Here is a 72,089-nt window from a genome sequence, read left to right on the forward strand (position 1 = left end):
CAATGATGCCCACATCCCCTGAGAGAATTTTTTTTAAATCACAATCACCAGGGAAATGGTACTGAGTAAATTTTTTGATTGTATGTTTACAAATATCTGGATCCTGATGGACAATATCCTAAATGATATCTTAAATGAAGTGGCAGGTAGGATAGTTAATGCAGTGGTTTTAAATTTTCGAAACTACATAATATTGCATGTAGTTAACATGTATGAAAAGGTGCTAGTAAATACATGTCACTGCTACAGTATTTAATTTTCCACTTCTGCTGAGGATATTATGCACTCATTTTCTCGGTCAACACAAGTAAACGTTTCACATTGAGCTCCACCAGACATTACTTTATCCAAAACCTTTAGCTAGATCATTAATCTCCAATGCACTGGCAAGCTGCCCAAAAAAAAGGTTATAATTATCTTCAATTTGTCTGAAATTAGTCAGCAAGTTTTGGTGCACTTCACTTTGGGGACGTTATAATATCCAAACTGCTGGCTTGCAAAAGCGTAGTACACCCTTTATACAAAGAACATTTTTCATATTTGACACCTTGTTTATTTAATATCATTTCAACAGCTGTGATTATTTCTCTCAGATGATTTTATTACTCAAATAATTAGAACATTTTGAAAATATCACCTTAAATTTGCATAATAGCATTTCTCCTTATTCTGTGAGCTTCACCATTAAGTTTGTGTTTCTTGCATTTTTCTATGTTTATTATTGTTTTCAATGTTTTATTACTAGTCTGTAAATGTATTGTCAGCAAGCTCAACATTGTTTCCCACTTTGAACCAATATCCTGAATGTTACTGTTGACCGGAAAGTGAACAGGACTAGCCACATAAAATCCCATGGCTGCAGGAGCAGGTTAGAGGCTAGGAATCCTACCATGTGTGACTCACCTCATGACTCCCCAAAGCCTGTCCATCATCTACAAGACACAAGCCAGGAGTATGATGGAAAATTGCCCACCTACTGGATGAGTGCATTTCCAACAACACTCAAGAAGATCGACACCATCCATGACAGAAGAGCCTGGTTGATTGGCACCGTATTGATCAGTTTAAACATTCACTGTCTCCAGCACTGATGCAGTGACTACCATCCACAACATGCACCACAGCAACTCACCAAGGCTCCTTGGACAGCAACCTCCAAGACTATGACAACCACCAATGAGAAGGTATCAGATGTATGGGAACACTATAACCCGCAAGTTGCCCTCCAAGGCACACCCCATCCTGACTTGGAAAAATATCGTTGCACCTTCAATGTCACTGGGTCAAAGTCTCTCCATCACCACATGGTGGGTGCACTTGCATAAAATGGAATACATCTGTTCAAGAAGATGGCTCAATGCCACCAATAACGATGCCATTGACAGAAATTTTCCAGATCCCTTTGAACATAGGTTTAGTTCCTGAGGGACTGGAGGATTGCAAATGTGTCACTGTTGTTAAAGAAAGGGGCCATGGATAACCCAGGGAGCTACAGATATGTCACCTTGGCATCAATAGTAGGAAAACTGATGGAAGACATAATGCAAGATAAAGGTAAATATACACTCAGAGAGAAAATAAAATGAGGTAGTCAGCCAGGCTTTTTCAAGAGCAGATTGAGTTTGTTGATGAGGTGATATTGGCTGTAGATGAGGGTAGTGCTGTGGATGCTGTATATTTGAGCTTTCACAAAGCAATCAGTGCCACATGGCATTTTGGTTAAGAAATTAGAAATGTTTAATATTGCTGGGCCCTTGACAGCATGGATTAGAAGTTGGCGAAAAGATAGGAAATTGAAGATAGAGATAGATGGACATTTATCGGACTGGAAACTGTAATGATTGTAATGAGGTCTGCCAGGTGGACCACATTGAACATGAGGTCCCGGATTGGGGCTGTTAATGTGGTCCAATCAGGGAGCCCTAGCTGACAGATATCAACAGGGGTGTCAGACATTCTGCTCACTCTGAGGGCTGGCTCTGAGGGAGCCAGGTCAATGTCAAGGACTCTCCATGTGTGAAAAAAGGGTGACTTGATGACAGGAAACCAGGCTCAGTGAAGTCATTTCGGAGCCAAGTTGTAAGTTGTGTTCCTCAGTGATCAGTGTTGAGGCACTTGCTTTTTATGATTTATATAAGCGACTCGAAGACGGGCATCGAGTGCAAAATCTCTAAATTGGCAGATGGCACTAAGTTGGGGAGAATAGTGAATTGTGAGGATGATGCTGAGCGATTTTGACACAGAGGGGCATTGAAACGTTGACGAAATTAGCAGTCACCCGTTAGACATATTTCAATGCAGGAAGTACCTTAGCACATGAGGGTGAGCATTAAACAACAAATAAAGAGACTCCGTATTGAAGATATCTGAACTAAGAAGAGATCATGCAGCATTTTTAGCAAGTTTGCCCTCTCTGGCCCATGTATCAATTGCAGCCTCTGGAATTCTTTATTCTGAAGAAGGTCCAGGTATATCAGATAACTTTTCACCCAACCAGTGATCTGGAGTAGGAATAAATTGGATTCTACAGGACCAGAAATAGCATCTTACTTTTTGTGGAATGCCATCCTTTGCAACAACACAACCTGTTTGTTGTGGGTGATGAGAATGTGGGTCAATTTCAGGATCTTGTACCTGTCTTTGGCATTTTTGAAGACATATAATTCCCTCCATATTGAACCCTGAATCATTCAGCATTTGGCCTACTTTGCACATATTTGACAGATGTTTCTTTTTATATCTTTGTCTGTGTCTCAAAGGCCCTCAAATTATTCTTGTATCATTGGACATTAGAGCTAGGTTCTTGTTGAAAGAACACCTCTCAGTCTTTATTTATTCTTGTTGTATTATTCTCAGGTGTCATTAGCAGTAATTGTCTGTCCCTAGTCACACTTGAGGAAGTGAATTGAACATAAGAACTAAGAGTAGGCCATTCAGCCCCTCAAGCCTGGTCTGCCATTTAATACAATCATGGCTGATTTCACCTTGGCCTCAATTCCACTCTCCTGCCCGAACCTCATAATACATCAACCCTTTACTAATTAAAACTCTGACTATCTTCTCCTTAAATTTGTGCCCAGTATTTCTGAGGGAGTGAATCCCAGTTTCATGGTCCTTTGAGAGAAGTAATTTCTCCTCATCACTGTTTTAAATCTGCTACCCTTATCCTAAAACTATGACCTCCTATTTTTGATTGCCCCCACAAGACGATACATCCTCTCCACGCCTGCATTGTCCATCCTCTTTAGTATCTTATGTACCTCAACTAGGTCTATCGAGCACAGGTCAAAACTGCTCAATCTGTCCTCATAAACCAAGCCTTTCATCTCTGGAATTAATTTGGTGAACTTTCTCCGAACTGCCTCCTTTTCTGGATAACTCCAGGAACACAAGTGAGCTGTCACTTCAGAGAGCAGCTGATCATGTCACACGGAATTGGTGATAGGTCTAAGCCCAGGCCCAGTGACAATGACACATTTCCTTTCCTAAAGAGCACAAGTGAGCGTTGGGGTCTGAATGGCATTCTGCCAGCTTTGTGGTGACTTTTACTGAGTCCTGTTTCTATGTGAGATAAAAAACAAACTACCTTCAACAAATTACACAGAATGTGTGGGCGGTTTAACCCGTGCTGGTGCTCATCTTCCAGACACATCAGATCTACTTTACCCTAACCACCATGTTCCTCCGTCACTTTCTCCCACATGCATTTATCTTGAGCCCAATTCACACACTGCCATGGCTGGAAGGGTGGAGCAATGGGAATGGTGGGAAGGTCTTGTGGTGCATCACGTAGTGTCCCTACCTACAAGTCAGAAACTCTAGGTTCATAGAAAATAAAGACAGAAGTAGGCCACTCAGCCCTTCGATCCTGTTCTGCCATTCAATGTAACCATGGCTGATCCACCATCTCAATGCCATATTCCCATTTTCTCTCCTTAACTCTTGATTATTTTAAGATCCAAAATGTATTTGTTTCTTTCTTGAACCGCTACAGCTTTTCATGGCCATGAATTCCACAGTCTGGCCACCCTCTGAATGAAGAATTATTTCCTTGTCTTGTCCTAAATGGTCGACAATGTAGCCCAAGATTGTACCCTCTGGTTGGTGATTCCTCAACCAGCAGAAACAGCCTTCCCACAGCTGGTTGTCCAGTGCTGTTTGAATTTTATACATTCGATCAGACCTCGCTCTCATCCTTTTCATGAGTGCAGGCCCAGTCGAACCAATCCCTCCTCACTGGACATTCCTGGTATCGTCCCAGTGGACATAGTTCACTCCAGGAGTTGATAGCCAAGGAACCAGCTTCAAATCCTGGTCAAATAGCTAAAAGATCAATTTGTAAGTCCTTCCAATCTATGCCAATGATAGATGGTAAGCATGGGAGACATTCATTAGAATATAAGGCCATAAGAAATAGGAGCTGGAGTGGACCTTCTGACCCTGCTCCACCATCCAATAATGTCTAATCTTTTCATAGGCTCAGCTTCACCTACCTGCCCACTCACCAAAACCCTTACTTCCTTTACTGTTCACAAATCTATCTACCTTTGCCTTAAAATTATTCAATGGGTTAGCCTCAACTGCTTTGCTGGGTAGGGAGGAGATAGGGGAAGCACTAAATAAATATTTTTCAACAGTATTCACTCTAGAAAACGACAATGTTGTCGAGGAGAATACTGAGATACAGGCTACTAGACTAGGTGGGATTGAAGTTCACAAGGAAGAGGTATTAGAAATCCTTTAGAAGGTGAAGATAGATAAGTCCCCTGGGCCGGATGGGATTTATCCTAGGACCCTCTGGGAAGCCAGGGAGGAGATTGCCGAGCCTTTGGCATTGATCTTTAACTCATGATTGTCTACAGGAATAGTGCCAGACGGCTGGAGGATAGCAAATGTGGTTCTCCTGTTCAAGAAGGGGAGTAGAGACAACCCTGGTAATTATAGACCAGTGAGCCTTACCTCAGTTGTTGGTAAAGTGTTGTAAAAGGTTATAAGGGATAGGATTTATAATCATCTAGAAAAGAATAAATTGATTAGGGATAGTCAGCATGGTTTTGTGAAGGGAAGGTTGTGCCTCACAAACCTTATTGAGTTCTTTGAGAAGGTGGCCAAACAGGTAGATGAGAGTAAACCGGTTGATGTGGTGCATGTGGATTTCAGCAAGGCATTCGATAAGGTTCCCCACAGTAGGCTATTGTACGAAATGCGGAGGAATGGAATTATGGGAATTTAGCAGTTTGGATCGGAAATTGGCTTGCTGAAAGCAGACAGAGGGTGGTAGCTGATGGGAAATGTTCATCCTTGAGACCAGTTACTAGTGGTGTACCGCAAGGGTCGGTGTTGGGTCCACTGTTGTTTGTCATTTTTATAAATGACCTGGATGAGGGCGTAGAAGGATGGGTTAATAAATTTGCAGACGACACTAAGGTTGGTGGAGTTGTGGATAGTGATGAAGGATGCTGTAGGTTGCAGAGAGACATAGATAAGCTGCAGTGCTGGGCTGAGAGGTGGCAAATGGAGTTTAATGCAGACAAGTGTGAGGTGATGCACTTTGGTAGGAGTAACCGGAAGGCAAAGTACTGGGCTAATGGTAAGATTCTTAGTAGTGTAGATGAGCAGAGAAATCTCAGTGTCCATGTACACAGATCCTTGAAAGTTGCCACCCAGGTTGACAGGGCTGTTAAGAAGGCATACAGTGTTTTAGCTTTTATTAATAGAGGGATCGAGTTCCGGAACCTAGAGGTTATGGTGAAGCTATACAAAACTCTGGTGCGGCCGCACTTGGAGTATTGTGTACAGTTCTGGTCACCATGTGATAAGAAGGATGTGGAAGCTTTGGAAAGGGTGCAAAGGAGATTTACTAGGATGTTGCCTAGTATGGAGGGAAAGTCTTACGAGGAAAGGCTGAGGGACTTGAGGCTGTTTTCATTAGAGAGAAGAAGGTTGAGGGGTGACTTAATTGAAACATATAAAATAATCAGAGGGTTAGATAGGGTGGATAGGGAGATCCTTTTTCCTAGGATGGTGACAGCGAGCATGAGGGGGCATAGCTTTAAATTGAGGGGTGAAAGATATAGGACAGATGTCAGAGGTGGTTTCTTTAGTCAGAGAGTAGTTTAGGGAATGGAACGCTTTGCCTGCAACGGTAGTAGATTCACCAACTTTAGGTACATTTAAGTCGTCATTGGATAAGCATATGGACGTACATGGAATAGTGTAGGTTAGATGGGCTTGAGATCGGTATGACAGGTTGGCACAACATCGAGGGCCGAAGGGCCTGTACTGTGCTGTAATGTTCTATGTTCTACGGATGTGATGGAGATAAAGTTGAAGCCTCTATCATCATTCGCCATTATTTCAAGATAAACATGCATCTTGGAGGGTGTGATGCCACAGTGAGCCAAATTTCCTAAATGAACTGAACCGCAGTAATTGGAATTATAAGCGTGTACTTACTTATCTAATTGCAAAACACACTTCTTGAAGAAAAGGGACATCACCATTTTTTAATGTGCATGTGCACATTCTCGGGAATATTGACAAATTGGTAACCTGTTCATCGGTATTGGGTGGTTTCCAAGTCAACAAACAGAGCAGTTTCCCTCCCTAATAGTTTAGTTGGGTTGGAGAATAAGTAACTGGGCCAAGCAGACAAGGGAAGCCAATAATCTGATGTCCATTTTGGGGCTTGAGTTTATTGTTCTCAGTTAATGAGCTGAAACCATGCAATCAGCCTTTTCTGCAGTTCTGGGGGCCAGAGGGGAAAGTTGGTCAGGATTTCAGCACCTGGTTACCATTCATTTAAGGGACATGTGTTTAAGGCGAGAGGGAGAAAGTTTAAAGGAGATGTGAAGGCCAGGTCTTTTAAACAGAGATTGGTGGGGTTTGGAATGCGCTGCCAGGGGTGGTGGTGGTGGCAGATGTGATAGGAGCATTTAAGGGGCTTTTAGATAAACACAGGAATGTGCGAGGAATGCGGGGTTACAAACCAAATGCAGGCAGAAAGGATTTGTTTAATTTGGCACAACGATCAGCACAACATTGTGGGCTGAAGGGCCTGTTCCTCTGCTGTATTATTCTGTTTTATTCAAAAAGCCTGCTTGAATCTGTGTCTCAAAAAGAGCCCACTTCCTCAGTGTCAGTGTTATGGACCAGAACAGATGCCCTCAAAATTTATTAAGGAGGTAGTCTAGACCCTAACTTTTCTTATTTTAAAGGTAGGTTTCAAGTGCTGAGCTCCAGATACAATTCGACTGGTCAAACTACTCGACATTAAGCCAACTAACAATTTATTCATACAGTATAGTTAAAATATAACGAAAGACAGAAAAGAATTAGCATAGCTATAACTCTGTTGGAAAACTTAACAGAATAATAATTAGTTAGTTACTAAACAGTAACTGTGTAACATCCTCTAAAAACACCTTCGGCAAAAGGCAAATACAGAAAACAGGGTGTCTCACATGCAACTCCCACAGCCCAGGAGGAAAAACATTAAGTGAACTCTGAGAGCGTGTAACAGGAAGAGATGTGCTGCAGTAACACACCCAGCAACAACTGCCAATATAAAAACTAAGAAACTTAAAATCCAGGTTCTGGGAGAGCTTGATCCTGCCCATTTGGGTTGTTTCTATTGTTCCAATGTTTTAAAAAATTCCATGGCCTCAGAAGCTGTTTACTTTATGAGTTTTCAATTGATATCTTGGTGCCTCTGTCTTAATATCTTTCTCTAAAAAAAGAATGAAATAGACCTCTTAAAGCTGTTGTATTATCATAGCAGTCTTCAAATATCCTCCTATGTTTCCTCCTTCCTTAATTCTTATACCCCACCTCATTCCCATTCCCATCTGACGCCTGAATCCTGTCCTCCATTAGATCTGTGTCAAATCTCCCCTGGCCAGTATGAATTGCTGTTGGGAGCAGAAAAGAAATTGGGCATGGATCTGTCATCTTCATGGTCAAGCGGTCAGCCAGCAGTAAGTGGCAAGATTAAAAATATTTCATGGTTAGTACCCTGGCAAAAGTTACAGCCTGGAATTCTTTTTTAATATAATCCTTCATGGGATGTTGCGATGCTAGCAAGAATTTTATTGTTAATGCCCAACTGTCCTTGAGAAGATCAATCAACATTAACAACTAGAAAGATAGGACTGTAACACCTGAAATCTGCTGGTGATTTATTTTCATTTCAATTGTGGCTGACCTATGTATTAGCTCCATTTACTTTGATTTCATAACTCTTCACACCTTCATCTGACAAAAACTTCCTAACTTTGAAGTTTTCAGTTGTCCACCTCTCATCTATCCTCAAAGGTGAGGCCCTCTAATGCTTAGAAGGTAACAGCCATCAGGTCCTCTTTGTATGAGAAAGTTCTTGATATTGCCCCAAACTGTAATAGCTCCCTTGCTCAGGGCATCTGAAAAGAATAATTTCTCATTCTCTACTCTGCCAAATCCTTAATAAAGTCATAGAGATGCACAGCATGGAAACAGGTTCTTTGGTTCAATCCTTCCATGTTGACCAAATATCCCAACCATAAGGTCCATTTAAATATTTGCCCTTTCACCTTAAACTTATGCCCTCTAGTTTTAAACTCTTCTACTCTGGGGAAAAGACCTTGACCTTTACCCCAATCTATGCCCCTCATGATCTTATTAACTTCTATAAGGTCACTCCTCAACCCTCTGACGCTCCAAGGAAAATAGTCCCAGCCTATTCAGCTTCTCCCTTTGGCTCAAACCCTCCAGCCCTGGCAACACCCTTGTCAATCCTTTCTGAATACTTTCAAGTTTCACAACATCTTTCCAATAGCTGGGAGATCAGAATTGAACGCAGCATTCAAAAAATGGCCTGAACAATGTCCTGTACAGCTGCAACATGACCTTCCAACTGCTATACCAAAAAAAGGCAAACATACCAAATACCTTCTTCACTATCTACTTGTAACTCCACTTTCAAGGAACTATGAACCTGCACTCCAAGCTCTCCCTGTTCAGCAACATTCCGCAGGACCTTCCCATTCAGTGAATAAGTCCTGTCACCTTCACAACAAGAAACAACACCTAGCTCATCCAAGTTCATTTCATAACTTAACTCTTCCAACTGGTTTATGCATAAAGCAAATTGATACTTGAGAATGAGTTACAAACAGAAATCTCGCTGAGGTGTTCAAATGTATTGCATATAGAATATTGGAAACCCTGAAGGAGTGAAAGGCTGGAATCTCAGTGGCAGGCTCTGCTAGTTTATATATCGAACATGGATTACCCGTGAATGAGATCATAGTTCCTGGAAATTATGAGCTCCGGCTGGCTCATGGTTAAAGTGAAATTTGCAGAGACACAACAGTGTAAACACATTCCTGTATTTCACCCATAAAGGGAACAATGTGGAGTGTGGATACCTGTAGCTTCAGCACACAGAGTCAGCAACTGTAAGTGATGACATTCAAATTCTACCAGTCTAGCACTGAGATTTATTGGACTGGTAGAACCATAGACCCAGTTCCAGAGTTCAAAAAGCAAACTATCTATCTCTAATGATACTCACTAAGCACCGATCCAGTTTCATTTTGAAATTATTGCCACTGTCACACTGAAATAAGTAACGCTTACAGCCATGATTCAATTCCTACAATGGCTGAGTTTGCCATGTAGGTCCCACCTCCTCATCCCTTTCCCTTGCCTGAGATGCCGTGACCCTCAGATTAAACCAACACCAGTCATCTCTTCCTAAGGAGACAATGGGGCTATGGTGACTTTATCTTTGTGTCCTCGAATGGGGCGGGGGGGGGGGGGTAGCGGGGAAGAGGTCAAAATCTCAACTGAACTCTTGAATCCTCTAAAGCATAATGGTAATGTCACTGTTCTAGCTATGCAGCACCTCAGGCTGATGTTCTGCGATTGTGGGTTCAAACCTCCCCATGGTAAAATTGGAATTAGATAGACGATTGTTCTGTGGCCCCTGCTAGTTGTTGCTTTCAAATAAAAACCTACCTGGTTCACTAATGCCCAATACGGATGGAAATCTGTCATTTTCACCTGGCCTAGCCTGCACGTGACTCCAGACCCACCGAAATGTAGTCGACTGTTAAGCTCCTTCAGGGCAGTTAGCGATGGACAATAAATGCTTGCCCAGCCAGTGATGGCTATATCCTGTGGACAAATGAAAAATAAATACTCAAGCACAGGTTTGGCTGTGAGAATGGTCGTCCTGCCCACATCCAAAGGGTACAACGGATTTCAGAAGGTGGAGTCAGAATTCATGTCTATTGGAACAAATCGATCAAGAGGTCTTTACTGAGGAATGGCGATCGATCCAGGTCATTTTTCTTTAAGAATTAAAATCTCCAGCTGATTCCGCCCTTACATACAAAACCTAGGCGCCTTCCACAACAGGAGAGTGATTAGTCTGCTAGTGCTGCTCCTGCCATACTCTTGTAAGACAGTTATTTTTGTTAATGTAGCAATTGTTGACACAGTCCAACCATTGTCCATTCTTTCCTGTCCTTGGAAGATGGTATTGAACTGACTCTTGACAAATAAATGGTTTGATAGGCCATTACAGAGAGCAGTTAGGAGCTGACCACACCGGTCTGGAGGTAGTAGGAACTGCCGATGCTGGAGAATCCAAGATAACAAGGTGGAGAGCTGGATGAACACAGCAGGCCTAGCAGCATCAGCGGAGCAGGAAGGCTGACGTTTTGGGTTTAGCCCCTAAATCCATTTCTGAAGAAGGGTCTAGGCCCGAAACGTCAGCTTTCCTGCTCCTCTGATGCTGCTGGCCCTGCTGTGTTCATCCAGTTCTACACACTGGTCTGGAATTAGGCCAGACCAGGTAGGAATGACAGATTTCGTTCCCTAAAGGGCATTATCAACCAGATGGGTTTAAAACGCAAACTTGGTAGCTCCATATGCACCATTGTTGAGATCAGCTCTGTGTTCTACACCGATCTGTGATGCAGAGTGACACCAGCTGACCTTACCATGAAGATCCCTAATTCTCTACCTTGCTGCTTCTCTAAGGTGTGGTGACCCTCAGGTTAAATCTCTCTCTCTAATGACCAAACAACCTGACAATTCTCTGAGACGATGGCTAATTTGGGTAACTGTTCTACCTTGAGCTATTTAACTAAATTTACCTTTCTTTATGATTGCACTGGTTTTGGAACTCTGTCAGCAGATTATAGTGTAATATTGCTACATTAGAAGTCTAGTCACATAGGCAGCATACTTCTCATCCCATTTTCCACATTGCAGTCCCTAAGACCAACAAAGAACTGATCCATGTTTGAGGTTGTTGGTCAAATATAAAAGAATTTACAGATAATAGGGAAGGAGTAGAATTTATGTAGCAACTTTCATATCCTCAGCAAATGGCCATAGGCAAGACTGTTTTAAAGGTTTGGTTTGTTAACAATAATGTGCACAGCAAGTACCTCGCAAATGAGATGAATGGGCAGTTGTATCTGTTTTCCACAGCATTGGTTCAGGGGTTAATATGGACCAAAACACAAGGCAATCTCCAAGGTGTCTTATGGTGTGGCATCTTTACCGCTGAGTGAGAAAAGCAAGGTTCAAGCTTCACTTGGCTGTGAGGTGTGCCCAAGGTGAAGTACGTCTAAGCATGTTGATTCAAGGCACACTCTCTCCCCGCTCCTTCAGAAGTGATTTGTGAGTTTTTTGTTTGCAAATGCTTGCGAGGCCCAAGTGAGCTTCAGCTTAACATCTGATGCAATAAACTTCGCCTCCAGCAATGTTACACTTGGGAAATCAGAATGGCTGCTACGAAAGAAAGGACCAAAGACACTGAAAGACATTTGCCCTGATAAATTTGTCTACATCAGATAAATAAATAGTCCCAAGGTCAATTCCTTTACATAGATACTTTAATCACCATTTCATATAAGAATTACAAATATAATAAACAAGTACGATGGAAAAAAAGGCTTTGTACAAATAAGATAAGTTTGCATTGTAAACAGTGGTTTCATAGCATTACTGACTTGCCCTATAAGTTGGTATGTGGCTTCTAGTGGTAGGGTATTTAGCTCGGAAGATGTCCGCTTAATAATTAAAAGCTGCCCCATTACAAAACCCTTTGATTCTCAGTCAGACACTTGCCACCAAAGACAAGGAGCTCATCCAAAGTGATAGTAGGAACTGCAGATGCTGGAGAATCTGAGATAACAAGGTGTGGAGCTGGATGAACACAGCAGGCCACGCAGCATCAGAGGAGCAGGAAAGCTGACATTTCGGGTCTGGACCCTTCTTCAGTTCACCCAATGATGCTCAATGCCTTTGGAGGTGGTGCCCTTATTGCCCTTGTTTAACCATCACCCCTCCACCCCTCTCAGCATCCCCTCCCAGCTCAATACCTATCTGTCTAGGACACATGTCACCCATGGTGTATGGGGGGGATGGGGAGTATTGGGGGGACAGGAAAGGCCGACAAACAAGTGATGTTGTACATTTCCAAAGACACAAATAACACCCTTGACTCCCTTACAATGCCCTGATGTCCCATTGAATGGCTCCATCTGGGCTGCTGGGTTCCATGAGGTTTTGACGTCACACCTCGGGCAACTGAATCACAAGGACTGAGAATGTTCCTGGGTTTGGCCCATGATACTTGTTAGCAAGAGGAATCTCACCCAGCAGGACAGCTAACGACATGAAGGATTCTACTTTACATTGATAGAAAGATTTGAATGTACATAGAGCCGATTACAACTCAGGACATCCCGAAACACTTCGCAGAAAATGACATTCTTTATCCTGAATTGTAAGCTGTGAAACATGATACAGCTCTCCCCCAAAGTAGTTTCAACTTCTCTTAAACTCAATTCTGTTCCCCTTGAGGGATTATCAATGAATTAGGATGGCACATGGTTTATATTAAAGTAGTACAAACATTTTATGCAAAATGGCACCCTTATGTCATTTCAAAATCTGACTGATTAGTCAGACGTGGGTGTCATTGGCTGAGCCAGATCATACCTTACATAAGAACATCAGGGAAATAGAACAGGATGCAGAATATAGTGTCACAGCTACAGAGAAGGTACAGATGGCAATTAACTTTAATATACGGGAAGTCTGTTCAAAACTCTGGTAACAGCGGGGAAAAAGCTGTCCTTTGATCTGTTGTACATCTTTTCTAACTTTTGTTTCTTCTGCCTCAGAGAAGAGGAGCAGTACAAGAGTAATAACAGGGGTGGGAGGGGTCTTTGATGACGTTAGCCGCTTTCCCAAAGCAGCAGGAAGTGTAGATGGAGTCAATGAATGGAAGGTTGGTCTGCGTGACAGACTGACCTGTGTTCACAACTCTCTATAATTTCTTGCGGATATTAATCCGGAACAGTGAAGGAATGGCGATACATTTCCAAGTCATGATGATGCATGACTTAGAATGGAACATGTGGGTCATTCTCAATGGGGCCTATATAATGAAATTTGCATCTACAATTTAGGGCCTGTCATAACCTCACCTTGAATTAACTTGATAAGCAGCAGTAGGCACGATGATGGTGGTGGAATGGTACGCCATATTTGGCCAGTTGTGAATGAAGACAATAAAATCCCCAACCCAGGATTTCTCAATAACATCTTCGCCCTCAGTCAGGCTTCAGTGGGACGTCAACAATCAGAAAGCAGCCTCTTGTGTGTGTCTGTTTGCATGTGTATCTGTGTGTGTGTTTGTGTATTTGCGCACGTGTGTGTGTCTATGTGTATGCCTGTGCGTGCATGTGTCTTCATTTTGGAAGGTTGAATTTGAATGCAAAATACAGGGTTAATGGCAGGATTCTCGGCAGTGCGGAGGAACTGAGGGATCTTGGGGGTCCACGTCCATAGATCCCTCAAAGTTGCTACCCAAGTCGCTAGGGTTGTAAAGGTGGCATATGGCATGTTGGCTTTCACTGGCAGGGGAATTGAGTTTAACAGGGACAAGGTTATGCTGCAGCTCTATAAAACTCTGGTTCAACCAATACTTGGAATATTGTGTTTAGTTCTGGTCACCTCATTATAGGAAAGATGTGGAAGCTTTAGAGAGGGTGCACAGGAGATTTACCAGGAGGATGCGGAAAGGTTGAGGGAGCTAGGGCTTTTCTCATCAGATTGAAGAAAGATGAGAGGTGATTTGATAGAGGTATACAAAATGATGAGAGGCGTGGACAGAGTGGTTAGCCAGAGACTTGTTCCCAGGGCATCGTGGGCCGAAGGGCCTGTACTGTGCTGTACTGTTCTATGTTCTATGTCTGTACCTGTGTGTGTCTGCATCTGTTTGTGCATTGTGTGTGCATGTGTGTATGTGTGTGTTGTGTGCATTTGTGAGTCTGTGTGCCCACGTGTGTGTGTGCGTGTGTCCGCGCGTGCATGTGCGTGTGTACGCGCGTGCACTTTTGTGCAAATATATGTGTTTAGAAAGTGGTGAAAATCAAAACTGTTGGAAAAAAACACAAAAACTGACCCGTCTCCACAACCTACTTGGAGGGTATGATAGTGTCTTCTCGGAAATGAGCAGTAGGGTTGAGTTTACAACTGTCAGGATGGATTAATGATAATGACAACTCACTTCTTTACACTGTGTCATCAAACCCCAGGAGCAGGTGATGGCAGTGATGGAGGGTGTGGAGCAGGGGATCTCCTGCAGTCAAGCAGACCCTCTGTTCAGGAAACGGTGCCTTTGGGAGAAAGGGGCCTTATGGAGACACGGAGAGACAGTCAAAGGATTTTTTCACCCAGATGTAAACTACAGGCTTAACTCCATGTAAATACTCTGCTGAACTTTACTTCCCCTTCATGTTTGCAAAGACCCAATGTCAGTGGAATAAAGAATCCTGCTTCATGATCTTTCAGTTGTCTGTACGCTGAAATTGCACATTACAAGAGGACAGTGGAAGTCAATCATAGTATGCATGGTGGGGTTCCAAAAGTGACACCACATTATATCCAAACTGTGCTAACAAGAAAACACATATTGTCTTATAACTAGATAAAAAGAAGACTTAATTAAAGATTTACCTCTTTTGAAAGCCATAACCCCTGTGCTGTAAGCAAGCTCAGGGTGTATTGAGCCAAGTCATAATGGATGTAACTGACCTGTAACTTAGTGCAATTCCCCAAGGCAGTTTGCAAGAGAGTCTATAGGCTAAACTTCACTCCAGTTGATGGCTTAGCAGGATGCATATTATGGATTTCTTTCATCACCAGGTGATGGTGCACCCTTGGTATATGCCAGCTTTGAAGTACATGGTGTTTATGGTCCTCACATTGTGCTGTGAAGGCCCTTGTTGGATTGTGGTGCTGTACTGAGGTTTGCTCTGCACTTTGGAAGAGATGTCCAGAGCACATATCTAATCATAATGCTCTGGCCATGAGGAGTACGGAGGAGAGAGTCTTTACTGTGCCCGTCCATTCTGGGCACAGAGTATTGCTATATCATTGTCTAAAATGCCATCCATAGAGTGCTGAAGTCCATCCTGGCAGTGAGGCGAGGAGGTTAGGGAAGGGTTGGGTGTTCCCCATGCCCGAGCTGCATCTTTTAGGTTGCTGCTTTGGTGTAAAATACCCCTGCTACTCCCTCCCAACCCCATCCCCTGCCCCAGGCCTTTCCAATCGCCACATCGCTTCTCCCCTAGCTTTCCAACACCTGCGGTGCCGCTCTTTGTCCCTCCTGGCTTGGTGCTATCCTCGTGCTCTTCCCAGCTGCTTTCTTGGGAATTCCAACGCCCACGTCTCCAATGTGACTGCTGCTGCAAAATACAACAGCAACTCCTTATGTTTTGTCTTTGATCACGGAGGTGCTTTGGAAAAATGCAAGTCTTTATTTTTCTGTAGCAACACAAAACATAGACAAAATCCTCCCAGGCGCTTCACACGTGTGTAATCTTCGGCAGAGAGACCTTAAAGAAAGGAGGTGATGGGGGTGGGGTCAAGAAGAAGTGAGATTTAGGGTGGGAATTCCAGAAGCATTGGAAGTTTGAAGTCAGGGTGGCTCATAGGCAGCGTAGTGGCTCAGTGGTTTGCACTGCTGCCTCACGGTGCCAGGGTCCTGGGTTCAATCCCTGCCTTGGGTGACTGACTGTGTGGTATTTGCACATTTTCGCCAGGTCTCCATGCATGTGCTCTGGCTTCCTGCCACAGTCCAAAGATGGGCAGGTTAGAGTGCATTGACCGTGTGCTATTACCCACAGTGTCCAGGGACATGCAGGCGAGGTGGATTAGCCATGGCAAATGCAGGGTTACAGGGGTACAAAGGAGGGAGGGGCTTCTGGGTGGAATGCTGTTTGGAGTGATGGTGTGGACTCACTGGGCTGAATGGCCTGCTTCCATGGTGTGGGGATTCTATGTGAGAGCAATTAAAATCACGGATGTGCAAAAGGGCAGCCTTGGAGGAGTACAGAGATCTTGCAGGGTTATGGGACTTTGCAGAGATAGCAAGCAATAAAAATCGCATAGGGACTGAAAGGGTGAGAACTTTAAAGTTGAGGCATTGCCTGACACAGAAAAAGGTGGAAAGGTAGCTTGCGAGTGGGATGCAAATATTGGTAGATTCAGTAAGTGGGCAAAACGTCGGCAACTGGAGTATAATGTGGGAAAATTGGAAGTTGTTCATTTTGGAAGGGAGAATAAAAGAACAGAGTATTATTTGAATGAAGAAAAGCTGCAAGACACAAAAAAAGTAGGAACTTGTGCACGAAACACAGAAAGCTAGCACACAGTTGCAGCAGGTAATCAGGAAAGACAATGGAATGTGGGCCCTTATCTCAAGGGCATTGGAGAATAAGGAAAGGCAAATCCTACTGCAACTGTACAAGGTGCTGGTGAGACCACATCTGGGGTACTGTGAGCAGTTTTGATCCCATTATTTAAGGCAAGATGTCATTTCATTGGAGGCAGTTCAGAGACGTTCACTATGATAATCCCTGGTATGGCGGGGTTGTCTTATAAGCAAACATGAAGCAGATTGGGTCGCTAACCATTGGAGTTTAGAAGAATGAGAGGTGATTGAAATATATCAGATTCTTCAGGGGCTTTACAGGATCAGTGCTGACAGGGTGTTTTCTCTTCATGCAACAGTCTAGGACCAGACGGCACAGACTCAGAAATAAAGGGACACTAGTTTAATACTGAGGCGAGGAGGAATTTCTCCCCTGAGAAGGTTGAGAGACTTTGGAACTCCTTGCCACAGAGCACTGCAGGGATAGAGTCCTTGTGTCTATTTAAGGCTGAGATAGATAGATTCCTGATCAATCAGGGAATCGAGGGTTATGGGGAAAGAGGCAGGAAAGTGGACATGAGGAATGCTGGAATGGCATGATCCTACTGAATGATGGAGCAGGGCCGAGATGCCAAATAGCTTACTCCTGTTCCTACTCCTTAATCTTACCAATAGCCAGCAAGAGTGAGCGTAATGGGTGAGCAGGACATGATGGAAGTTAAGGTACAGGGCAGCAGACTTTTTGATGGCCTCTGGTTTATGGAACTTTGAAGATGGAAGCCTATGTTGGAATAACCAAGACTAGAGTTAACAAAGGGTCGAGCACTCCACCAGCCCAAAATTGAAGGAATCCTCTGCTCCTGCCCACCAATTGTACAGAATGGCTTTGCAATCGGTGAAGCTTTCTTGTCTGACCCGGTAGTATATTTCCTTTCTTTGTCTCATTAACTAATGTACCATATCTAAACTGCTGCTTCTTCACAAACCTGACAAACAATTTGAAAATTGCTTACAGATATTTGATATACTGGTTGTACAAAATAACTCTGATCACAAAAGTCAACCAATAATGGGAACCAGCTGAATAATTCACGAGGCTAGGGAGTCTACAAGGGCTATGCCTGTTCCAAAGTGTGCGTGTGTGTGTTTATCTGTGTGCATGCTTATGTGTGTGTGCACGCTTATGTGTGTGTGCACATGTGCGTGTGTTTATGTATGTGTGCACGTGTGCACGAGAGTGAGTGTGTGTGTGTGTCTGTGTGTATATATGAGTGTGTGAGTGCGTGTGTGAGACAGAGAGAGTGTGTAAGTAAGTGTACGGGTGCCAACTTTGTGTTCTATAGCAGCATTAAGTTGCGAGCACGTGTGGTGCTGATAATGAGGACGCATGAAGGCTGCACTGTTTCTAACAGCTTTGATCAGGGCAGAGCCCACCTCAGCCGGATTGGTTTGACTGTTCTTGATTCCGAAACATACCTCGGCACTCTGATCGGTGACTGGCAGAAGGCCCTGCACTTTGCATCTTTGCCTTTGGTGCAGAAACATCGAGTCAGTTCCCGCTTTCGAAGTTTCAGAGGATTCCCCAGACCGTATGGAACAACCTGCCTGTGAGGATGAACAATTGCGGTTAGAGTTGTAAATGTTCAAGGGACAGCAATGAAGAATGGAGCACTTCCAGGTGGAGGGCCTCAGTGGGATATTAGCTATGGTCTTATTGGGTTGCAACCTGTCACCTGAGTCAGAAGGTAACGGGTTTAAGTCCTATGCCAGAGGCTTGAGACCATTATCCAGGGTGACACGTCAATGCTCTGCTGAGGGAGTGCTGCATTGCTGGAGATGCTGTTTCAGATGGGAATGAGTGGCTGTGGGCCTTCTCAGGTAGACAAAAGTGATCCTGTGCCATGGTCATTATATTAAAGTAGAACATGTATACATTAAGTACCATTACAGGAATGAACAGTCTGCTCTTTGATCATACTACTGTTTGTGGGGTCTTGCTGTGCCCTCCAAGTGGCTGCCGCATTTACAACTTTACAAGCATGACCCCTCGCCCCATACACCTCATTGCTGATAAAGCTCTTTGAGGCAGATTTAGGTCACGAAAAGCGTTCTATGAGAGCAAGTCATTACTTAGCTCTTAGGATGATCTTTAAATAAGGCAATGCATGTCAAAACAGGACAGAAAATATGTACACAACATGTTTTTGGCTAGAAATCTCTTGGGCTTGCAAGCTGAGTGAGGGAAAGAATTTGGGCTTTCTTCCCAGTGAGAAATATGTGATTGGGTGGGACGTTACTTTATCTGTGTGCTCCTTCCCCTTCCCCATGTCAACCTGAATGCAGGAGGTAGAATTGGACTGATATCATCAGCCATCTTAAATTCTCTCACCTTGTTAGCAAGATCAGGCCTTTAAAAAGGGGAATTCCTGCCACCTTGGTGTGTTTTCCAACAGAACACTATAGAACGGATCACCTGAAGGCTTAGGCAAAGTTATGAAGGTAGAAGCTGGTGAAAGTGAAACTTGTTGTCAAGGTAAAGGATTGTGGGACTACTAGATGCTCACCTTCTGGGTGTTCAGGTCCATTGTTCCCTGAAGGTGACAACGCAGGTTGATAGGGTGGTCAAGAAGGCATATGGCATGCTTTCCTTCATTGGGCGGGGTATTGAGTACAAGAGTTGGCAAGTCATGCTGCAGTTGTATAGGACTTTGGTTCGGCCACATTTGGAATACTGTGTACAGTTCTGGTCGCCACTTTACCAAAAGGATGTGGATGCTTTGGAGAGGGTGCAGAGGAGGTTCACCAGGATGTTGCCTGGTATGGACGGTGCTAGCGTTGAAGAGACGTTGAATAGCTTAGGGTTATTTTCATTAGAAAGACGGAGATTGAGGGCAGACCTGATTGAGGCCTACAAAATCATGAGAGGTATAGACAGGGTAGATAGCAAAAAGCTTTTTCCCAGAGTGAGGGACTCAATTACTAGGGGTCATGAGCTCAAAGTGAGAGGAGGAAAGTTTAAGGGAGATATGAGTGGAAAGTTCTTTACACAGAGGGTGGTGGGTGCCCGGAACGCATTGCCAGCGGAGGTGGTAGACGCAGACACGTTAGCGTCTTTTAAGATATATTTGGGCAGGTACGTGGATGGGCAGGGAGCAAATGGACACAGATCGTTAGAAAATAGATGACAGGTTAGACAGAGGATCTTGATCGGCGCAGGCTTGGAGGGCCGAAGGGCCTGTTCCTGTGCTGTAGGTTTCTTTGTTTCTTTGTTTCTTCACCATTTTACAATAACAGAGTTGTTGACTAATCAATCCCAGTGATCAATCTCAATCAATGAGTGAACAAAGGAGCTAGGCATGAGGTTTTAGGTAAAAACAAACAGGTGGAAAATTTCAGGAACCATGGATCTAGAGTCAATCATTCCTCTGAAACTATACAGGCCATACACACCATATCAATCCTAGGATCCGTTTTAATGTGTTACTTTCTGAAAGAAATCAGTTAAATTTGTATTGGGGTCAATCACCAATCCCTGCTTCGCTTTGGTTTGATGATTTCCCAGCAGAAAGAACATTGAGAAGCTGGGGAAAGGTGTGGAGAACATAGCCATCAATGGTTACAAGTCACATCAACAGCAATGACAGCAAAAAGCTAGACTGTGAGAGAGGTGGCTCAGTGGTTAGCACCGCTGCCTCAGCGTGTTAGGGACCCCGGTTCAATTCCACTCTTGGGCAACTATCTGTGTGGAGTGCTCCAGTTTCTTCTTGCAGTTGAAAAATGTACAGGTTAGGTTGACTGGCCATTGTAAAATGGCCGGACCGTGTAGGGATGTATAGGCTCGGTGGATTGGCCATGGGAAATATGGAGTTATGGGATAGGATAGGGGTCTGGGTGGGATGTTTTTCAGATGGCTGGTGCTGACTCAATGGGCCAATCAGTCTCTTTCAGTACTGTAGAGACTCAATAATTAAACAGGTCCTAACAAACACTTACATTCCTGTCCCTCTGGTAAAAGGGGCCTTTTTTCAACCCTTTCTCTGTGATTACTTAGGGTTCCACAATGTCCTGTGAATGACAGGTCCTCATGAAGCAAAATGGCTGTTATGTTTCTATATGGTAAATGTTGTTTTGGCCTGAATTACTCTCTGACTTGGTGCCCAGAGTGCAAATCCATTTTCAAACATTTAATGTTAACCCCAGAGAATTAAAGCCATATGTGACCACAGCACACAGTCCACATCTTTGCCTCAAGAAGGACTGTCTGAGATGCACACACTAAGTATAGACATAGTAATGAGAAGAAGATTCAGATGCGATATTTCACTGATTTACCACATTTGGGGCCTGATTTTCAAGCGTACACACATGCCTCCATTCTACACAACTTCAGCAATGTATATTGACCTCTATTTCAAAAGGGAAAGGTATATAAAAATAGGAAAGTCTGGCTTAAACTATACAGCACACTCGTAAGGCCACAGCTGGCATACAGCCAGCAGCTTTGCTCCCCTCAAAGGAAAAGATGCACTCCCATTGGATGCAGGTCACAGAGGGTTCACTAGGTTTTTCCCCCAGGAATGGAGGGATTCTCTTAGGAGGAGAGGTTGAGTAAGTCAGGCCCGTAGTCATTGGAGTTTAGAAGAATGAGAGACGACCTTATTGAAATGTTGGGGAGTTGAAAGGGTGGATGTTAAGAAGTTGTTTCCCCTTGTGGGACAGTCTAGGATCGTCTCTCAATAAGGATCATACATTTAAGACAGAGATGAGGAGGGCTGTTTTTCCTGGAGCATCAGTGGCTGGGGAGGGGGTGACCTTGCAGAGGGCATGGATAGGGTGAATAGCCAAGGTCTTTGTCCTCAGGTGGGGGAGTCCAAAACTAGAGGGGCATAGATTTAAGGGGAGAGGGGAAAGACTTAAAAGGGGCCCAAGGGGCAACTTTTTCACACAGAGAATGGTGCATGCATGGAATGAGCTGCCAGAGGAGGTGGTGGAGGCTGGTACAATTACAACATTTAAAAAGAATCTGGATGGGTACATGAATAGGAAGGGTTTAGAGGGAAATGGGCCAAATGCTGGAAAATGGGACTAGAGTATTATAGGATATCCGGTCAGCATGGACGAGTTGGACTGAAAGGTATGTTTCTGTACTTTACATCTGGCTATGTATACATGACTATGACTCTCATACGGTGGCGAATCTGTTGATCATTAAGTGTATTCAAGGCTGAGATAGATAGATTTTTAATTAATAAGAGAATTGAGAGTTATGGGGGAAAACGCAAGACAGTGGAGGGTGATCAGATCAGCCATGATCTGATTGAATGGCAGAGAAGACTCGATGGGCTGAATGGCCTACTAGTGATCCTACATCTGGTCGAACTATTTCAACAGTGACTACACTTCAAAGCACTTCATTGACTCAGAAGCTCTTTGCAATGTCCCGAGGCCATGATATATAAGCAAGTTTTTCTTTCATCTTCACTTTATTACTGTTTTCCATCCTCCAATATTTATACAGCTGCCTCGAAGAACCTATTTGCAAAAATGAATTTGCAGCTGTTTCTGATAAGAAACTCTGTGTCAGACACCATTTGCCCTCCTCCTCTTGATTTGGAGTTGAAATCACTGCCCCATAAGTTGGTGATTTGCACAGGGGCTTTGTGGTGCTGTCGATAAGACAGATTGGAGCCCCTCAGCAGGACACGATGACCAAGGAAGATACATTCAGAATCCAGCCAACTGCATTGAGGACCAAAAACACACTGTAAGAACAGAAGAGATTCCTGGTCAACTGTGAGATGGTAAAAAAGCTAAAGTTTTCACTGCCATTGCTACTTGCTTCAGTCTCTTGACCCCACAGCAACCTGGGCGCCCAGACTGAACCTTAATGTGCTCTCAGCAACCTAGAAATTCTCCTCACTTACATTGACTAGTGATTTTGGCATGTTACATCTGGTAGCACTATTCACCAACTGGAAAAGATGTCTGCTGTTTGTCATAATAGCAGGAAGGACACTTAATTATCTGAAAACCGATAGGGGCTGAAAGAGAGATGCTGCAACAGAAATCATGGGCTTTGGTGATATTCCTGGCCTGGGATCTGAACACAGCAGCCCCACGTTAGCACAGCCAGTTTTGCAAGCTCTATATCCCTGCTATAGGACCTGGATATACCTCACTGTCCAGACCATGCTGGGCTAGGCTTGCAGTTCCTTAAATATCAGGGATGAACCACGATATAATTGATAAAAGAAAGGCTGGTTAGACTGGGGCCTTTTTCACTGGAGCGTGGGAGGTTGAGAGGTGCTCTGATAGAAAGTGGTGTGATAGTAGTCATGGACGTAGAGTCAGACAGTACCAAAACACAACCTTGGTCCAACCAGTCCACGCCGAACACAATCACAAACCAAACTAGTCCCACTTTATAAAGTAATGAGGAGTACAGGTAGAGTTAATGGGATTTGTTTTTTGCCCAAGGATAGGGGATTTCAAGACTCGGAGGGCACATTTTTTTAAGGTGAGAGGAGACACATTTATAAAAGACATGAGGGGAATTTTTTTTACAGAGAGGGTGGTTAATGTGTGGAATGAATTTCCAGAGGATGTGGTGGATGTGGGTACAGTTACAATGTTTAAAAGACATTTGGATAAGTACATGAACTGGAAATGTTTGGAGGGTTATGGGCTGGGAGCAAGCAGGTGGGACGAGTTTCGTTCAGGATTGTGAGATAACACAGTGTGAAGCTGAACTAACACAGCAGGCCAAGCAGCATCAGAGGAGCAGGAAAGCTAATGTTTCGGGTCAGGACCCTTCTTCAGAAATGGAGGAGGGGAAGGAGATTCTGAAATAAATAGGGAGAAGAGGGAGGCAAGTAGAAGATGGATAAAGGAGAAGACGGGGTGAGAGGAGACAGAGAGGTCAATTAGGCGGGGTTAGAGCCAGTGAAGGTGAATGTAAGTGGGGAGTTAGGGAGGGGATAGGTCTGTCCAGGGAGGACGGACAGGTCAGAGGGGAGGGATGAGGCCAGTAGGTAGGTGATGGGAGTGGGGCTTGAGGTGGGAGGAATGGTTAGGGAGGCGAGGACGAGCTGGGCTGGTTTTGGCATGTGGTTGGGGGGAGGGGAGATTTTGAAGCTTGTGAAATCCACATTGATACCATTGGGCTGCAGCGTTCCCACGCAAAACATGAGATGCTGTTCCTGCATCTTTCGGGTGGCGTCATCATGGCAATGCAGGAGGCCCAGGATGGATATGTCGTACGAGGAGTGGGGTGGGGGGAGGGGGGAATTGAAATGGTTCGCGACTGGGAGATGCAGTTGTTTGTTGCAAACAGAGCGTAGGTGCTCTGCAAAACGTTCCCCAAGCCTCCATTTGGTTTTCCCAATGTAGAGGAGGCCACAACGGGACAGCGGATACTGTATACTACATTGGCAGATGCGCAGTTTAGGATTGTGTTTGGCGTGGAATGGTCGGATCAAGGGGTCTGTTTTGGTACTGTATGACTATGACTCATGACTCCTGTCACACCACTCAAGTATCCTAAACAATTAGTTCACTCGTAAGACCATTCCATATACAGCAGCAAGCCATTCAGCCTATTGAGTCTGCTCTGCTATTTAATGAGTTTGTGGCTGATAGAACGTAGAACATAGAACAGGCCCTTCAGCCCACAATGTTGTGCCGACCATTGATCCTCATGTATGCACCCTCAAGTTTCTGTGACCATATGCATGTCCAGCAGTCTCTTAAATGTCCCCAATGACATTGCTCCCACAACTGCTGCTGACAACGCATTCCATGCTCTCACAACTCTCTGTGTAAAGAACCCGCCTCTGACATCCCCTCTATACTTTCCTCCAACCAGCTTAAAACTATGGCCCCTCGTGTTAGCCATTTCTGCCCTGGGAAATAGTCTCTGGCTATCAACTCTATCTATGTCTCTCATTATCTTGTATACCTCAATTAGGTCCCCTCTCCTCCTCCTTTTCTCCAATGAAAAAAGTCCGAGCTCAGTCAACCTCTCTTCATAAGATAAGCCCTCCAGTCCAGGCAGCATCCTGGTAAACCTCCTCTGAACCCTCTCCATAGCAACCACATCTTTCCTATAATAGGGCGACCAGAAGTGGATGCAGTATTCCAAGTGCGGTCTAGCCAAAGTTTTAATAGAGCTGCAACAAGATCTCACGACTCTTAAACTCAATCCCCCTGTTAATGAAAGCCAAAACACCATATGCTTTCTTAACAACCTTGTCCACTTGGGTGGCCATTTTAAGGGATCTATGTATCTGCACACCAAGATCCCTCTGTTCCTCCACACTGCCAAGAATCCTATCCTTAATCCTGTACTCAGCTTTCAAATTCGACCTTCCAAAATGCATCACCTCGCATTTATCCAGGTTGAACTCCATCTGCCACCTCTCAGCCCATCTCTGCATCCTGTCAATGTCCCGCTGCAGCCTACAACAGCCCTCTATACTGTCAACAACACCTCCAACCTTCGTGTCATCTGCAAACTTGCTGACCCATCCTTCAAACCCCTCATCCAAGTCATTAATAAAAATTACAAACAGTAGAGGCCCAAGGACAGAGCCCTGTGGAACACCACTCACCACTGACTTCCAGGCAGAATATTTTCCTTCTACTACCACTCGTTGTCTTCTGTTGGCCAGCCAATTTTGTATCCAGGCAGCTAGGTTCCCCTGTATCACATTCCTCCTGACCTTGTGAATGAGCCTACCATGGGGAACCTTATCAAATGCCTTGCTGAAGTCCATATACACCACATCCACAGCTCGACCCTCATCAACTTTTCTAGTCACATCCTCAAAGAACTCGATAAGGTTTGTGAGGCATGACCTGCCCCTCACAAAGCCGTGTTGACTGCATTTAATCAAGCCATGCTCTTCCAGATGGTCATAAATCTTATCCCTCAGAATCCTTTCTAACACCTTGCAGACGACAGACGTGAGACTTACTGGTCTGTAATTGCCGGGGATTTCCCTATTTCCTTTCGTGAAGAGAGGAATTACATTTGCCTCTCTCCAGTCCTCAGGTATGACTCCAGTGGAGAGCAAGGATGCAAAGCTCTTTGCCAGTGGCGAAGCAATTGCATTTCTCGCTTCCCAAAGAAGCCGAGGACAAATCTGGTCCGGGCCTGGCGACTTGTCAATCTTAACGTTTGACAAAATTTTCAGCACATCAGCTTCCTCTATCTCTATCCATTCCAGCATGCACACCTGCTCTTCAAAGGTTTCATTCACTACACAGTTTGTTTCTTTCGTAAAGTCAGAAGCAAAAAACTCATTTAGGGCTTCCCCGACCTCCTCAGACTCCACACACAAGTTCCCTATGCTATCCCTGATCGGCCCTACTCTTTCTTTGACCATTCTCTTATTCCTCACATAAGTGTAAAATGCCTTTGTGTTCTCCCTAATCCATTCTGCCAAGCCTTTCTCGTGCCCCCTCCTGGCTCTCCTCAGACCATTTTTTAGCTTCTTCCTTGCCTGCATGTAATCCTCTAGAGCTGAGCTTGACCCTAGCTTCCTCCACCTTATGTAAGCTACCTTCTTCCTTTTGACGAGAAGCTCCACCGCTCTCGTCATCCAAGGTTCCTTTATCTTACCCCTTCTTGCCTGTCTCAGAGGGACATATTTATTCATCACTCCCAACAACTGTTCCTTAAACAGTCTCCACACGTCTATAGTGCCTTTACCATGGAACAATTGCTCCCAGTCCATGCTTCCTAACTCGTGTCTAATCGCATCATAGTTTCCTCTTCCCCAATTAAATATCCTCCCATTTTGCCTAATCCTCTCCTTCTCCATAGCTATGTAGAATGTGAGGCAGTTATGGTCACTATCACCAAAATGCCCTCCCACCACAAGATCTGATACCTCCCCGGCTCGTTTCCGAGCACCAAGTCTAGAATGGCCTCTCCCCTCGTCGGCCTGTCAACGTACTGAGTTAGGAAACCCTCCTGAACACACCCTACAAAAACAGCTCCATTCAAATCTTCTGCTCGAAGGAGGTTCCAATCAATATTGGGAAAGTTAAAGTCACCCATTACAACAATCCTACTACTTCCACACTTTTCCAAAATCTGCCGACCTATGCTTTCTTCAATCTCCCTGCTGCTATTGGGGGGCCTGTAGTAAACCCCTAACGAGGTGACTACTCCCTTGCTGTTCCTAATTTCCACCCATACTGACTCGGTATACTGTTCTGATAATCCTCAACTCAACTTCCTTGCCTTTTCCCCATAATCCTTGATTCCCTTGCCGACCAAAAATTTGCCCCTCATCTTTGAAACTTCAATACTTGAAGTAATTTGCCAAAGACCCTTAGATGGCATCTTCCAAATCCATGGCTATTTCCATCTAGAAGGACGAGGGCAGCAGATACAGTGAAACATCACCACTTTCAAGTTCCCCTCCAAGCCACTCACCATCCTGACACAGAAATATATAAGCATTACTAATGCTTTCAAGCAGATTTGTAGCTCGGGTTGTGGATGTTGCGATTGGTTGGCTCGCCGAGCTCGTTCGTTGCTTTTCTGCAGACATTTCTTTACCCTGCTGGGTAGCATCATCAGTGCATTACCTCCATGTGGATAGAGATGAGATGACACAACCAATACTTACCCATCTCTATCCGCACGGAGAAAGGGAACCACCAATCTGATTGGGACAACACCAAAATCCTGGGGCAAGCAAAGCAGAAACAGGCACGGGAGCTCCTAGATACTCCACGAAGAATGCCATCAACAAACACATAGGACTCGGTCCCATATACATTCCACCACGAAGGAAAACCGGAAGTGAGATAATCCAACTCAGCTTACCCCAGAGTTTAAAAACCAGGCGGGAAAACACACCGGCACTTCATCGGAGGCTGCACTGATCATGTTACCCAGCATGGTAGCGAAACGTCTGCGGAACAACCAACCAGCTCGGCGAGCCCACCAATCACAATGAATAAGCATTCCTTCAATGTCACTTGGTCAAAACCCAGGAATGCCCTCCCTTTCAACATCAAGAGTCTACCAACAGCGCATGGACTGCAACAGCTCAAGAAGGCAACACACCACCACTTTCCTGAGGGGCAGCTAGGGATGGGTAATAAAATGTTGGCCCAGACAGTGATTCCCGCGTCACATGCATGAATTAATAAACAGTGTTATGTTCATCTCTGCAACCTATGCTAGTCATTTAAACTCGTTATAAGGTGACTACTGATGAAGTTTAAACAAACCTTGCTTCAAATAACATGGCAACACAGTTTATGGTGACCATATGATGTACACATGATGTCAATTTATGAACATTGGGATGTTTCTTTTTAACGTGATAATTACTTTGGTCACTCAGCAGTTGGCTGAGTGGCTTTGCAGAGGAATGAACCTTGAATTCAGCATCAGAATTGTTACATGGTGTGAAGGTGAATGAACACAGCAGGCCACGCAGCATCAGAGGAGCAGGAAAGTTGATGTTTTGGCTCTAGACTCTTCTTCAGAAAACTCGGCAGTTCCTAAAATCTCTGTAACAATTTCCTGTTCCTTTAGTGCTGCTTGGCCTGCTGTGTTCATTCAGCTTCACACCTTGTTATCTCAGATTCTCTGGCATCAGCAGTTCCTACTATCTCAGAAATGTTGCATCTGTGATTTGGGCACAATCGTTCAGAAAGTGGGGTTTCTCAACATCATCCTGGAGACAGTTGTAACCAAACTTTCCAGGGATGCTCAGACAGTGTGCTGCATGTTGCTTTGCCAATTTCTTCAGTTACGTAAATGCAGTAAGGTCCCAATTAATTTGTCTTGTCTGTTTTCTCCAGGTGTATGAGACCTGGGTGTACAGCTCACATACTTTGCTGACTTGTCTCACTCAAAACATCCTGATAATTGTCACTATCATTGCCATAGTCATAGTCAACATCAAGGCCACCATCATTGATGTGGCTTCCATCATCATCATAATCATCATTGCTACCATTATCACCACGGCACTTATCATTGATATGGCCACCATCACTGCCAAGCCACCAGCATCATCTTGGCAGCAATAATGTCCACAGCCAACACCATCACCACGGCCGCCATTGTTATAATGTTCGCCACTGTCACCATGACCACCATAATAACCATGGACACAATAATCACTGTGCCGACCAAGTCCACTATGTCCATCATCACCGCCACCACGGTCACCATCATCACCACGTCCATCATCACCAACACGGTCAACATCATCACCACGTCCATCATCACCGCCACCACGGTCCCATCATCACCACGTCCATCATCACCACGTCCATCATCACCGCCACCACGGTCCCATCATCACCACGTCCATCATCACCACGTCCATCATCACCGCCACCACGGTCCCATCATCACCACGTCCATCATCACCGCCACCACGGTCCCATCATCACCGCGTCCATCATCACCACGTCCATCATCACCGCCACCACGGTCCCATCATCACCACGTCCATCATCACCGCCACCACGGTCCCATCATCACCGCGTCCATCATCACCGCCACCACGGTCCCATCATCACCGCGTCCATCATCACCACGTCCATCATCACCGCCACCACGGTCCCATCATCACCACGTCCATCATCACCGCCACCACGGTCCCATCATCACCGCCACCACGGTCCCATCATCACCGCGTCCATCATCACCACGTCCATCATCACCGCCACCACGGTCCCATCATCACCACGTCCATCATCACCAACACGGTCAACATCATCACCACGTCCATCATCACCGCCACCACGGTCCCATCATCACCACGTCCATCATCACCGCCACCACGGTCCCATCATCACCGCGTCCATCATCACCACGTCCATCATCACCGCCACCACGGTCCCATCATCACCACGTCCATCATCACCGCCACCACGGTCCCATCATCACCGCGTCCATCATCACCGCCACCACGGTCCCATCATCACCGCGTCCATCATCACCACGTCCATCATCACCGCCACCACGGTCCCATCATCACCACGTCCATCATCACCGCCACCACGGTCCCATCATCACCGCGTCCATCATCACTGCCACCACGGTCCCTTCATCACCGCGTCCATCATCACCGCCACCACGGTCCCATCATCACCGCGTCCATCATCACTTCTCTACTCCTTTCCATTCATCTTCATTCCACTGTTGTTTTCTCACCTCTTAAAACCAACTGATTACAGACGGTGACTATTGGTCAAGGTGGTCATCAAAGTCCCACATGCCCCATGGCCCCTTCACTTCTAGTAACTTTCGGGCAGGTTATTTTTGGCTTGAAAACTCCAACATATCCTGAAACAATGTTGGAAACAAGGTGCAGAGCTGGATGAACACAGCAGGCCAAGCAGCATCAGAGGAGCCGGAAGGCTGATGTTTCAGGTCTAGATCGTTCTTCAGAAAAAACAGTCCAGATCCGAAACATCAGCCTTCCTGCTCCTCTGATTCTGCTTGGCCTGCTGTCTTCATCCAGCTCTACACCTTGTTATTTGATTCTCCAGCATTGGCAGTTCCAACTATCTCTGAAACAATGTCTCCCTTTTACTTGTCCTTCCAAAATGAATCTCCTCACTAAATGTCCTCTGATATCTATTTACTACCTTCCCCGGACGCTTAGGTTCTCCTGGTAATCAACCATTCTGATGAATATTATGTTTTTTGCAAGTATTTCTCCCCCACTCCTGAGCCCATTGCAAAGCACGATAGCTCCATAAATGCTGACATTCCTAGGTCCCTGTGTTAAGTTATCCAAATTCAACTACATTTCCCCATTTTGTCCAATAATTCCAGTAGATTGCTGAGGCATCTTCCATTGCCACACTGTTTTTGGATATTTGTTAACTCGATAAAGCCAAAGTAATTCTCTCGGTGGGCTTTTGAGGCATTTGTCCCAAAATTCGACTGCTGCCACTTGATGGTTTGTGCCATCTCTGCCAGTATGTGGCCTAGGGTAAGGGTTGTGAGCAGCCAGTCACCAATTCTCTTCTCTATCCCCTGCCTAGGTCACAGCTGGAGTAGCACCTTCTGTCTAGACTCTCCAGTGGTCCATCCTCATTCGGCATTTTCAACGTTAAATTATGAGGAATGATTGAACAAATTAGGCCCATTTTCTCTGGCATTTAGAAGATTAAATGGTGATCTGGTCAAAGTCTTCAAGATATTAACTGCAGAAGACAGGAACACAGGAGTAGGCTATTCAGCCCCGTGAGTTATTCTAACCTTCAGTGAGATCTCGGCTGATCTGTAGCCTGTCCCAGCATTTTGACCCATATCCCTTAGTACCTCTGCTTAACAAAAATGTATCTACCTCAGTTTTAAAGTTAACAACTGACCCAGCATCCACTGCTGTTTGCTGAAGAAAGTTCCAAACCTCTCTCACCCTTTGACTGTTGGAGTGCTTCCTAACATCTCTCCTGAATGGTCCGGCCCTAACAGAGAGGCAATGGCCTAATGGTGTTATCACTGAACAGTTAATCCAGAAACCCATGTAATATTCCAGGGGCCCGGGTTCAAATTCCCATCACAGCTGATGGAGCAATTTGAATTCAATATACTATCTATATTTAAGAATCTAGTGATAACCATGAATCCATTGCTTGGAAAAACCCATCTGGTTCATTAATGTCCTTAAGGGACGGAAACTGCCATCCTTACCTGGTCTGGCCGACATGTGACTCCAGATCCACAGCAATGGGGACGACTCTCAACTGCCTTTGGGGCAATTAGGGATGGGCAATACATGCTGCCTAGCCAGTGATGCCCTCATCCTGTTAATGAATTTCAAAAATTCTTAGGCTATGCTCTCTAGTTCTAGAATCCCCGACCAGCAGAAGTAATTTATCATTACCTCCCCTGCCTTTCCCTGTTAATATCTTGAAAATTTCAATCAGATCATGCCTTAACTTCTCAATTCCAGACGAAATGGGCCTAATTTGTTTAATTTCTCAGCATGATTTAATTTAGAGCACATCTAACAATCTGAAGGCAGACCACTGGCGAGTCGAAGCAGAAAGGGCATGTATCTTATTGCTGTGAATTTGGGTAGAGCACTTATGGATTGGAGGCAGGAAGTTAGAATTTGGTGTTCGTAAAATGCTGGGGTTCGAGGTGGGGGGGGGTGGAGGAGGCATTGCATGATCCCTTTAAAAGATGATGTGCTTTTTCGATGATTAGAGATTTAAAATGGATGTCTGTGAGCAGTAGCTTGAAGGTTTGCTAGTACACAGAGAGCACCCAAAGTGAAGCATCTGTGTTGCAAGGCCATAGAGTTAGCAGGCCAAGTAATAGTTTTATTTTATTAGTAAGACATCATGTTTTTGAATTTAGCCAATTTCATCCAGGCGCTTAGATACCAAGGACCAATTGATTTTAAATCTGATGGTTTTGACAACATAGAACCAGTCCGAGTGTAAGAAATTGACAGGTCATCAAGGTTACAAAAGAAGGAGGCGGTTGAACAAAGTCCAACAGCGTTCCTGATAGAGCATTCGATGGAAAAGCACAGAACAATCCAGAAGACATGTAATCTGGCTATAATTTCAAGACTAAATTTTACTTGTTTTTATTTTATGTAGGTCGGACTTGTATTTATTCAAACGGCATATTAGAATCTTGTTTTATTCAGGAGTAGTTAGTAACTTGACGGGGTTTATTCAGTTTGTTAATAGTTTAGTTAGTTTGTTCACTGTTATAGTTAGACATATAAATTGTTACTTGTTGATTGTGAAGTGTCAGGGATTTGTTTTATTTACCCACTAGAAGTTTCTTAAAGGCAGGCTATGCTACTTTTCAGACTCCTTTTATAGACCACAGGGCTAGGTACACCTCTTTGGGTCTTTCAGTTTTAGTTTGCCATGGGGGCATCAATCTCTGCTTTATAACATTATTAATGAGACAGTTAATTACATTCTAGCTATAAGTTTAACTTAGACTAGTCGGGCATAATTACTCGGACTCTCAAGAGCTGTATAAAACACATTCACTCCCTGCACAAGCCTGTGTGGAACTCACCACCTTCAGGCTGCGAGGAGTCAATGGAAATTTGGGATTAACGTTTTCAGAATCAATACCTCCTGGTGACCTTTCAAATCATCAAGCATCTACTCTGTCCACTCCTGAGAGAATCCTAAATGTTTAACGATAATGACTGAATTTTCAAATGTATTTAGTGGGATGTGATTGCTTGACATTGTCCTGAGATTACAAAATTCTCCAGTTGAATACATATTTTGTTTTATCTTTGTTTTCAATTGGAGGAAAAGCATACAATAGTTTTTATATGAGTGGTCTCACTCATTACATGTTCTTCCCTCAGTGTCTCTGAAAAAGAAAAATCAACTCCCCCCTGTGTTGAAGTTGGCTCGACATTATGCAGAAACCCCGAGGATAGAATGAACGAACAAATGAACGAATACTCTCAGCATCTGCATTCTTCCTTCCTCCCCGCTCTCACTGTAATGACACACTGCACAACTTGTACATTGTAGCAATACTTCTGCCGACTTCCACAGATGCCTGGCTGCTAAGAAGATATAATTATACCATTACAAAAATACCTCAATACAAGGAAAGTTGATCTATCATTTTAAATATAGTCCACAGACAAAATGTCCCATCCTGCAAAACGTTGTTGCAAACAGTTTGAGATTGATGGATGTAAGTGTTCGTCCTTGTCTGCATTTCTACTTGCATATGTGCGTAGTTTACAAATGCATGTGTACGTGAGTCTACAAGGAATTTAAAATGCAGAAGCTCAATACTTGTAATAGATCTATATATCTTCACGGTTTTGGCTTATGAAGGATAGGAAAAAATTACGGCTCAAAAGAGCTGCTCTTTTGTGTTGGAAGTGATTACTTCGAATGTTTGGAGCAGTAATTGCTGTTTTATGTTTTTGAACTTTGAGAAAAAGATCAAAACAAACAGCACTTAAAAAGGGAGGAAGTGAGGCAAAGCACGGAGAAAGTAAATCTGGCAACTGCAATATTTAAAAGGCGTCTGGATGTGTATATGAATAGGAACGGTTTTGAGGGATATGGGCCAAATGCAGGCAAATGGGACTGGATTAATTTAAAATATCTGTTTGGCATGGACAAGTTGGACCGAGGGGTCTGTTTCCTTGCTGTGCAACTCATGTTCTGAGGAACGGAGACTCAACTCAAAATATTAACTTTGGTTTCTATCAATAGATGGTGCTGGCCCTGCTGAGCTTTTCCAGAAATTTCTATTTCTACACTTGTGAATACACCTGAATATGTCACTCTTCATACGATCACGTCATAAATGTAACACTGAGAATGTTACACCTGAAAATCTCACTCAGTCAAAGGCTGCGACTTGCAACTTGCACGCTCGATAATTTCATTCATAAAGCTGCAAAAAACGAGAGCTGAGCTGATTAAAAAGGACACTGTTAAACAAGTACAATTTCTGCTCAATTTTTAAAAAAAATGAAGATTATGGTTAATTTCCAATTGACCTGGAAGTGGACCATTTCAAGCTGATCGTTTTATGCCTTTAAGTTCTTAGGCATTAACAGCAATAGCTACTGTATACTGCATATGTAGCAATAGCTACATTAGGTTCAAGTGCTCCTTACTCAAGAATTGTGTGATAACAGATTGATTAGAAAATATCTTATCAAATTGTATTGACGACAGAAGTTCATTTTTCGCCTGATTATGATATTTTAGTTTGATCCCCAGCTTTCCTACTCAGTTGCAGTATCTGTATGCTCTGCTTGAGCTCTTTTTTATTAAATTGGATTCAATGTTTTCCAAATCAGTATTTAAATATAAATAGAGTCAGCCCGAAGGTCTGGTGGTGGTGGAGGAGAGGTGAGCAGGGTCAGGTTGAGGGCTGCTCGATGTCATATAACTGCTTGAAATAAAGCTAGGAATTGTCCGCCTGGATTTTTCTGAAAGCATTTAGCTTCTAGTGTACAACATTGGAGAATTGTCAGGATTCCAAGGAGCATGTGAATGTGACACCAGCAGTGTGTTCATGATTAGGGACGTGTTGAGCTCCTATAACATTGTCAGACCCACCAAGCATAGGCCTTTATGTCTGTGTATCAACTGATGTTTTTAATTCATTCACAGGATATACCAGGCCAGAATTTATTGCCAATCTCTGATTGCCCAGAGGCCAGTGTAAGAGTCAACCACATTGCTGTGGGTTTGGAGTTACATACAGACCTGACCAGGTAAGGATGGCAGTTTCCCTCCATAAAAGGCATTAGTGAGCCAGACTGGACTTTCAATATGTGTTTGAGATAATGGGAACTGCAGATGCTGGAGAATCCAAGATGACAAAGTGTGGAGCTGGATGAACACAGCAGGCCAAGCAGCATCTCAGGAGCACAAAAGCTGACGTTTCGGGCCTAGACCCTTCATCAGAGTTTTTTTAACAATCAGCAACAACTTCACGGTCATCATGAGCCCCTTAATTGAATTGATATTCTACCATGCACCATGGGAGGATTTAAACCCAAGTCCCCAGAAAGTGTGTCTTGGGCTTAATAATAAAAATAGAAATTGCTGGAAAACCTCAGCAGGTCTGGCAGCATCTGTGGAGAGAGAAAGCAGAGTTACTGGTTCATGTCCAGTGACTGAACCGGAAATGTTAACTCTGTTTTCGCTCCACAGATGTTGCCAGGCCTGCCGAGCTTTTCCTGCAAGTTCTGTTTTTGTTTCTGATTTACAGTAAATTCTTTTGGTTTTTATTCTCAAGATTGCTAGTCTAGTGAAAATGCTACTAGGTCATTGCTTTCCCATTCAGACAAGTCCCATTTCCCTACTACTCCATAAAACCACAAATAGGCCATTTGCCCCCTCGAGTCTGTTCTGTCATCCAATAAGATCATGACTGTTGCAATCAGTCCACATTCCTGCCCACCCATGTTACCCTTTCCTAATAAAAAATCTTCCTACCTCTGCCTTGGAAATATTCAAGGAGTCTGCTTCTATCACCTTTTGAGGAAGAGAGAATTCCAAAAGCTCAACATCCTTTCTCAGAAAGAAATGGTCACCCATCTTTGTCTTAAGTGGGTGACACCTTATTCTAGAACACTGGCCCCTAGTTCTAGAAGATCTTCATCTCATCAGGAGCTCAACATTTTTCCAAATATCCTATGCTCAGAATTGGACACAGTGCTCCTGCTGGAAGTTAACCAGTGCTTTATAAAGGTTTAGCAATAACTTCCCTGCTTTATAGATTATTTACCTAAAAGCAAACACACCACTCTTGTTTAAAGTGAAACTAAATCAGAGCAGAAGCAGGAAATCACCCACAGCTACAAAACTTCCACTTATGTGGAACACAACACAGCAAACACAGATGTGTATCGAATGCAGTTTGATACTGACACTTAATATGAGGCATCAGGTCAGAAAACAAGAGTTGAGTCAAAGAGATGGATTTTAAGGAGCATTGTAAAGGATGTGGCCGTGGCAGAGGGATTCAGGGAGGAAATTCCTGAGGTTAGGATGCAGGCAGTTGAAGGCACAGCCACTAGTGATGCAACAATGGAATTCAGGGATGCATGGAATGTCAGAATTGGAGGATCACAGAGATCCTTGTGGGTTCAGGGGACTTGAGGAGTTTACAGAGATAGGGAGAGGTGAAGTCATGGAAAGATTTGAAAGTTAGAATTTCAACTTGGGACTGGGAGCCTATATGTTGATTCTTGAGTCTGGGGTTGATGAACGAACAGGATTTGGAGCAAGTCAAGGCCTGAGCAGATGAAATATGGACAAGGCTAAGTGTACAGGAGATGAAAGGTGGGGGGCTGACTAGGAAAGCATTAGAATATTGGAATTACAAGCTACCAGCAGCTTCCTAGAAACAGGCCAAAAGGAAGAAATTCAACTGAATTAATCAGCTGCAGGGATCACTTACCCTGGTGTGTTGACCCAAACAATGCCTACATGGCAGAAGTAAACACATTCTGTATCTTGCATGTTGCTGCAGGAACAGCGTTTCTCTCTGTGTAGAGATGGGTGGACCTCCCCTAGTCCCTGATCGTGCTCCATCTCTGATCCAGCCAAGTCTGCAGCAAGCAGCTCTGAATTACCTGCGGTGACAAAAATAAATAGGAGGGAAGCATTTAGAATAGACTGGGATCTTTCATTCCAATCTCATGCACATTCATTCACAGCATACAGGTGCTGATGACTTTAGGCCAAAATCTTTTGCCTAACCCAACCTAAGCAAGCAACTTCCTTGGTGATTGCAAGGGTACTTAAGAGTCAGACATTTTGCTGTGGGTCTGGAGTCACATGTAAGCCAGGCCAGGTAAGGATGGCAGTTTCCCTCGCTGAAGCACATTAGTGAAGCAGATAGGCGCTTATTGGCAACGGTTTTACAGTAGATTTCATCAGTAAATTCTCAATTCCAGATTTTTTTTGTTGAATTCAAATTCCACTTTCTGGCAGGATTTCCTTCCTTAAAAAGGACAGTAATAAACTGGATGGGTTTTTTACAACAACCGACAATCAATAGTGGTTGTCATCATACCAGATTTTTACTGAATTCAGATTTCACTAATCTGCCTTCTGGATTTCAAACTTACATCTCCAGAATGTGAGCCAAGCAGCATCAGAGGAACAGGAAAGCTTGATGTTTCAGGTCAAGGCCCTTCTTCAGAAAAAATTCAGAAAAAATTTTCTGAAGAAGGATCTCGACCCGAAACGTCAAGATTCCCTGCTCCTCTGATGCTGCTTGGCCTGCTGAGCTCTACACCTTGTTATCTCAGATTCTCCAGCATTGGCAGTTCCTACTATCTCTCCAGAATGTCAGCCTGGGTCTCTGGGTATAGAGCCCAGTGACAGAACCACCATTCCATCCCCTCCCTACATCTGGACTCAGACTTTACCTGATGGAGTAGCAATGCTCCGAAAGCTTGCAATTACAAATAAGCCTATTAGTCTATAACCTGATGTTGTGTGGCCTCCAGCTATATCTAGGCCAGTGTTTCTAATTTTGGAATCAACACCAGATTTAGGTAAAGAGAGACTGCAACTAATTACAGAAGTGTGTTAATAAGCATGCAGAACGGGCAGGTAATTGGAAGATAAAGTCCAAATATGAGGCAATGCACTTTGGAAGAATAGGCAGGTTATTTATTGGGCAGAAGTCTTGATCAGTTAGAGGAACAAAGGAATCTCGGAGTACAAATACATGACAAACAAGATAAATCAAATGCTAGGGCTATTTCTCAAGAGAATAGAAGTGAAATGAGGCGGAATATTGTGTTAAACTAGTATTGCATGTTTTTTAAATTACCCTTAGGTATTGAATGCAGATCTAGTTGCCATATTATAAAAAGACTATGAAGGCACTGGACAGGGACCAGAGGAACCTTAGCAAGAATGATCCCAGAGATATGTGGGTGAACACCTCAGAAAAGGATTGATAAACTGGTCTTGCTTCTCTTTTGGGAAAAAAAACAGAAGTAGAAGAGCTTCATAAAACAGAAACCTTTACAAATGATGAAATATTTTGATACATTGGATACAGACAGGATGTTTCCTCCTGTGAGGAAAAGCATAGACACAGATCTTCAATATAAAAGAGTCATCAAAAGACTCAAAGGGGTTCAGGAAGATACATCCTTACCCAAAGAGGGATAGAATTATGGAAATCACTACCAGAAGGAGAGGTTAAATTTCACAGAACAGTTGTACTTAAGGGGAAGAGAGACAAACAAATGAGGGAGGAGGGAATAGAGGTTAAGATGATGGATTTAGATGAGGGAAGGCAGGAGGACACTGAAGGGGAGTCACATGGGTTGGTTGGGCCAAATGGCCACTAAGTTTTTTAATTATTGATTCACAGGATGTTGGTGTCAATGACTAGGTCAGTATTTAATGCCTATTCCTATTTACCCAGAGCTAAGAGTCAACCCCGCTGCTGTCAGAATGGAGTCACATGTAGGCCAGACCATAAGGATGGCAGATTTCCCTCCCTAAAGGACATTAGTGAACCAAGTGTGTTTTTTTAAATGTTTAATAGTTACATGATCAACAAAGGAGTCAGAAGTGACTTTAATATGGCACAATGTTACCTGCAATGAGCCACATCGACTGTGAGTCTGAAAGGAAGGTTTGAAATTGGATGAAACAGGCTGGAAAATCAGGTGAAGAATCCCCTCCAGTCAGCACAGAGGCATGGGTTGACAGTCAGAGCCACGTGACAAAAATATATTTCCTGCAACCATTGCAGAAATTAATTCATACAATGAAGAGCCGTTTGCTCACTTGATTCCAGTCCTGAATCCAAAGAAACATCTATTGGCGGGGTATAAGGACTATATTGAATTAATAGCACAAAGACAGACAGGTTAGTCCAGCTGGTACCTACTGGTGTTTATACTGTGTCCTAGCTTTCTCCTGCTTTAGGGTTTATCACATCCAACCTGCAAGCCTTTCTCTGTAATGTACTTACTCAGCCTCCCTTTAAACACATTGATACTATTTACCACAGTAAGTCACTTTAGTAGTATGTGTTGCATTGTTCAATTATTTCCACAGGCTGTCACAGCAGAATAGAAATGTCCCAGGACTGGAATGTACGAGGGCAGGAGATTATGGTTCAGTGGTTACAGACATGGCAGGAATGTTGATGCTGCAGCCTGGCAGTCTGCAAATCCTTCCATTAGCTCAGGCTCCTCTCCGAGGGAGGAGTGCAACGATACAGATATAACAGTCACCCTCTGCAAAAGCGAAATGGAAACTGTCTGAGTAGCGTTCTGAATTTGAGCATTTCCCCCCATTGTCTTGTGGAGATGGGATGGAGTACATAGATTTGCCGAACGTAGCTCTGCTTCTGGATGAGGCGAAAGCTAATTTATCCTTTTTACAGCAGCTAATTCTGGTGTTCCAGTAGCAGTGGCAGAACAGTGAAATAACACCAACTGTCGAATGAAAACTGATACAGCATTCACTGCTTGAGACTGTCTGATTAATTCTCAATATAATTCCTTGTTATTTACTTCATAACATAAAAACGGCCCATGCTGTGTTGGTTGGTCAGAGTTCTCCTCTCTTTCTTTCTTAGTATTAATAGGAGAGGAAAGAGTTGGAATTCATGTCAGGCCTTTCATGTTTTCTGGACATCCCAAAGTACTTTACAGTCACATTTGAAAGGCAGTCACTGTTGTAATGTCCTGAAGCCAATCTCTACAAAGTTTATTTTCTGGTTACCATTGCCCAGGAGCAGACTTGACTTGCCATATAATCACAGTGACTACAAGAGTAGATTAGATGCTGGGAATCCTGCAGTGAGTAACTCACCTCTTGACTCCCCAAAGCCTGTCCACCACGACAAGGCACATGTCAGGAGTGCGATGGAATTCTCCCCACTTGCCTGGATGGGTGCAGCTCCAACAACACTCAAGCAGCTTAACACCATCCAGTACAAAGCAGAGCACTCGACTGGCGCCACATCCACAAGCATCCAGACCCTTCACCATTGTAACAGCAATGTGCATTTTCTGCAAGATCCACAGAAATTCACCAAAGCATCTTCCAAACCAATGACTCCTTCCAACTAGAAGGGCAAGGGCAGCAAATTCATGGGAACACCACCCCCTGCAAGTGCCTTCCAAGCCATTCCCCATCCTGACTTGGAAATATCGCTGCTCTTTCAGTGTCGCTGGGTTAAAATCCTGGAATTCCCTAACAACATTGTGGGTGCAGGCGGACTGCAGTGGTTTCAAGAAGACCCCACCTTCTCAAGGGCAACGAGGGACAGGCAATAAATGCTGACTTAGCCAATGATATTCACATCCAATGAGTGAATAAAACAGTCTCCCACAAACAGTGTGCTGGGCTCGGCGGAGAAATCTCAAGTTCTGCATCAGAACACCTTAAGATTTTTACGCACATCTGAGGGAGTTTAGTTGACTGTGAGAATTATATTGCCTCTGATACTGCAGCGATCCCTTTGTACTGCCACAGTGTGTCTACCTGAAGATGTGCTTAACCTTTGGGCCCATGACCTGACTCAAGGCTAGGAGTGCTACCAACTGAGCATTGGCTGATGCCTTAGAACTTTTGCTGGACTTCTCTGCATCTCCAAACCTGCTGGAATCCCAATCAAATAATGTCAGGATCTTCCCTCCAACACAACCCTCACAGTATACTATGCATTATTGCAAATGCTTAATTAGTCTTGCGCTTTCTTGCCAGAAATAAGAGCCATTCCTTATTTTAGCTTTAGGCAAGTTGACACACTCAGTAAAATAGGGGAGAGGTGCAAAGGTATCTTTAGAATGAGATCACTGTTGCCAACCAATCCTCGACAATAGTGGAGCTTGAAGAGTTAGCTTAGGTGAAAGTTGAATATTCTCAGCTATAGTTAGGTGGGGGGACTTCATTGAAGGTTCAGAAATGTTAAGTAGATCCAATAGTGTGGCCAGATAGAAACAATCCACTTAGCAAATGGAACTCAGAGCAACAGGAATTCATCTTGAAATTAGAAAAAGATCATTTAACAGTAACGGTAACTTCACACTAATGTCAGTGGAAATCTGGGATTCTTCTCAAAAAATCTGCAGAACCTGGGAGACTATTGGAGCTTTAATGACTGAGTGGGTCAGATATTTGTTAGGTAGAAGTGTCAAGGGATATAGAACTAAAGGAATATAAATGGAGTTGAGACACACTAATCGATAAACAGAATGCAGTGGATTTTCTTTAATCACATGTGGGACATGGGTGTGGCTGGCTGGCCAGCATTTATTGCCAATGCCTAGCTGCCCTTGAACTGAGTGGTTTGCCTGGTTATTCCAGACAGTAGTTGAGAACCAACCATATTGCTGTCGATCTGGAGTCACATGTAGGCCAGACCAGGGTAAGGATGGCTGATTACCTTCCCTGAACGGCATTAGCGAGCCAGACGCATTGTTATTGGCAATGGTTTCATGATCATCAATAGATTCTCAATTCCAGTTTTTTTTTGTTGAATCCCACCATCTGCCACAGTGGGATTCAAACCCAGGTCTGCAGGACATAGCGGAGTCTATGGATTAATAGTTGTGAGATAATACTTCTCCACCATCTCCTCTCCCTGGTCTGGAAATCAGAAATGAAAGCAGAAAATGCTTGCTATACTCTACAGCATCAGTACAAAAATAGTGTTCATGTTTCAGATTTGTGCCCTTTCTTTAAAGATGGCACAAGTTTGAAATGTTTTGAGTGTGGATGAGTCAAGTTCAAAAGGAAAGGCTGTGAGTTTGTGACAGTCAGGAAAGATTGAATGACAGAAGAGCTGATCCTCCAAGGTTAAAGAGAATGGCAATGAGGCAAGAGAAGGCACAATGTTCTGAGGAAGGGTCGCCAGACCCAAAACTTTAACTCTGTTTTCTCCTTCACAGATGTTGCCATGCCTGCTGAGCTTTTCCAGCAACTTTGTTTTTGTTGTAAGAGAAGACACAAAGCTGGTACAGGAACCAGTAGTGAAAAATTGAAATGAGCAACAACAGGAAAACAAAACAGAAGCTAAGGATTATGGTCTGGAATTGTTGAACTCAAGGCTGACTCCCCAGGGGCTATCAAATGCCTCATCAAAAGATGAAAGTGTACCATCTACAAGATGCAAGAAAGCGCAAGACTAATTAAGCATTTGCAATAATGCATAGTATACTGTGAGGGTTGTGTTGGAGGGAAGATCCTGACATTATTTGATTGGGATTCCAACAGGTTTGGAGATGCAGAGAAGTCCAGCAAAAGTTCTAAGACATCAGCCAATGCTCAGTTGGTAGCACTCCTAGCCTTGAGTCAGGTCATGGGCCCAAACGCTCGTCACGTTTATGTTGAACTTCACAACAACAGTGCAACAGGTCAAGGACAGAGATGTCAGAGTGACCTCAAGGTGGAGAATTAAAGTGACAAGCTCACTTGAAGCTCGAGTTTGTCTTGTGGACTGAATAGAAGTATCTTACAAAGCATTTGATCTCCTTATTGTAGTGGAGACCACACTGAGACCAGTGAATACAATATAGATCAGACATGATCTAACTGAATGACGGAACTGATTGGCCTTCTTCTGTTACTGTGCTCTTATACATCTGGTATTCAGTCTGTTAGTCACGGGTCTGCAATAAAGTGATAATCTTCTGAGTAACATTGAACACAGATACAGTACTCACAGTTCCTCTTCTGAGAAACAATAAGCATTTACAGAGCATCTTTTTATGACCTTGGTACATCTCAGACCTTCACAATGAAATGTAGATACTGTTGCAATATAGGAACAGATCAGCCTTAGAACATGCTGGCTGTAATACGAAAGACTTGTACTCTAGAACTGGCCACATCCTCTAGTCAGCTGTTGCAGTCTGGTATGATACAGGCATCTCCAACAATGTGGAAAATTGGTACAGGCATGTCCTAACCATAAAAAATAGCTGGACAAATCCAGTCCAACCAATTACTACCTCAACAGCTCATTGTTGATCATCAAAGTAATGGATGATGCTATCAAGTAGACACAAGTATGAAGCTGCTGACTGATGCTTGGTTTAAGTTCTGCCAGGACTGCTCAGCTCCTCAGTATAAAGCCTTACATCCAATCATCATGAACAGTTTGATCTATAACAATAGAGCAAAAATCAAAAGATTTGCTCACAATTTTACAGTGTCTTGGATCATTCAAAACTCCTCAAATACTCCATCCATCCGACCATGCTACAAAATGTGGATAACATTCAGGCTTGGGTTGCTAGGGGGTCAATAAACATTCATGCCATTCATATGCCATGCATTGGGCATCTCCAATAAGTCAGAACCTATCCATCTCCCTTTGACATTCCATTCAGTGAACATCCCACTATCAACATCTCCAGTGTTACTAATGGCCAGAAACTCAAGTCAATCAATTACATAAACACGGCAGCTATGAGAACTGGAGAGAAACGGGGAACCTGATGGTGATTAACTCACCCTACTGATTCCCTGAAACCTGTCCACCAGCTAGAAGGTCCAAGTCAGGATTGTGATGGAATATTACCCACTTTCCTGAATGATTGCAACTCTAACAACACTCAAGAAGCTCAATACCAAGCAGCGCACTTAACTGGTACCCAATCCACTACACTCAACATTCACTGTCTCCTCCAGAGACACACAACTGCGGCAGAGTGTACCATCTACAAGATGTAATGCAGCAACTCACCCAGGCTCTTAGACAGCAAACCCATAACCTCTATCATTTGTAAGGGCTTACCATTGACTCTGACACCCCCCATGACTGATTAAGAAAGAATCTGGGGCCCACCCTAGTGCAATCCTGATGTGACACTGCACACAGTAAATTGATCAGCACTGTCTCGTCAAGCATATTGTCCGCTCCACATTCTCACCCTCTTGATGATAGTGTGCTATTTTTGTTTGACAGGCGCATTGGTCACTATATCAGGGGCATAGTTACAGAGTAGTGCAGAGGGCGGATCCCGAAACTGACCAAAGCGGCCAGTCCAAGCCGGGAGATGTCTCTCCCAGTCACATTCCTGAGGTTATGTGGAATGGTAATGAAGCAGTTTCACCTGTCGAGGAAACACGATCAGCTTTTCATCTCGGCCACTGACGGCTTTGAAAGGTTCCCCCTGCGGCTGCCTGCTGTTTGAGATATATCTTGTTCCAAGGGAATGGGAAGGGAGGGTGTAGAATTCTTTATTCCTGAATTCAGGGGAACCAGAAGGTGCTTTAAACAGAAATAAACTGAAATTTAACGGAATTACAGAGTTTTTTAAAAAAAGGTAGCTTTTTTATATAGTCGTGGGTGGAAAGGATATTTGAAAAGGTGGCATTTTTAAAAATAAACATAAACACTTGCATTCTGATATGAACTGATATGGATAAACAGTAAAAGCTGGAGCAGAGAATGGTTTCAGCACTTCTTCACTATTCTTTTCGTAACAGATCTTGCATGTGTGTGTGTGTGTGCGTGTGTGTTATATAACCCCAGACTGAGACAATGTTCTGCAGTTGGTGTTACCTAACTTTGCTGTTTTGAGGGTTGAAGGAACAGTTGCATTTATTCATTCATTCATATCATCCCTCCGATGTTAATCCCCCACCCCCTCCCCACTTCGCTCTCAGGAGGGAGAGATTGTAAAACTCTAAGGACTTACCTGCTGGAATCAGATGCGGCTGAAGTGTTAGCACCAGAACGGAGAGGGTAAAAAGAATCATCTCCACAAAAGCGGCCAGATAAACGCACTAAGATACTGTTCCAGAACACAGGGTAATGCAGCTCCCTCTCTCTAGAAGGTAAGAGAGCAGTTTAACACGTCTGCATCTTGCGGACTGACTAGAGTTTACTGCAGGGTTTGAGTTCAGGCAGTTCACGTAGACAGGAAACTCTCTCTCTCTCTGATAGTCCCTCCCTTTTATAGTAATCCTATCTGTTCACAGCGATCAGCCTCCCACACCGACAGAGCTGTAAAGCGTCACATTATAAACCACCTTGCCAGGTTAAAGCGGGTCCGGAGGAACAAAGAGGAGAAAGCAAGCCCGAGGGAGAGGAGAACGACAGTAGCTGAATGCACCTTCAGCTCAGGAAACACTGCCGCAGGCTCCACAAAGGGGAACAAAGAGAAACTGTGGTCAACTTTTAATATCCTGCTCTGGCTCCCTCATTATTGCTGCCCGTCGCTTCATGGTCCACACGTTTAACACCTTCCTCCGCGCAGCCAACAAATCACTTGCTGCCATAAAGCTTTGAACTCAAGGCAGTGGAGCAGCAACGTTGCAAAGGCTTTGTATCTGTGTGTGTGTGTGTGTGTGTGTGTGTGTACATCGTGTGTGTGTACATCGTGTGTATCTGTGTGTGTGGGTAATCGTGTGTATCTGTGTGGGTGTATGTGTGTGTACATCGTGTGTGTGTGTCTGTGTGTACATCGTGTGTATCTGTGTGTGTGTATGTGTGTGTACATCGTATCTGTGTGTGTACATCGTGTGTATCTGTGTCTGTGTGCGTGTACATTGTGTGTATCTGTGTGTGTGTACATTGTGTGTATCTGTGTGTGTATGTGTGTGTACATCGTGTGTGTGTGTACATTGTGTGTGTGTGTCTCTGTGTGTGTACATCGTGTGTATCTGTGTGTGTGGGTACATCGTGTGTGTGTGTGTCTGTGTGTGTACATCGTGTGTATCTGTGTGGGTGTATGTGTGTGTACATCGTGTGTGTGTGTGTCTGTGTGTGTACATCGTGTGTATCTGTGTGTGTGTGTATGTGTGTGTACATCGTATCTGTGTGTGTACATCGTGTGTATCTATGTGTGTGTATGTGTGTGTACATCATGTGTGCATGTCTGTGTGTGTGCACATTGTGTGTATCTGTGTGTGTTTATGTGTGTGTACATCGTGTGAGTGTGTGTGTGTCTGTGTGTGTACATCGTGTGTATCCATGTGTGTGTGTATGTATGTACATCGTGTGTGTGTATGTGTGTGTGTCTGTGTGTACATCGTATGTGTCTGTCTATGTATGTGTGTGTATGTGTGTGTGTCTGTGTGTGTATGTGTGTCTGTGTGTGTATGTGTGTTTGTGTGTGTATGTGTGTGTATATAAAGAAGAAGAGGCTAGGGAGGAGCAGGGAAAGAAAACGTAGAGAGCGAGACAGGAGAAAGAGAGATGTGTGACCATAAAGCTAACTCAATTCAAAGAGAGGTATAAGGGAGAGAGGTGGAGAAAGAAAGAGACAGAATAGAGGAAGGCAGGGAGAGAATGGTCAGATTCTTTATTGATGATGGTGAGAGTGAGATTAAGCCATGTGGCACCTCAAACACACACCCACCATTCTACCTCAATGTCATTTCCCTTCACCATGTCGCTCAAAACTATTGATTGAGTTTCCATAGCAACCTAGGGTAGGGTATTTCAAAGATTCACCAGCCCTGGGAGGAGGACAATTGCTCTTCATTTCAGCCCTAAAGGGCCTATAAACCCATCAGGGGAAACATCCTTCCTTCATGTATCCCACCCAGCCTTGTAAGGATGCTGGCTGCTTCAATGACATAGTCTCTCATTCTTTAAATTGATGTGAGCCCAGTCTCTTCAATCTCACTTCACAGTTCACTATCCCAGGGATCAGTCTCTGTCACACTCCCTTCAGAAACTGTGGACCCTTCCTGAGGAAACAGGACCAACAGTGCACACAATACTCACAGTATCCAACAGCTCGGGAAGAGACCATTCAGCCCGTAAAGGTTTGTTCTTTGGTAGACCTATCCAATTAGCCTCACCATCCAACCGCTGTCCCCATAGTTTTGGAAGTGCCCTCCTTTTAATTGGAGAACGAGTTTCCCTTTGAGAGATTACTGCTTGAAGGCTAGCTGTGCAATGAGTAGGGCTATGGTTCAGAAGTAGTTTGTCAAAGACATTCTCCAAGCTTTAACAGTTATAACAACCATTTGTATCCCTGTAACCTTCTCCAGCACCTAAAACCCTCCCTATCTCTGTAGCCTTCCCCAACTCCTAGCTCAACCCATCCCTATCTCTGTAATATTCTTCATTCCCTAAGACACTCCTTATCTTTTCATCCTCCCCCACGCCCCACAACCCTCCCCATTTCTGCACCCTCTGTAACCACCTCAGCACCAAAAGTACTCCTTATCCCTGCAGCTTTCTCAACACCAACGAGACTCCCAACCACTGTAACCTCCTTCAGTACCGATGGCATTCCCTATCTCTGTAGCCTCCATCAGCCCTACAATGCTCTGAGATATTTACCCTCCCCTAACTCTGCCTTGAATTGTGTACACCTTTGAGACTGTGTTTTCAGTCAGCTAGACCTAAGCCCAGGAAGTACATCACTCAATTCCCAGCACCTACGCCAGCTTCAGGTCTTTAATTAATCTTCCAACCTACCACTTTAACAGGTTGTTTGCTATTTGTGCCTAATATCACATGGTATTGCTGATCCCCACTTTTACTTGATAATGCTTCTTTTGAGCACCGTACAATGGATTACTTCGTGATGGACATATTATTAATGCAATTTGTTATTGCTGCTGTTTGTTCTCCCCATGAGGCGCCTTCCACACCATAATCTCTTTCCATTCTGCCCCTCTATTCTCTTTCTCTCTCATCAGTGCTTTAGACTCCCCTCTAATGTACAGAGGCCTTAAACATACCTCATTTGTATGAGTTCCACATTCTTGGCTCTCTGCCGAAAAATGTTTCACTTAAATTATGTGTTTGCCATGTCAGTGCCTGTCTGATGACTACACTCCCTATGCTCCGGGCTCAGACACGATCAGAAATGGTTTTGTTAAGAACACTCACCAGGGAATTGTGACATGTATGTACAGGTATTGTGTAGCCAACTGCAGTTCCAAAATGATAGGCACGAAAGGGGCCGTCAAATTCCTTTAGGAAATGCCCCATCCGCTAAATTGGTCATGTGCAAACATGAGGCATCCTTTAGCAACCTAAGACCAGGCCCTATGCTCTAATGTCTATTCCCCACTGAACACTGAACCCATTTACCTGAGGGTCTCATTGCAGTGGTGGCTGGGTCATCATTCCAGGTCCGCGGCAATGAGGCCTGATGCTCAAAGCTGGAGAACCTTGGGGATCACTATTCTGCTGCATTGTTTTAACCCTTCTTACTCACCCCCACCCCCCATACCACACACCCCCAGTACATAGACACTCCTATTTTCAGCCTTTCTGATGTCACTATTTTGTTTCTCAATTTACACACCTAACAGGGAATTATTTGTGAAAATACATCTACCACACCACTCAGAAAGAAACAGCAGACAGCAACAGAAAACAATTCCTGCCCCTCATACTGTGCCCACACCCAAACTAAAGATGGTCTTATCACAGAATAACAGAATTGTTACTGAGCAGAAGAAGGCTATTCGGCCCATTGTGCCTGCACCAGCTCTTCAGACTATCATCATTGCCTCGTGGTAGTCTTCTGGTTTCTCATGATATTCCTACACATTTTATCTATCCAAATACCCATCAAATGCTCTTTGAATACTTCAATTGAACATGCCTCCACCACACTTCCAGACAGTGCATTCCATACCCTAAGTACTCGCTGCGCTGATGCTATCTCTTTCTTCCCCTGCTCACATTTGACAGCTGGAATGCCAAGTGCTGAAAGGGCCAGTCACCATTAAAGAGCAGGCCATACAGATAGCGTGGATAACACGATAGTGTTTTTCTATTCATTTGTGGGATGTAGGCATTGCTCGCTGGGACAGCATTTATTGCCCGTCCCTATTTGCCACTGGAGAAAGTGGGGTTGAGCTGCCTTCTGGAACTGCTGCAGTCCACCTCCTGTGGGTTGATCCACCATGCTATTAGGGAGGGAATTCCATGAATTTGACCCAGTGGCAGTGAAGGAATGATGATATATTTCCAAGTCTGGAGTGTGACCATTCTGGCATTGGTGGGTCCAGTGAAGGTGATAGCGCGGGTGTGGTTGGCCATCGGCTCAAGGCTCCTGGTGGAGGCAGCGGAGCAAAGGTGGACTTTCAGCAAACCTGGGAGCAAATGATCAAGGGGAAGGGAGATAAAAACCTAGGGATCCTACAGGTGACGTAACGTAGAGCTGATCTCTTATTGAGAGTTACTTTGAAGGCAGCATTTTGTCTCCTGAATGAAAAACCCCAGCATGGCAAGAGTAGACCACTGTACAGGAAGAGAGCCAGTTACAGATGAAAGTATTGCACTGATAACTTTGCCCAGTTCTCAACAGCGAGCTTATGGCCACAATGTTCTGATGATACACAAGAACAGGGTTTGTACTTTAAAGTAACTCCAGATCAAAATAAAACACTTCTAGCCAGTGTTGGTGTTGCTACTGTCCTTCTCGTTTCAATTGTTGCGTTTCATTATGTCATGGAGTTTTATAGCATTGGAAGAGGCCATTCAGCCCATCATTTTCAGGCCAGTTGAGAACATATAAACAGAAGAAATAGAAGGAGAACTGTTACACTCAGTCTCTCACACCTGTACAGTGGTCTACTCATGCCGTGCTGGGATTTTTCATTCAAGAGACAAAATGCTGCCTTCAAAGTAACTCTCAGACCTGCTGTGCCATTCAATAAGAATAATGGGGGGTGTTATAGAAACAAAATTGTGAAGGGAATAAATAAAATAGAAGTAGGGAGGTTGTTCCCACTGGTGGGTGAAACGAGAATCAGGGAGCATAGCCTCAAAATAAAGGGGAGCAGATTTAGGACTCAGTTGAGGAAGAACTTCACCCAAAGGGTTGCGAATCTGTGGAATTCCCTGGCCAGTGAAGCGATTGAGGCTACGTCATTGAATGTTTTTAAGGCAAAAGCAGATAGATTTTTGAACAGCAAGGGAATTAAGTGTTATGGTGAGGGGACAGGTAAGGGGGCAGGTAAGGGGAGCTGAATGGTGGAACATGCTCGAGGGGTCAGATGACCTGTTTCATTCTTCTATTTCTTATGTTCCGATGGCTAACCTTGTGCCTTAACTTTCTTTTCCTGCATAGTCTCTGTATTCCTCTATACCCTGTGACGTCAAGAATATGTTGATCACACTTTGGAATGTACTCCATACCAGAGCATCCACAACTGTCTGCTGTTGAGAGTTTCAGAGCTTCACAGCCCTTTAAATGAAGACATTTCTCCTCATCTCAGAGATAATGGGAACTGCAGATGCTGGAGAATCTGAGATAACAAAGTGTGGAGCTGGATGAACACCGCAGGCCCAGCAGCATCTCAGGAGCACAAAAGCTGATGTTTCGGGCCTAGACCCTTCATCAGAGAGAGCTCTCGTCAGCTTTTGTGTTCCTGAGATGCTGCTGGGCCTGCGGTGTTCATCCAGCTCCACACTTTGTTATCTCCTCGTCTCAGTCCTGAATGATCATTCTCCTATTCTGAGGCTGTGCTCTTGAGCTCTAGGTTCCCTATCCAGGAAAAGATAACTCTGTCAAAACTCCTTCAGGATCCCATACATTTCAATAAGATTACCCTTAATCTTCTGAAGTGCAGAGAATATAAACGTATTTTACTAAACTTCCCATCATAGAGCGATCCTGACATTTCAGGAACCACTGTATTGAAACACCTCCAATATAAGTACGTCCTTTCTTAAGCATGGAGAACAAACTGCACACGATAATCAGTGGCTTTATACAATTGCAGGAATATTCTCATACTCCAATTTCCCTTCTAGTAACTGCTTGCTGCATTTTCATGCTAACTTTTTGTTTTCACCCACACAGTCATAGAGCTGTACAGCATGGAAACAGACTCTTCAGTCCAACTCATCCACGCTGACCAGGTGTCTGAAATTAATCTAGTCACTTTTGCTGGCATTTAGCCCATGTCCCTCTAAACCCTTCCTATTCAATTACCCATCCAGATGCCTTTTAAATGTTGTAATTGTACCAGCCTCTACCACTTCCTCTGGAAGCTCATTCCATACACACACTACCCTCTGCGTGAAAAAGTTGCCCCTGAGGTTCCCCTTATATCTTTCCCCTCTCACATTTAACCTATCCCCTCTAATTTTGAAAACCAAAAGAACTGCTGATGTGTAAATTGGAAACAGAAACAAATTGCTGGAAAAGCTCAGCAGGTCTGGCAGCATCTGTGGAGAGAAATCAGAATTGACGTTTTGGATTGAGTGAGCCTTTCTTAGAACTGTTTTGGGCTCCCATAGTCTGGGGAAAAGACCTTGGCTATCCACCCTATCCAAGTCCCTCCTGATTTTATAAACCTCTATTAGGTCACCCCTCAGCCTCCGATGCTCCAGGGAAAATAACCCCAGCCTATTCAACCTCTCCCCATAACTCAAACCCTCCAGCCATGGCACATCCTTGTAAATCTTTTCTGCACCCTTTCAAGTTTAATAACAGCTTTCCAATAGCAGGAAGGCCAGAAGTGAACACAGTATTCCAAAAGTGTTCTAACCAATATCCTGTACAGCTGCAACATGACTTCCCAATGTCTATACTCAACGCACTGACCAGTAAAGGTAATTGTACCAAAAGTCTTCTTCACTATCCTGTCCACCTGGGACTCCAGTTTCAAGGAACTACACACCTGCACCACAGGTCTTTGTTTTTCTCAATGAACATGAACACTTAAAAAGCTTCATGCCTTTTAAAACCAATTTTAGTTTTCCATTCCAACTCCCAAAGACAATAACCTGAGAGTTAACTCATATTATACTCCATCTGCTGTATTGTTGCCCATTCACGTGCCTGGTATCTACCTGTTTTAGCTGCTTTGTATCCTCCTCATAATTTACATTCCCACCAAACATTGTATCATCAACAAACTTAGATATATTATTTCTCTTTCAATTTATCTAAGTTCTCAATAAAAATTATAAATAACTAAGGACCCAGCTGCAATCGGGCTTTTAAAAAATCCTAGCTCATTTTGTTCACCTTTTCATGCAGTTTTGGCCATCTTTTGTCTGCTTTCTAAAACAGTCTGATGAAGGGTCTAGGCCCGAAACATCAGCTTTTGTGCTCCTAAGATGCTGCTTGGCCTGCTGTGTTCATCCAGCCCCACACTTTGTCATCTCTGAATCCATACAATGACAGTTATTTTTCAGAACTCCAAAAAACTGTCTTATATTTCTGTGATTATGATTATGACTGAAATGGGCAATGAACTGTTTTAAAAAAAAACAAGAATTGTTGAAGGACTGATGACATTTTTAAAGCCAAGTGACCTGACACTCATTGTAAGTGTTGCCTGTTCAGGTTGGGGTTGGGGTGTAGGGATTGGAGAAGGGAGGTTATTGCAGACAAACTAGAGCCTAGTGGCGTGTGCGAGTAGCTGTTTGATCTATGGAGTTGTCACTCCTTGTCTGTATCTTGTCTGGTTTTGTTTTAACTTGCAGAGTTACATGTTAATTGTTTATAAATGCTTAGGTGGAGCTAGAACGGATTTAGTTGTAATAAAGTGTTATTCTCGTTAAGTACCTGTTTTGTGCTTTCTGTTTAAAGATAATGGGAGCTGCAGATGCTGGAGAATCCAAGATAACAAAGTGTGGGCCTGGATGAACACAGCAGGCGCTCCCAGCTCGTCCTCTCCCCGAACTGCATCCCAAAACCAGCCCAGCTTGTCCCTGCCTCCCTAACCTGTTCTTCCTCTCACCCACCCCCTCCTCCCACCTCAAGCCGCACCTCCATTTCCTACCTACTAACCTCATCCCACCTCCTTGACCTGCCTGTCCTCCCCGGACTGACCTATCCCCTCCCCTCCTCCCCACCTATACTCTCCTCTGCACCTATCTTCTCCTCTATCCATCTTCGGTCCGCCTCCCCCTCTCTCCCTATTTATTTCAGAACTCTCTCCCCATCCCCCTTTTCTGATGAAGGGTCTAGGCCCGAAACATCAGCTTTTGTGCTCCTGAGATGCTGCTTGGCCTGCTGCGTTCATCCAGCCCCACACTTTGTTATCTTGTGCTTTCTGCTTTCCTGGGTCTAAAAGACAGGTAAATTAGGGAATTTTGTCTACCTTTCTGGAACTTTTAACTTTTGTAACAATAGCAGCTTGAATTCCAATATAAAAACTGAAAGCACTGCGGATGCTGTCAATCTGGAACAAAAATCATGGTTAATGTTTTGGGTCCTGTGACCCTTCCTCAGAACTGAGGCTGTTCTAAGGAGGAGTCCCTGAACCCAAAATGTTAACTGTGATTTTTTTTTCTTCACAGATGCTGCCAGACCTGCTGAACTTTTCCAGCACCTTCTGTTTTTCGATTTCCAATGTGTTCTTCTCGAGTGAGATGTAACAATATAAAATGCCTCATTTCTTAAACTTAACATTGCCCTCAATTTTCCATGTAAACATAGATGAGCTTTTGATTTTTAGTGGAATTTAATTTTTGAATATTTATATTTTTTCAAAATTTGAACATTTTGAAATGTCCCTAAAAACGTGTACCACTGATTAGACTCCCTACAGTGTGGAAACAGGCCCTTTGGCCCAACAAGTCCACATCGCCCCTTGAAGCATCCCACTCAGACCCATTCCCCTATAACCCACACACCCCTGAACACTACGGGCAATTTAGCATGGCCAATCCACCTAGCCTGCACATCTTTGGACTGTGGGAGGAAAGCAGGGCACCTGGAGGAAACCCACACAGACACGGGGAGAATGTGCAAACTCCACACAGACAGTCGCCTGAGGCTGGAATCAAACCCGGGTCCCTGGTGCCGTGAGGCTGCAGTGCGAACCACTAGCCACCGTGCTGCCCACTATTTGTTATCATTTATTCCTGTCTCAACCAGAAGTACCTCTTTGTTCATCCCCAGCTGTTTGGCTTTATTAAAGTTTAAAATTCATCTCTGAGATTGGCATATTTGATTTAAGGTGTATGCTTTTTATATGTTCTACTTTTTAAGAGCTAAGGTTTTAAACTGGTGGCAGATAGATGTTGGTCTATTTTTGTGAACAGGTTTTAAAAAAACAAGCAGGTCAGTTTTTAAATCATACATGTGTCCTAGAGTGTTCATGGAATTTATTTTTATATACTATGGTGGCTTACAACTTGAGAGAAAACATTAAGCCATTTGCTTAGACTGTAAAGTTTATCTTTTAGCTTTAGTCCTTATCTTTCTAACTTATACTGTGAATAGCTGTAAAGTAATGTAACTTTATTTCTTTTTTTATTTCTCTATTTTGTATCTAAGATTTGTACCTGGGCAAAATTGTAAGCTTTCAACTGAACTCCTCTACTTGAGTACATGTGACGAGAAAGCAAATTCTAACTAGAATGGACATTTTTTTTACTTTATCTATTTGTTTCACTTTTTAACAAATCCAGATCAAAACATTTTTGGGCCATTTGAACGAGACGTGACTTCCCATTTCCTACAGACAAAGGGGGTGCCCTGGGTACCCGCATGGGCCCAAGCTATGCCTGTCTCTTTGTAGGTTACATGGAACAATCCCTCTTCCAAAGCTACTCTGGCCCTATCCCCCATCTCTTCCTCCGTTACATTGATGACTGTTTTGGCGCCGCCTTGTGTTCCACGAGGATCTCAAACAGTTCATCCACTTCACTAACACCTTCCACCCCAACCTTAAGTTTACCTGGACCATTTCTGATACCGCTCTCTTCTTCCTGGACCTCTCTGTCTCCATCTCTGGCATCCACCTGGAGACCAATATCCATTTTAAGCCTACTGTCTCCCACAACTACCTAGAATATTCCTCCTCTCACCCACCTTCCTGTAAAAAGGCCATCCCCTATTCCCAACTCCTCCACCTCCGCCTCATCTGCTCCCGAGATGAGGCATTCCAATGCCGAACTTCCCAGATGCCCTCTTTTCTCAAGAACCGCAATATCCCCTCCACAGTGATGGAAAATGCCCTCGACCGTGTCTCCCGCATTTCCCACAACTCATCCCTCACACCCCCTATCCGCAATAACAACCAAAACAGAATCCCCCTCATCCTCACGTACCATCCCACCAACCTCCCAATCCAATGCACTACCCTCCCACACTTCCGCCATCTACAATCCGAACCCACCACCAAAGACATTTTTCCCTCCCCACCCTTATGTGCTTTCCGGAGGGACCACTCTCTCCGTGACTCCCATGTCCACTTCACACTCCCCTCCAGCCCCACCAGCCCCGGCACTTTTCCCTGCAACCGCAGGAAGTGCTACACCTGCCCCTACACCTCCCCCCTCACCCCCCCATCCCAGGCCCTAAGAAGACTTTTCACATCAAACAGATGTTCACCTGCACATCTGTTAATGTGGTATACTGTATCCACTGTTCCCGTTGTGGCTTCCTCTACATTGGGGAAACAAAGCGAAGGCTTGAGGACCGCTTTACAGAACACCTACGCTCAGTTCGCAACAAACAACTACACCTCCCAGTTGCTAACCATTTCAACTCCTCCCCACCAACTCCTTAGACGACATATCCATCCTGGGCCTCTGCATTGCCACAATGATGCCAAACGAAAGATGCAGGAACAGCATCTCATATTTCGCTTGGGCACCCTGCAGCCCAAGGGTGTCAATGTGGACTTCACAAGCTTCAAAATCTCCTCTGCCCCCACTGCATCGCAAAACCAGCCCAGCTACACCCCACCTCCCTAACCATTCCTCCCACCTCAAGCCCCACCCCCATCTCCTACCCACTAACCTCATGCCGCCTCTTTGATCTGTCCGTCCTCCCTGGATTGAACTATCCCCTCCCTAACTCCCCACCTACATTCACCTTCACTGGCTCTAACCCCGCCTCTTTGACCTGTCTGTCTCCTCTCCACCTATCTTCAGCTCTATCCACCTTCTATTCGCCTCCCCCCGTCTCCCTATTTATTTCAGAATCCCCTTCCCCTCCCCCATTTCTGAAGAATTGTCAAACTTTCCTGCTCCTCTGATGCTGCTTGGCCTGCTGTGTTCATCCAGCTTCACACTGTGTTATCTCAGATTCTCCAGCATCGGCAGTTCCTACTGCCTCTGAGGTCAGAAGCAAGTAGGTTTATTCCAAGAATGGGATAAGGGGATCGTTTACCTCTGTGAATGTAGTTTATGAAATATTCAGATCAGAAAGTTTATTAGAGTTATGCAAGTCATTATAAGACTGAGAGAGCCTAAACCCTGGGTTGTATAAGGATCCAAGTAAGAAAATTCAAGTAAAAATTGCATGGACATTTTGCTAATTTTTGATTAACTATAAAGCATTGGGGAATAGTGGGATATTATTTTGCTGAATTAATTGTAATTTTAAATACCTTGGTTTGTTTCTTTTTCTTTTTTGTGTAATAAATGTCTTTTTATTTTTACAAACAGATCTGCGACCCTATGTGTCTCTGTTACAGTAAAACATTGGCATGTTTATAAAAATCAAAATATTATCTATCAAACTATATCTTATTCTAGAATCTTACATATCCAATAGTAACATCAGCTGGAATCATAACACATACCACTAACAAAACTGATATGGAACTTAATTGTGTTATTTAGAGTTATTCAATTGTCCTTTACTATGGTGTTATTATTAAGTTTGTCTCATTGCCCATAGAAAATCTAATACAGCTTTATATGCAAATGGTTCCACAATGTATTGTTTCAGGGAACTGTGTCTTGAAAACATGCTACAAATTCATCTTCCAGAGCAGAGACAGCAAGAACTGTAGATGCTGGATTTGGAGACAACACTGTGTGGAGCTGGAGGAACACAGCAGGCCAGGCAGCATGCTCCTCTGATGCTGCCCGGCCGGCTGTGTTCCTCCAGCTCCATACTGTGTTATCTCATCTTCCAGACAGCCTTTTCCAATTTAATATGAAGATTCAAATCCCTCTTCATAACTGCATTGCCATTGCCCTGAGCTCTTTCTTGCTTGTAATGCTCTAACCAATAGTACGATAAAACTGCTGAGGCAAAACTACAGATTGCTCATCCAGTTTGTTATTCCACATCTCTATCTACACTGAGTCTATTTCGTGGTCTTTAGAGGCAGAAAGCTTCCTCACAAATGTAGCTACATCATTCTTTACCATCAGGGACACCCTTCCTTGTTTTTAATGCTGCCTTTCTTTTCAAAATATTGTGTCCCAGGAACCTTTATTTCCCAAACTTGGTCACCTTGTAACCACATTTCCCATAGATATATTTAGCTAAAAGTAATTTAGGTTAAGAGACCTACCGTTACTTTTTCACAGCCATTGTTCACTATTTATAAATTGAACACTATCTTTTCATTGCCAAATCATCTTGACTTTACCCAAAATATTTCTCTGTTCTTGACCTTGAGTTTAGTTTTTAGACATCAAACTTGCTGTTCACCTGACCCTTTCACCTCTCTTTTCATTAAACTCCCCCAACCACTGTGCTCTGTGATTCACTGTGAAAAAAAAATCTCCAGAACCCAGAGCAGATTAGATAAAGTACATCCCAGTAGAAGAGCTTTTCTCTTTTTGTGGTATTGGTGCCATTCTACCATGAGGCAAAACCATTCTTTCTGCCTTGCATTTAACGCTCCAATCTGCCAAGCTACTGTATATTGCACAATAGAAGCAGGTTTACAACTTTTGAGGTTCTGCATCTTTATTTGGGCCCAAATCCTTGAAAACCTGCGAGCAGGCCATCACCCCTCTTGGCTCCTAGAGGGACCGTGATAAATGGGTTATCCCCCACTCAATGCAAGTTCCCATCCAGCCTCGAGGTGTCTCTAATCCTGGCACTAGCCAAGTATTCGGACCTACATAACTCCTCCGCATGATTTCTAAAGAAGGGCCTAGACGTGAAACATCAGCCTTCCTGCTCCTCTGATGCTGCTTGGCCTGCTGTGTTCATCCAGTTTGTTATCTAACCCCTACTCACTGCTGCTCTATCCCCCTGTCTATACTGTCTCCTAGCCCTACCTCATTCCTTTACACTTTGCCCTCTTAAATGGCTTCCTGCACCATGGTGCCATCATCAGTTTGCCCATCCACTCTGAAATCTCTGTTTCCATACACCCAGGTAGCAAGTACTTGGCACAGTCTGGGTGAAGCCAGGGGTCAAGGCTCCTCGATTTCTTTAGACAGTGATTGCCCAAAGCTGTCATAAACTCCTATCCCAGATAATTGAGCAATTCAAAAGTTCGATTTAATATAAGACCTGTGACTACTTCCTGGAGCAAAGCATTCAGTAACTCTCCCCCTTCCCTGATAATCTGTGATGCCTCAGCCCAGACAGTCAGTTCAGAAGCTCTGAGCTGAGGTTGCTCAAGGAAAGCTATGTTCTTACATTAGTTTCCACAGCCAGCTGTTCCTGCCAACAGCATGACTGACCAGAAAACTCTCTATTCCTACTGTCTGCCATTGATGCATGTTGGAACAATTTTCAGGTTGATCATTAACTTGTTTGACTGTGTTGTGAACATATCTTTTTTGACCATTGACTTCTGGAGTGGGATTCAAACAACACGACACACAGTATCACAAGATGTTGGCATTCTTACCTATTACTAATTCAGTAAAGTAGGGAAATGCTAAGTTACAATCTCTTAGCTTGAAGATGAGAAAAGACCACTTGGCATCAAGATAAAATGAAAGTAATAAAAAAGAGCACATCCTTCTCCATCTGTTCCAAATTAATCACTTCAGTGTTAGTTTACAAGGTTTCCTCTTTCCCAGCCGCTCCAAGCTTCACATTGTTTCCTAGCTACACGTAGTTCAAACTGATCCCATTGTTTCCCCAGCCACAGAAATAATTGTTTTTGTTTAATCTTTCTTAAAAACTGGGAATTTTGGAACAGGATGAAAACATTCAAGCCCTCGTGGCTATATCATTAGATGAGAGAGATAGTGAGAGCTGCGGATGCTTCAGTCAGACAGTGTGGAGCTACAGGAATACAGCAGGCCAGGCAGCATCAGAGGAGCAGGAAAGTTGACGTGAATGCCTGGCCTGCTGTGTTCCTCTAGCTCCTCACCATTAGATCAGAGTTGCTTTTAGGAATAACTCTGTTTTACTAGTGGAGTGCCACAGCTTTTGGTGCTGGGGTCACAATATATTAATGGCTTGGAAAGTGACTCTGCCATCAACAAGTCTGTGGATGACGCAAATGATAAGTTCATCTGCAGCAGTGCCCAGTTCTGACCATGGGTTGTACCGATCAATCACCTGATAACCAGGTGAGTGGCTAAGGGCTCTATTGGTACCAAAGCAATCTTCAATACTCACTGTGCTGAATGTTGGCCGACATGATGTGTTGATGGTCTACCCAAATTCACCAATGGAACATACATCTTGGATAGGTACTTTGTGGATCTTATCTTTCCTCTTACAGTACAGACTGTTTCACATTTCTGGCTTTCAGATGCACCACTTTGTAACGTCGAATCAGATTGTTTTGGCCTTTCTGTTCTGCGCTAACTCTCCGAGCGCCTCCTGGTGCCTCATGCCTTGCACACAAGCATTAATGGCTGGCCAGATTCTAGCTGTATGAGACTGCGTTCCTAGTGTGCCAATAGTGATTGGATTGCACATTATTGCTTGAGCCTGTTCACCCATTAGGACAGCTTCATATTTGTGTCCAATTTATACCAGTGCTCCCACACAGTAATTTTTGGGTTTGTCCAAGCTATCTGTTTTGGAATGCTTTAGATGCCATCATGAGCTTGATGATTGGCAAGCTTGTTTGGTGATACACCCATGGAGTGATCAATGGTTTCTGTCTGTTGTCTCCTAAAGAACAAGAATTCCCAACAGCGTTCTCTGAAGCTACATTGTAATTGATCTTCGAGGGTTGATCATTTTGTGTGCATTCTAAGATGGCTGCCAGACAGACCTAACATTTTCAGTCAAATGGGGCTTTCACTGCCTACAGTAATGTAAGTGATAATGACTTGTTTATCTTGTTCAGAAACATTAGATCCAGAAAATATTGTTCACATACATTGTCAGAATAAAACAAATTCAGATAGGGCTTCTGACACTTTCAAATCCATGTTCAACAAGTTATAGTCATTTTGTAGCTGTTTGCGGGATTGTTAATGCTACTTGGAGATTTTGACGGCATGTCAAGGTTTGTTTTAGCTCCCTTGCAGTAGCTTCAGTTATCATTGCCATAGTTAGTAATCAGTTATTGCTTGACTGTAATGGCCCCAGAACTGAACACTTTGATTCATTTTCTCCTTGTTTTAAATTGAAGCTTCATCAGTAAAAGTGATTTTTGGCATGGAATGGAGCTGGCTGCTTCAAAAGGGTTAGAGAAAAAAATGTTTTGTTTGATAACCATCTTTTATTTGTTCAGATATATTCAACCTCCCTGTCCAATTTACAGACATAAGACCCAAGTCTGCAGGTTAACCTTTGTTCCTGCAAAAATTTTGCAGCAAGAAGATAATTAGTTTACAAGCTGTCTTCAAATTTGAATAATTTTACCGGGACCTGAGTCTTGTTGCCTGAAGTGAGATATGGTCCTAAATCAAAGGTACTGAAAAAAAAACTCCACAGAGGCTGGCATCCCATTACCAAACCACCCTTCATGTACACATGCATCATATATGAGACTGACCCAGCTCCCTCAGAGCCAGCTCTCAGGGTGAACAGAACACCTAACATTCTTGTTTATATCTGTCAGCCAGGGTTCACTAATTGGACCAGGCTGACAGGCCCAAACAGGGAACTCGTTCTAAATGATCCACATGGCTGACCTCATTCCAATCACTACAGTACAGCATGTCGAGTAAAAGCTGAAAAAAATCACCGATGCTGTAAATCAGGAGCAAAACCAGAAGTTGCTGGAAAAGTTCAGTAGGTCTGCCAGCATCTGTGAAGGAAAAATCAGAGTTAACACTTTGGGTCCAGTGACCCTTCCCCCAATGTGTAGAGTCCTTTCTACAAAGTTGTAGAGCTACTGACTCTTGACCTTCAGGCAGAAGCTATAAAAGCTTACACACACAGATTCAAGAACAGCTTCTTCCCCGCTGTTATTAGATTTCGGAATGGACTTGCTAAATTTCAAATTTAATGTTGATTTTGCCCTTTGTGCGTCTTCCCTGCACCATAACATGGTACTCCTCGCTCTGTTCTGTTACCCTGATGCACTTTGTACGTATGATCTGCCTGTGCTGCACACAAAACAAAACTTTTCACTGTACCTGGATACATGTGACAGTAATAAATCAAATCGAGAAAAACAGAAGTGTAATGCCCAGAACACGACCAAACCTTCAGCTGAGATCAAACCAGCGTTTTCTACAGGTTTAAAGGAATTGAGAGTCAGTCCAATCAAAAATTTATTGACGATGTATACGAACCCATAGCAGCCCTGGCTCTTGCTTCCCAAGCCTGAAAAGGGACATCTTGCCTTATGGATAGATGTACACAGTGCAGAAGGAGGCCATTCAGCCCATTGTATGCATACTGGATCTGTGAAAGAGCTGTGGAATTCATCCACTCCCTTCGGCTGTAGAAATGTCACCTTTCTCACTTTTTTATCCGATTCAGTCATTGAATCACATTCAGCTGTCTGTTCAGAAACTGCCTTCTCCAAAAATAAAATGTGTTGCATTGAAACATTCCTCCCCGATTGATTTATTGGTTAATTACATTAAAATTGTGACATCTTCTGTCAGTAGAATCTATTTAACTCCACTAATTCACTGTCAAATTCGCTCTCCTGGGTTTTGAATGAAAGCATCTTTATCCCAGGTGGAACACCTCACCATTATCTCCTGAAGGGAGGGAAGCCCTCCTGTCTTCGCCACCTACTGGTGAATTTACCCTGTACATTCCCCTTGACGAGATGTAAGATGATGGCACAATACAAGTGAACAGCAGCTGTCTAAACACACTCTAACTATCTTCACATTTGTCATGACTTCTTTCCTTTTCTTAGTTGATTGCCCAGTTGCCAAACTCCAGTCCTTCTAGTTTCTAATTCTTGACAGTTTTACTTTCCCCTTAAACTATTTTTCATTTCATTTTCATTAAGCCCCCCCAACTCTTCGCATCACTCTTTCAGAATGTTGCTGTAATTGTTCTGCATTAAGTCACAATTGTTTTTGCACACAAAGCATGTGATTTAAATTTTTTGGGGAGTTTTGATTTTTTTTTGAGCTCCGCTTGCATTGATGCAGCATTTTCTTGACCACTCAGCACCTCAAAGGGCTTTACAGTCAATGAAGTCCATCTGAAGCATTGTCACTCTTCCATTGTAGGAAACTCAGCAGCCATTTTTGTGCACCGAAAGACCCCACAAGCAGACATATGATTATGACCAGATTAGCTGTTTGTTGGGGCATGGGTTGAGGGTCATGACACTGAAGAGAGCGCTCCTGCTCCTCTCCCAAAAGATGTCAAATGCAAGGGGGTAAGATGTCACCATGGTAATGTCTGGCATTCCAAAGGCCCAGATGAGTGCTGTTGGAATCCAGTAATGGAAAAGAAAATTGTAATATAACGCTAGTCTCAGCGAATCTGACAGTGATATGTTTTGTCAGATGTTTGTTTTAAAAAGAAAGTGTATTTGGTTCATTGATGCACCTCACAGAAGAAAATCTGCCTTTCCACCCTAGTTCGGTCTACACATGGCCTGCTGTGTTCATTGAGCTCCACACTTTGTTACCACAGGAAACCTGACTGGTTATGAAATGTGCTCCAGGATAATTAGGGGAAGGAATAAGGGATGACTCTGCTAGTGGTACGCACATCCCAAATTATCGAATCATACAGCATGGAAACAGATCCTTCAGCCCAACCTGTCCATGCAGATCAGGTTTCCTAAACTGAACTAGCCCCATTTGCCCATCCATACACTTGTTCAAATGTCTTTTAGATGTTGTCATTTTACCTCCCTCCACACTCCTTCTGGAAGCTTATTCCACATACCTTTTTAAATCTTTTTCCTCTCACCTTAAACCTGCACCCTCTAATTTTGTTCTGCCCCACCATTGGCCAAAGGACCTTGGCTGTTCACTTTGTCTATGCCCCTCTTGATTTTATAAACCTCTGCAAGATCAACCCTCAGCCTCCAGTGCTCTGGGGAAAACGTTCCCAGCCTATCCAGCCTCTCCTTATAAACCCTCCAGTCTTGTTAACATAATAAAATGTGAGGCTGGATGAACACAGCAGGCCCAGCAGCATCTCAGGAGCACAAAAGCTGACGTTTCGGGCCTAGACCCTTCATCTGAAAAGGGGGATGGGGAGAGGGTTCTGGAATAAATAGGGAGAGAGAGGGAGGTGGACCGAAGATGGAGAGAAAAGAAGATAGGTGGAGAGGAGAGTATAGGTGGGGAGGTAGGGAGGGGATAGGTCAGTCCAGGGAAGACGGACAGGTCAAGGAGGTGGGATGAGGTTAGTAGGTAGGACATCCTGGTTAACAGTTTCCAGTTTAATAATAACCTTCGTGCAGCATGGTGACCAAAATTGTGCACGGTACTCCAAGAGGCCCCAACGAACAAATCTGAAAATGCATCAGATAGGCAGAGGATTAGCCTAATATTTCATCTGAAAGACAGTACCTCCAACAGGGTAGCAGTCCCTCAGTGTTGCACTGGAGAATCAACTCGGATTTCAACGCTCAAGTCCTGCAGTGGGACATGAAACTGGAGACTCCATGGTGGGAGAGGTATCTACTGAGTCCAAGTTTGTTAGAGGGCCTTGCCGATACAGGAGTACATGAAGCATTAATAATTTGTGTTCACTGTTTGGTGAAAGGACACACAACATAAAGTAATCACAGACCAAGCAGACAACAGGAAACTAGTAGAATCTGGCATGGCTGAGGGATTAACATCCACGCTGCAGAGTTAGACAATGAAGGAACAAGTCTCAGTTCAGGATCGGAACATTTTTCTTTTACTCATTCATGGGATGAGGGTGTCGTTGGCTAGGCAGCATTTATTACCCATCCCTCATAGCCCAGAGGGCAGCTCAGAGTCAACCACTTTGCTGTGGCTCTGACATCACAAGTAGACCAGACCAGGTAAGGATGGCAGTTTCCTTCCCCATAGGGCATTAGTGAACCAGATGGGTTTTTCCAACAATTGACCATGGATTCACGGTCATCATTAGATTCTTAATTTATTGAATTCAAATTATACCATCTGCTGTGGTGGGATTCAAACCTGGATCTCCAGAACTTAATCAGGGTCTCTGGATTAACAGCCCAGCGATAATACCACTAGGCCTCAAGCATTGAAGGTATTTTGAAGCTATGGTGTGATCTGAGGGACTGCTGTATCATTGGATATGAAATGTGTTATAAAAGCTCCATCAGTTCTCACAGACCAAAGAAATGAAAATATTTTCTACTATGCCGAAGATAATTCACAGAGTTCACTGCAGTCACCTGACCCAGTACTTAGCTCTCTGATTGTTCTTGTGTGGGACCTTGCTGTGATGACTGCTACAGCAGGGACTGCATTTCAACTGCCTCAGCACTGACCCTCCGCAGTGCGGCGCTCCCTCAGAACTGACCCTCTAACAGTGCGACACTGCCTCAGCACTGACCCTGTGACAGTACGGCGCTCCCTCAGTACTGACCCTCCGACAGTGCGGCACTCCCTCAGCACTGACCCTCCGACAGTGCGACACTCCCTCAGTACTGACCCTCTGACAGTGCAGAACTCCCTCAGTTCTGACCCTCTGACAGTGCAGCACTCCCTCAGAACTGACCCTCTGACTGCAGCACTCCCTCAGTGCTGACCCTCTGACAGTGCAGAACTCCCTCAGCACTGACCCTCCGACAGTGCGGCACTCCCTCAGAACTGACCCTCTGACTGCAGCACTCCCTCAGTGCTGACGCTCTGACAGTGCAGCACTCCCTCAGCACTGACCCTCTGACAGTGCGCACTCCCTCAGTACTGACCCTCCAACAGTGCGGCACTTCCTCAGTACTGACCCTGTGACAGTGCGCACTCCCTCAGTACTGACCCTCCAACAGTGCGGCACTTCCTCAGTACTGACCCTCTGACAGTGTGGCACTTCCTCAGTACTGACCCTCTGACAGTGTGGCACTCCCTCAGTACTGACCCTCCGACAGTGTGACACTCCCTTGGGACTGACGCTCTGACAGTGTGATACTCCCTCAGTACTGACCCTCTGACAGTGCAGCACTCCCTCAGCACTGACCCTCCAGCAGTACGGGACTCCCTTAGCACTGATCCTCTGACAGTGCGGCGCTCCCTCAGCACTGACCCACTGGCAGTGCGGGACTGCCTCAGCACTGACCCTCTGACAGTGCGGCGCTCCCTCAGCAGTGACCATCCGACAGGGCGGCACTCCCTTAGCACTGACCCTCCGACAGTGCGGCACTCCCTCAGTACTGACCCTCCGACAGTGCGATGCTCCCTCAGCACTGACCCTCCGACAGTGCGGCACTCCCTCAGTACTGACCCTCCGACAGTGCGATGCTCCCTCAGTACTGACCCTCCGACAGTGCGGCACTCCCTCAGTACTGACCCTCCGACAGTGCGACGCTCCCTCAGTACTGACCCTCCGACAGTGCGACGCTCCCTCAGCACTGACCCTCCGACAGTGCGGCACTCCCTCAGTACTGACCCTCCGACAGTGCGATGCTCCCTCAGCACTGACCCTCCGACAGTGCGGCACTCCCTCAGTACTGACCCTCCGACAGTGCGGCACTCCCTCAGTACTGACCCTCCGACAGTGCGATGCTCCCTCAGCACTGACCCTCCGACAGTGCGGCACTCCCTCAGTACTGACCCTCTGACAGTGCGGCACTGCCTCAGTACTGACCCTCTGACAGTGTGGCATTTCCCTCAGTACTGACCCTCTGACAGTGTGGCATTTTCCTCAGTACTGACCCTCTGACAGTGCGGCACTCCCTCAGTACTGACCCTCAGGCAGTGTGGCAATTCCCTCAGTACTGACCCTCATGCAGTGTGGCATTTCCCTCAGTACTGACCCTCTGACAGTGTGGCATTTTCCTCAGTACTGACCCTTTGACAGTGCGGCACTACCTCAGTACTGACCCTCAGGCAGTGTGGCATTTCCCTCAGTACTGACCCTCTGACAGTGCAGCACTCCCTCAGCACTGACCCTCCGACAGTGCGACACTCCCTCAGTACTGACCCTCTGACAGTGCAGAACTCCCTCAGTTCTGACCCTCTGACAGTGCAGCACTCCCTCAGAACTGACCCTCTGACTGCAGCACTCCCTCAGTGCTGACCCTCTGACAGTGCAGAACTCCCTCAGCACTGACCCTCCGACAGTGCGGCACTCCCTCAGAACTGACCCTCTGACTGCAGCACTCCCTCAGTGCTGACCCTCTGACAGTGCAGAACTCCCTCAGCACTGACCCTCTGACAGTGCGCACTCCCTCAGTACTGACCCTCCAACAGTGCGGCACTTCCTCAGTACTGACCCTGTGACAGTGCGCACTCCCTCAGTACTGACCCTCCAACAGTGCGGCACTTCCTCAGTACTGACCCTCTGACAGTGTGGCACTTCCTCAGTACTGACCCTCTGACAGTGTGGCACTCCCTCAGTACTGACCCTCCGACAGTGTGACACTCCCTTGGGACTGACGCTCTGACAGTGTGATACTCCCTCAGTACTGACCCTCTGACAGTGCAGCACTCCCTCAGCACTGACCCTCCAGCAGTACGGGACTCCCTTAGCACTGATCCTCTGACAGTGCGGCGCTCCCTCAGCACTGACCCACTGGCAGTGCGGGACTGCCTCAGCACTGACCCTCTGACAGTGCGGCGCTCCCTCAGCAGTGACCATCCGACAGGGCGGCACTCCCTTAGCACTGACCCTCCGACAGTGCGGCACTCCCTCAGTACTGACCCTCCGACAGTGCGATGCTCCCTCAGCACTGACCCTCCGACAGTGCGGCACTCCCTCAGTACTGACCCTCCGACAGTGCAATGCTCCCTCAGTACTGACCCTCCGACAGTGCGGCACTCCCTCAGTACTGACCCTCCGACAGTGCGACGCTCCCTCAGTACTGACCCTCCGACAGTGCGACGCTCCCTCAGCACTGACCCTCCGACAGTGCGGCACTCCCTCAGTACTGACCCTCCGACAGTGCGATGCTCCCTCAGCACTGACCCTCCGACAGTGCGGCACTCCCTCAGTACTGACCCTCCGACAGTGCGGCACTCCCTCAGTACTGACCCTCCGACAGTGCGATGCTCCCTCAGCACTGACCCTCCGACAGTGCGGCACTCCCTCAGTACTGACCCTCTGACAGTGCGTCGCTCCCTCAGCACTGACCCTCCGACAGTGCGGCACTCCCTCAGTACTGACCCTCCGACAGTGCGACGCTCCCTCAGCACTGACCCTCCGACAGTATAGGACTATCTCAGCACTGACCGTCCAACAGTACAACACTCCTGCAGTAGTTCTCTTAATGTTGCGCTTCTATGTATGGTTTGGAACTTGAACCCAATGACATTCTGTCCCCGAGGTAAGAACAACATTCCCTTGGCACCAGCTTGGCATAATGTGTTTATCCAGAACTCTCTTGATTCTATTGCATGCCCAGTGGGTGAGGCATTCATTGTACTTGTGTTTGACGAGTGAAAGGAAATATATTGTGTAACTGTTAATTGCCTTCAAAGTCGACAACTACTGTTTGAATTTGCATTAAATCTGATCAGGCCTGGCAGGATCTGCCAAGGGAGGAACAGATTTATCATGAACAAAAACAAAGTTGCTGGAAAAGCTCAGCAGGTCTGGCAGCATCTGTGGAAGAGAACACAGAGTTAACGTTTCGTGTCCGGTGACCCTTCCTCAGAACTGATTTATCCTCAGAACAGAACAGATTCATCATGTCAGGCTGAACATGCATCTGTGACTAATTCAAATGCAAAATAAAACAGAGAACTGCAGCTGCTGGGAATCCAGATTGTTTGATGTTTATTATATATTGCATGTGCACTGAAAGGGCAATGATTTACCTTAACCATGTTTATAAGCAGAGCTCTGAAAGTTTTACAGCTTAAACAAATCCATTGCGTCACAGTCTTCAATTAATTTTAGTTTCTGTCCTGAAGTCTTGGGCTATATAAACTACAGGCTGAAGCAGTGGGGTAATAATATCATTTTTGTGGTGTTCACTGTGCTTTAGAGATAGGTAAACACTACAAAAACTGTCTGGAGTATTGAGAAATATTGCCAGAGTAAAATAACGACGTCTGGCACTTTTGAGATTCGCTATCAAGTTGGACATGTTTCTGTTTTATCTAACCCTTGTCAGGGTCAACGCAAGTGTGCCAAATTTCAAATGATCATGACAATTTATACTACAGGAGAAAGATTTTAAGTTGAATCTTATTGGCAGAGGTGTTGCAATTGAGAAGCCATGATGTGGAGGTGTCCGTGTTGGACTGGGATGGACAAAGTCAGAAATCACATGACACCAGGTTATAGTCCAACAGGTTTATTTGAAATCACAAGCTTTCAGAGTAGCACTGCTGCTGAGAGAAAACAATGGGGAAATGTAGACTCTCTGAGCACCCCAACGATTCAAAAAAAGGCTCAAAGATTGAACATATTCCTCTTGTTTGCAACGAGTGTGTATTAATATATGTTGGTTCTAACTTTATTAAATAAGTCACGTTAAGAGCTCAGATGAATATCTTCCTTTGGCCGTTAGTGTAGCTATTAGCATACAGGATTGTTTAGCAAAGGATGTCTGTACTCTGCCTGTTACAAATAACTGTGGGAATGCTGTTTGATTGGATCAGCCAATTATTAAAATGACATCTTGCATACCTGGCACTGTTTTTTTGTCTCCCATGCATTACTGCATTTTTGTCAACAAGCACCCACTGATTTCTCTGTTACAGTCTCATGAAATCTTTTATGTCCACTTTGAGAGAGCGGGTAAAGCCTCAGTTTAACTGAGCAGGTGCCCTCAGGTCCTAGTCTCTCCGATTAGTGGAAACATCTTCTCCATGTCCACTGTATCCAGGTCTTTCTGTATTCTGTAGATTGCAATTAGATCCCCCCATCATTTTAAACAGAGTAGAGACTCAGAGCCCTCAACCGCTCCTCATTTGATAGGCCTTTCATCCCCAGGATCATTCTTGTAAGCCTCCTCTAGAACCCCTCCAACACCAGCACATCCTGCATTAGATTCAGGACCCAAAACGACTCACAATATTCCAAATGCTTTATACATCCTCAGCAGCGCATCTCTGTTCTTGTATTCTAGCCCTCTTGGAAATGAATGCTAACACTGCAGTTGCCTTCCTGACCACCAACTGAACCTGCATGTTAACCTTAAGAGGATCTTGAACTAGGCCTCCTAAATCCTCCTGTGCTTCAGACTTATGAAGCCTTTCTTCTTCCCATCAAAATTCACAGAACACCGGAGAAACTCAACATGTCTGGCAACATCTGTATAGACAGAAACAGAGCTAACATTTACCGTCCGGTAGGACTGACTCTTCTTCAGAGCTTCAGAACAGTTCCAAAAACTGATCCTAACCAGGAGGTCTGAGTGAAAGCTTCGGAAAAGTCAGTTTTTAACTATGTCTCAGTTCCACTCCCCGCTGGCCTGGATGAGTGCAGCCTCAACAACACTGAAGCCACTCAATATTGTCAACTCAATCTCCACACAGTGGTGACAATGTGTCCCATCCACGAAGTCTACTGCAGTAGCTCAGCAAGATTCCTTCAGTAAGGACTTCCAAACTGCACCCTCTACCCTCATAGGACAAGATCAACTGGGTACTTTGGAATACCACCAAAAAGATTCACTCTCGAATCATATCCAGCACTCACCCGTTCATTAAATTTCTCATGGTATTACTGGAAAACCAAGACGCCTCCAAGCCGAAACTTTCAATCTCATCTTTAAACCCCTCAGGATCTCACTACTCCCTTTCTCTGTGACCTGTACTCCTCTAATTCTGGTCTCTTGTGTAGCCCAAACTCTACCTTCGCGACCACTGATGGTCGTGCCTTCACTCACTGGGATCAACATTCCAACATTCCCTCCCATAGTTTCTCACCTATGATTATCCATTCATGGGATATGGGCATTGCTGGATGGACCAGCAGTTATTACACATCCGTAGTTGCTCTTGAGAAGGTGATGGTGAGCTGCCATCTTGAACCCTCCTTACACACACAGGGCTGTGAGAGAAGGAGTACGAGGGTTCAAAATCATGATATGTTTCCAAGTCAGGATAGTGGGTGGCTTGGAGGGGAACTTGCAGGGGATGGTGTTCCCATGTATCTGCTGCCCTTATCTCTCTAGATGGAAGTGGTCATGTTTGGAAGGAGCTGTCTGAGTGTCTTTAGTAAACTTCTGCAGTGCATCATGTAGATGGTACACACTGCTGCAACTGAGCCTTGGTCATGGGATGCGGTACCTATCAAATGAGCTACTTTGTCCTGGATGGTGTAGAGCTTATTGAGTATTTATGTCTTAGGATCAAATTTTGGATTTTTGATGGAGGGAGCACTGAATTAAAACAATTATTTATTTCTAAAACATGTCTTGCATTCCTGGAGGTTTCCTTGTCAAGGGAGAATTTGAAGGGTTGTAGTTCAGAGGGTATAGGATGTAGAAGAGCAACACCCCCGTTCGTTTCCATACCTTAGGGCATTCTCAACAATGTTATGCTTCAGAAGTTGCTGCCGCAGTTGTAAATTAGGAAATATGATCATCTGTTTGTACACAGCAAGCTCTCACAAACTGCAATGTGGTAATGATTGGTAATTTGTCCTTCCGATGTTGGTTTGGAGATAAATCTCAGAATTGTCACTGTGCAGGATGAAACCATTCTGTCCATGATTTCTCCACTGGCTCTTCCCAATGAGCTTCTCACTTCAAGCTTCACTCGCTGTAATCTGCACATTTCTCCTTCCCAGGTAACTGTCTCCTCTTCCCTTTTGAACGGATCGTTGAACCAACCTACACCCCACTCTCAGGAAGTGTATTTGCCAGTGATAACTTTTGTTCAAAATAGAGAAAAAATTGTTTGAAAAGGAACTGTCTTACTTGGAAACAAATTCACCTATCGTACTGCATTCCCATTGGAAGATAAAGGTAAAATTGTCCTAGTTCCAGAGGATCATAAGGCTGTTCGGTTACTGGAGAGAGATGGCTGGTGATGGTTTAACCTGAGGGTCACCATGCCTCCGGGTGAGGGGAGACATTGAGAAGGACAGCCCTCATGGTGTAGGAGACGAGGTGTGTCTCATTCACCAGCCTCACTGCAAAGAGGAAACAGGATGTCATTTTAACTGAGATTTTAACTAACATTTGCCTGAGAAACAGAGAAACTGAGAAACAGGAAGTAACTATTAAAATGGGGCTGGTGGACAGTTGAAAAATTGTCCAAATCTCAACTTCCTAATTCCTGCTTCCCTTCGTCTTGTTTTTTTGTGTGGTTCTGGCTCCATCTGCTGGACTGATGAGCAGAACCTATCACCAATTCCTTCCAATCAGCTCCATTGTCCGGACCTTGTAACAAGGAGTATATTGTCATCTCGTTTGCCCGACACTGTAACACAGGAGGGTTGTGAGAAGAAAGGGTGCAGGGTTCCAGGGAGATAAGGATTAGAGTGGTTCTCAATCGGCGAAGGGATGTAAAGGTTACAGAGAGAAGGCTGGAGAATGGGGTTGAGAAATATATTTGATGAGCGTCACATGTACCTAGTTACAGTGAAAAGTTTTGTTTTGTGTGCAGTACAGGCAGATCATACCCTATAAAGTACATTAGGGTATAGAACAAAGCAAGGAATACAATGTTACAGCTGCAGAGAAGGTGCACAGAGAGCAAGATCAACATTAAATTTAAAATTTGAGAGGTCCATTCAGAAGTCTAGTAACAGAGGGGAGAAAGATGTTCGTGAGTCTGTTGGTCTGTGTGTTTAAGCTTCTACATCTTCTGCCTGATGGTAGAGGTTGGAAGAGATTATAA

At 44.4% G+C, this 72,089-nt stretch overlaps 1 protein-coding gene across 3 annotated transcripts; it reads right to left on the reverse strand.

The window, feature by feature from the left end:
- Positions 1-10,050: 10,050 nt before the first annotated feature.
- si:ch211-202p1.5 (uncharacterized protein LOC103909337 homolog) lies at positions 10,051-45,479 on the reverse strand. Of its 3 annotated transcripts, none has more exons than XM_048536208.2 (4): positions 44,890-45,479; positions 36,654-36,828; positions 18,200-18,328; positions 10,051-10,155 (listed from the first exon to the last, which is right to left on the reverse strand). In XM_048536208.2, the coding sequence occupies exons 1-4, from the start codon at positions 44,948-44,950 to the stop codon at positions 10,149-10,151; spliced, it is 372 nt and encodes a 123-aa protein (XP_048392165.1). In that variant the 5' UTR covers positions 44,951-45,479; the 3' UTR covers positions 10,051-10,148. The 3 variants fall into 3 exon arrangements, with proteins under 3 accessions (XP_048392165.1, XP_048392164.1, XP_048392163.1); XM_048536207.2 differs by lacking the exon at positions 10,051-10,155 and adding an exon at positions 11,900-15,752 and having other exon boundaries at positions 44,890-45,475; XM_048536206.2 differs by lacking the exon at positions 10,051-10,155 and adding an exon at positions 11,900-15,755 and having other exon boundaries at positions 44,890-45,473.
- Positions 45,480-72,089: the final 26,610 nt, after the last annotated feature.

This window comes from Stegostoma tigrinum, chromosome 9, assembly GCF_030684315.1.
Source record: "Stegostoma tigrinum isolate sSteTig4 chromosome 9, sSteTig4.hap1, whole genome shotgun sequence".
NCBI lineage: Eukaryota > Metazoa > Chordata > Chondrichthyes > Orectolobiformes > Stegostomatidae > Stegostoma > Stegostoma tigrinum.

Bases quoted from the DNA above. Each gene is read 5' to 3' on its own strand.
- si:ch211-202p1.5 (XM_048536206.2), bottom strand. From the start codon at position 44,950: ATGATTCTTTTTACCCTCTCCGTTCTGGTGCTAACACTTCAGCCGCAT. The intron at 36,829-44,889 runs GTAAGTCCTTAG...TTGTCACCGCAG, and splicing joins GCCGCATCTGATTCCAGCAG to GTAATTCAGAGCTGCTTGCT. The intron at 18,329-36,653 runs GTAAGTGATCCC...TCATCCTCACAG, and splicing joins GTTTGGGTCAACACACCAGG to GCAGGTTGTTCCATACGGTC.